Below are 72,089 nucleotides of genomic sequence, written 5' to 3'. Positions count from 1 at the left end.
GAAAAACATGAAACTACCACCAAGATTGCTCTACCCAGCAAAGCTACTATTTAGAATTGAAGGTCAAATAAAGAGCTTCACAGATAAGAAAAAGCTAAAGGAGTTCATCACCACTAGACCAGCACTACAGGAAAAGCTGAAGGGTCTTCTTTAAGAAGAAGCTCATGAACAAAAGAATCTGACGAACTAAATAGATCCAGAGACACTGACACATGCAAGAGATGATCATATTTCAGAGGAAAGAGGGAAGGGGGGTGGAGGGTGGGAAGAGATTAACCAAAGAAGTTATATGCATAACCCATGGTCACAGCTAATAGCGTGGTTGAAGGCCTGGGAAGGGGGTGGGAGCAAAGTGGAGGGGATCAATTGAGGGGGGAAATAGGATACCTGTAATACTCTCAACAATAAAGATAAATTAAAAAAAAAAGTTCTCTCCAACTTAGCTGGCCTAGTACTAATTGTTCAAATAAGGGAGAATCAGAAATAGGAATTGGAACTGTCCCCCATATGAACCAGGAAACATATTCTGCTCTGCCCTTATACCATGATGAGTTCTCAAAATTTTATTTCTCATAGACATGGTCATCTGTTCTTTGAAAGTTTAAAAATTCAAAGTGGCCTCAATTTCTGCATGCCTCCACTGGAAAACAGGGTCCTTGTTCTCATGTTCCCAGCAAGGATATAGCTTAAGGGGATGAAGTCTCGAAGACAGCTTTGTGGAGAATGGAATTGCACTTGCCTCAGCTTACACTGCCCTAAGTAGGCACCTCCCTGCGGGTGGCGAGCGTGGGCAAGCCTCACACTGCCAGGTGAGCCCCAAACACCTGCTGGGAGGTGAGGCTTTAGGCTGGATAGTGGTGGAGGGAGAGGAGGCGTGCCTGTCACTGCCCTGAGTCTCACTACAGCCACATGGGTGACTGTTTATTTCACTAATTTCCCTCTTCTCAGTTTCTCCTCAGGAAAAGAAGCCAATGGGAGATGTGGAGGAGCTGGTCCCTGAACCAGAGTGGAAAAGGTAAACTATCATGGTATAAGGGATGAACTGTGGTGGCCACAGAGGTTCATATTATGGGTTCATTGTGTGTCCCCAAACTCATATGTTCAAGTCCTAATTCCCAGTATGTCAGAATGTGACTGTATTTGGAGAGAGGGTCTTTACAGAGGTAACCAAGTTAAAATCAGGTCATTATCCAATATGGGCTCTAATCCAATATGACTAGTGTCCTTATAAAATGGGGAAATTTGGGCACAGACGTGTACAGAGGAAAGATGATGTGAGAACACAGAAGGTGACCATCTATAACCCGAGGGGATAGTCCTGCAATAGGTCCTTCCTTCATGGCCCTCAGAGAAAACCAACCCTGCTGGCACCTTGATCTTAGACTTCTAATCTCCAGAACTGGAGAAAATTACGCAACTCAGGCTGTGGTATTTGCTATGGTAGTCCTAGAAAACTAATACAGTGCACCTCTCAGATCTCCCTCGAGTAGACCTGCTGTGGGGAGTGTTGTCGCTGACAGCCTCCGGCTGCCCCACCACGAGGTCCATTGCAGCATTCACCCCAAGGCCAGGCTTCCCTGGGCTGCTCCCTGCCAATGCCTGAGTACAGTGTGTGTGTGGGTGGCATGGGGGGGTGCAGAGCTGGGCTATTCCTGCCCAGTGGGCTGCCTTTGCTCAAGACTCCCTATCAGCCTGGCAGAGACTTTCTCGGAGCTGCACTGCAGACTGAAGTTCTTCCTACCCAATCCTCCTTCCATGAAGCTCTTTAGTCACAGGATTTCCACTTTAATTGTGCTATCTAAGGGCCTTTCACCTTCTCCTGCAACCTCCCCCTTTATTCTTCACAGGCAAGATAGATAGATGATAGATAGATGATAGATAGATGATGATAGATAGATAGATGATAGATAGATAGATAGATAGATAGATAGATAGATAGATAGATAGATAGATAGATAGATAGATAGATGATAGATAGATAGAAAGAAAGATAGATGATGATAGATAGATAGATGATAGATAGATAGATAGATAGATAGATAGATAGATAGATAGATAGATAGATAGATAGATAGATGATAGATGATAGATAGATGATAGATGATAGATAGATAGATAGATAGATAGATAGATAGATAGATAGATAGATAGATGATAGATAGATAGAAAGATAGATGATGATAGATAGATAGATGATAGATAGATAGATAGATAGATAGATAGATAGATAGATAGATAGATAGATAGATAGATGATAGATGATAGATAGATGATAGATAATAGATAGATGATAGATAGATAGATAGATGATAGATAATAGATAGATAGATGATAGATAGATGCTAGATAGATGCTAGATAGATGATAGATAATAAATAGATAGATGATAGATAGATAGATAGATAGATAGATAGATAGATAGATAGATAGATAGATGATAGATATAGATAGGTAGATGATAGATGATAGATAGATAGATAGATAGATAGATAGATAGATAGATAGATAGATGACAGATAGATAGATAGAGATGATAGGTATTTTGTTCCACCATCAAAGTATTTTTACTAGTAAATAAGTTTAAAAGTTTCTTGGCTAGTGGATATGAATCATTATAATTCATCAAAAGCCAAATGCAAATGGAAGTTGATACATTGTTTAGAAAACATTTCAGAACATATATATATTTTTTTAGCGTAATAACTCCATGGATTTCCTTTAGGTAGAAAAGAAAATTGACAACTTGACCAAGAGAATGATAAAACGTGCTGGCATATTGCTAGATGTCAGTGTTAAGTATTTGTAGGCAGCCGAAAAGATCAGCCAAACTTTACTGGGTAGAACATTTCAATTTCTATTTGACCATATTGATAAAGAGCAAACTCAGCGTCTCAGTAAATTTGACCCCTAAATAAGACCAAGAGTTAGTCCTTGACGGGAAGAAAGGTCACCAGGCAAAGCAAAGGACTCACACCTCTGTCCACCCAGTGCCGAGGGTGAAGGAGGAGAGTGAATGCTCCCATCTGGGCACCGTGCTGATTCTAGAACTGCAGCACCCAGGGCCCAAGCCAGCCAGACTCCCACAAACACTGCAGTAAGCAGTGCCACGCCGGCGGCTTTGAGCCCCCCCAAACATATGGCAGGTGGAAGCAGTCAAGATCTTGTCCCAAACATTGTTTATTATTCTTTCCAATCTTGTTCTTAGAGAAGAAAAATGAGATTGCCTAGAATTTTGGATCTATGTGTTTATTTCTCTTAGGGTCCCTTTATTAATTTTCTCACATTAAAAATGAAAGCACCCTCATCAAAGAAAACAGTTTCAACAACCCCGAAGTGGATACAGGAACAAGTAGAAGCCCCTTTCCATTCTCCTTCTGCCCCATGGCCCTCCTGTCCCACCCGTGGATCAGATTTGAAGTTAGTGGATACGTGTGGTGGTTTCTTTGTTTTCACAGGGAAAATCCTATTCTTAGTCCCACTGTTAGTCCTTTGGGTGTACCCTTCTAAATTTTTTCTTTGCACGTGAAAGGAAAATAGATTATTTTAAAAGGAAAATTTATTGCCACATGTGTTAGCACCCTTGAAAATCTTAGAAAGATGAAAAGAGGGGTTGGTCCTGTGTTCAGGACGGTTTGTGTCCAGTGTTCTCCTGAGACTCTACACCTAGTTTAATTAACAAACTGAAATAGCCACAGGTGCCTGGTGGCTATCGGACGGATGCCCAGGTCGAGGGAAAGCAATCTTTCTTCAAAGAAGACCCATTTCTCCAAAATGGAAGGAGTCTGACTCATGTCCACCTGCTCCTTCCCCCAGGGTCTCCTTTTCAGTAACCCAGCCCTGGTCCATTGTATAACTGGACCTCTGAAAACTACAACCTTTAGATATAGGTGATAAATGATTAAAATGCTCCAATCATTGGAAGTCAGGATAGAGAGGGAGAGTTGGGTTGGTCATCAGTTGCTGTTTTCCTCTTGGAATAAAATTAATATGAACTCTCTGTAACCAAAGATTGGGAAATTGATGGAGCCTATTTCTTTACCTTTATGTAGTCATTGGCTATTGCAAATAATGCTGCAATGGACACAGGGGTGCATATATTCTTTCAAATTAGTGTTTTTGTTTTCAGATATATTCCCAGAAGTGGAATTGCTGGGCAATGAGGCAGCTCCATTTTTTATTTTTTGAGGAACCTCCATAACTGCTTTCCACAGTGGCTGCCCCAGTCTGCATCCCCCCCAGCAGTGCATGAGGGTCCCCTTTTCTCCACACCCTCGCCAGCACTTGTTGTTTGATGATTTATCGATGATAGGTGTGAGGTGCTATCTCATTATGGTTTTAATTGGCATTTCTCTGATGATTAGTGATGTTCAGCATCTTTTACATGTCTCTTGGCCATCTGTATGTCCTCTTTGGAGAAGTGTTTATTCGGGTACTTTGCCCATTTCTTAATTTGGTTGCTTATTTTTTTGGTGTTGAGTTTTGTAAGTTCTTTATAAATTTTGGGTATTAACCCCTTACCAGGTATATCATTGGAAAAACTCACTCAGTGCATTGTCTTTTCACTTTGTTGATTGTCTCCTTTGCACTGCAAAACCTTTTTATTTTGATGTAGTCCCATTTGTTTATTTTTCTTTTGTTTCCCTTGCCTGAGGAGACAATCAGAAAAAAAATTGCTACGAGAAATGTCTGAGATTTTACTGCCAATGTTTTTTTTAAGTATTTTTATGGTTTCCAGTCTAACATTTAAGTCTTTAATCCATTTTGAATTTATTCTTGTGTATGGTGGAAGAAGGTGGTCTAGTTTCATTTTTTTTGCATGTATCTGTCCAATTTCTCCAACATAATTTATTAAATAAACTATCTTTACCCCATTGTACGTTCTTGCCTCCTTTATCAATGTTAATTGACTATAAAGGCATGGGTTTATTTCTGGGCTTTCTATTCTGTTCCATTGATCTATAAGTCTGTTTTTATGCCAGTACCATGCTGTATTGATTACTACGGCCTTGTAGTATATTTTGATATCAGATAGTGTGATTGATCCCTCCAACTTTGTTCTTCTTTCTCAACATGAACACAGTATATGCTTCCATTTATATGTATTTTCTTCAATATATTTAGTGTCTTATAATTTTCCGAGTACTTATAATTTGACATCCTTGGTTAAATTTATTCCTAGGTATTTTTTGATGCGGTTGTAAATGGAATTATTTTCTCACTTCCCCTTTCCGATAGTTTTTTTATTGGTGTATAGAAATGCAACTGAGCCCGGCCGGGCGTGGCTCAGCGGTTGAGCATCGACCTAGGATCCAGGTGATCAGGGTTCGATTCCCGGTCAGGGCACATGCCCAGGTTGTGGGCTTGATCAATGACTCTCTCATCATTGATGTTTCTGTCTCTCTCCCCCCCTCTCCTGTTCTCTCTCTGAAGTCAATAAAAACATTTTTTTTTAAAAAAAGAAATGCAACTGATTTCTGGATATTTCTTTTGTGTCCTGCTACTTTACTGAATTCATTTATCTAGCAGTTTTTTGATAGAATCTTTAGGGTTCTCTATATACAGTATCATGTCATCTGCAAATAATGAGTTTCACTTCTCCCATTCCAATTTGGATGCCTTATATTTCTTCTTCTTGTCTGATTGCTATGGCTAGGACTTCCAGTACCATGTTAAATAAGAGTGGTGAAGGCAGACATCCCTGTCTTGTTCCTGATCTTAAGGGAAACACTTGTATTTTTGCCTATTGAGTATGATGTTGACTGTAGGTTTGTCATATATGGCCTTTATTATATTGAGGTATGATCCCTCTATTCCCACTTTGCAGAGTTGTGTTTTTTTAAAATCATAAATAGGTGCTGTATTTTATCGCATGCTTTTTCTGCATCTATTGATATGATCATGTGATTTTAATCCTCATTTTATGTGATGTATTAAGTTTATTGGGTTGCAAATATTGTACCAACCTTGCATCCCCAGAATAAATCTCACTTGATCATGGTGTATGCACTTTTTAATGTATTGCTGGATCCAGTTTGCAAATACTTTGTGGAGGATTTTAGCATCTATGTTCATTAGGATATTGGCCTTTAATTTTCTTTGTAGTGTTTTTATCTGGCTTTGGAATTAGGATAGTGCTGACATTGTGAAAAGAGTCTTTCTGCTCTAGCCGGTTTGGTTCAGTGGTTAGAGCATCAACCTGCATACTAAAGGGTCCTAGGTTCGATTCCAGTCAAGGGATATAACTTGGTTACAGTCGGAATGAGTGCCAGAGCACCCAATCGATGAGTCTCTCTCACATCGATGTCTCTCTCTCCCTTCCATTCTCTCTGAAAAGCAATGGAAAAAATATCCTCAAGTGAGGATTTAAAAAAAAAGTCTTCCTTCCTCTTAAATTTTTTGTAATAGTTTGAGAAGGCTAGGTATTAGTTCTTTGAATGTTTGGCAAAATTCACCTGTGAAGCCATCTGGTCCAGGACTTTTGTTTGTTGGGAGATTTTTGATTACCACCTCCATTTCACTAGTTGTAATCTGTCTATTCAGATTCTCTTATTTTTTCTGATTCAGTTTTGGAAGATTGTATGCTTCTAGAAATTTATCTATTTTTTCCAGATTGTCTAATTTGTTGGCATGTAGTTATTCATAATATTTTTTTAAAATCCTTTGTATTTCTTTTGTGTCAGTTATTACTTCTCTTTCATTTCTGATTTTTTGGGGGGGTTCCCCTCTATTTTTTTCTTGATGAGTCTAGTTAAAGGTTTGTCAATCTTGTTTATCTTTTCAAAAAAACCAGCTTTTGGTTTCATTAATCTTTTGTACTGTTTTTGTTTGTTGTTTTGGTTTTTTTAGTCTCTATTTCATTTATTTCTGCTATGATCTTTATTATTCCCTTCCTTTACTCACTTTGGGCTTCATTTATTGTTCTTTTTCAAGTTCCTTTAAGTGTAAAATTAGATTGTTTATTTGAGATTTTTCTTGTTTATTTGAGATTTTTCTTGTTTCTTGTTTCTATGTATTTCCCTCTTCAGGCTGCTTTTTCTATATCCCATAGATTTTAGGTTGTTGTGTTCTCATTTTCATTTGTTTCAAGGTATCTTTTGATTTTTTCCCTTGATCTCATTGTTAACCCATTTATTGTTTAGTAACATGCTATTTAGCCTCCATGTCTTTGTGTGTTTTTCAATTTTTTCTTGTGATTAATTTCTAATTTCATACCATTATTTTCAGAGAAGATGCTTGATATGATTTCAATCTTCTTAAATATATGCAGTCTTGTTTTGTGCCCTAACACATGGTCTGCCCTAGAAAATGTTCCATGTGTACTTGAAAAAAATGTATATTCTGCTGTTCTGGGGTGAAATGCTCTGAAGATATAAATTAAATTCACCTGATCTAGTGTGTCATTTAAGGCCACTGTTTCTTTGTTGATTTTTTGTCTGGAAGATCTATTCATTGATGCTAATCAGGTGTTAAAATTCCCTACTATAACTGTATTACTATTGATCTCTTTATGTCCATCAAGATTTGCTTTATATATTTAGGTGCTCCTATATTGAGGACGTAAATGTTTATAAGGGTTATATCCTCTTGTTGGTTTGTGCCCTTCATCATTATGTAGTGTTCTTCTGTCTCTTACTATCGCCTTTGTTTTAAAGTCTATTTTGTATGATAAAAGTATTGCAACCCCAGCTTTTTTTTCTTTTCCATTTGCATGAAATATCTTTTTTCATCCCTTTTAGTGTGTGTATCTTTCATTCTGAGGTGGGTCTCTTGTAGAGAGTGTATATATGGGCCTTGTTTCCTTATCCATTCAGCTACCCTATGTCTTTTTAAAAATATATGTTTTTATTGATTTTAGAGAGAGGAAGGGAGAGGGGGAGAGAGGTACAAACATCAATAAGAGAGAAACATTGATCAGTTGCCTCCTGCATACCCCCTGCTGGGGATTGAGCCCAAAACCTGGGCATGTGCCCTGACAAGGAATTGAGCCAGCAACCTGCTGGTGCATGGGTGGACTTTCAACCACTGAGCAACACCAGCCAGGCTGATTGGAATATATAAGCCATTTACATTTAAAGTGACTATTGGTAGGTACATATTTATTGCTATTTTATTCTTTTAACTATGCTCCTCTGGGTTTTTCCCCTCTTCTTTTTCTTAAAGAAGACCCTTTAACATTTCTTGTAATACTGGCTTAGTGGTAACAAACTCCTTTAGCTTTTTCTTGTCTTGGAAGCTCTTTATTTCTCCTTCAATTTTAAATGATAGCCTTGCTGGGTAAAGTAACCTTGGTTGTAGGTCCTTGCTTTTCATCACTTTGAATATTTCATTCCAATCCCTCTGGCCTGAAATGTTTCTGTTGAGAAAGCTGACAGTCTTATGGGAGCTCCCTTGTGGGTACTAACTGTCTTTCTCTTTTTGCTTTTAAGATCCTCTGTCTTTAACCTTTGCTTTTTATTTATGATGTGTCTTGGTGTGGGCCTCTTTGGGTTCATCTTGTTTGGGACTCTCTGTGCTTCCTGGTCTTGTGTGTCTTTTTCAGTCATTATTTCTTCAAATAGGTTCTCACAGAGTAATCTTACTAAGTTCTTTGGGGGAAAATACAAATTATATAACATACTGAACACATGATGCTTGGGTCAGAGAAAGCTCTATCTGATTCCATATGCTTTCTTTCATCCCCCCAATCAAAGTATAAATCCTAAAGAGAATAGGAAATGGGAAAACTCAGCAGGTTATTCTTCTAAACAGCCTCTTGACCCTGGGGCAAGTTGTTTTTTCTCTGGACCTCAGTTTCTTCATTTGGAAAGTTAGTGGTTATGTTGAAGGTGCTTTCCAAACATCAGTCTTTTATGTCAATATTGTACAGGACCTGGAACAGCACTGGAAAAAAACAGTACTCAATAAATACTTGTTGATTGAAATGGGGCCAAGGTAACAAGATGCTCTTTTTAAAAGCTGTTTCATGAGTGCCAGAACAAAGTCTTCTCATAAAGGCTTGGAAGAGCAAAAGACTAATGCAAGGCTTTTGGGAGACCTTAAAGCAACAGCATAGAGTCCCCCAAAGCAGAACTTGGCTAGATTACCACAGGAGAGAAATAGCAGGAAATTGCACAATTTTGTAGGAACCAGATTAAAAATACTAATGGAAGGAGACATTCCACTTTCAAGAGACATGAAGCAGGAGGCAAGAGGCAGTTGTTGCTCAGAGTGAAATAATACAGGAAGTAAACTGGCTCTAAATGTCCTCTCCCCTACAAAAGGTCTGCTCTTGTTGGAAATATTTAAAAATAGGACAAAGGGTTATCACTCCTACCAGCAGACAAAGTGCTCTACTGTTTCCATCTTACTTCTCTTCCTTGGTTCTACATTCTTCCTTAATTACCCTCACATGGCTAGTTGCATCATCCCCTTCCCATGTTTTATCTCATCATCAGCAAAGGGAAAGAGGTCTTTTGGTATAAAAATGCATCCAAATCTCCCACGGATGCCATAAAGAAGCCTTCAGCTATAAGGATGCACCATGGTCCTTCCAGGTTGTACTGAGTGAAACCAATTCTCTGGGGAGGAAACAGGGGAACAAAAGGAAAGTTGAGAGAGAAGAGACAAAATGGAGAAACTGATATGGTTATACCAGACACTAGAGTATTTCCAACTGTGGCTGACGCTGCTAGTCATCTCCTATCATCTCTTTTTCCCTTCTGAAGAGAAATTTGAACCAAGTGCAAGGAAGTTCCTCTAAGGAATCTATTTACCAGTCTGCTTTGCCATAATGTGTGGTCATAGCACACATTAGGATTTGGCCAATGGTATTTGAGTGGAAGTGATGTGTGTAAATTTCTTGTTATGCCCTTAAAGGGATAATTGTGCCCTTCCTTTTTTTCTTCCCTGCTTTCTGGTTGGAATGTGAATATTATGTTGGGAACTACAGCAGCTATGTTGGGCCATGTTATAGACTTAATGTATCTACTCAAAGCACACACGTTGAAGCCCTAGTCTCCAATGGGACTATATTTGGAGATAGAGCCTTCAAGGAGGTAATTGAGGTTAAATGAGGTCATATAGAGTAATGTCCTAATCCAATAGGGCTGGTGCCCTTATAAGAAGAGGAAGAGACCTCAGGGATATGCTCGCGCACGCACACACACACACACACGCATACACATACACACACACACAAAGTTTCTGTGAGGACATAGAGAGGAGGTGGTTACCTACAAGTCAGGGAGATTTGGCCTCACCAGAAACCAACCCTGCTGGCACCTTGATCTTGGATTTCTAGCCTCTAGAACTGTGAGAAAAGAAATTTCTGTTGTTTAAGCCACCCAGTCTGTAGTATTCTATTATGGCAGCCTGAGCAGATTAAGATAGGCCTTGAGATAAAAGCCACATTTTGAGGATGACCTGACAGTAAGATTAGAAGGAGCCTGTGTTTGTGGTGGTTGTGAAGTTGCCATGCCAGTCCTGGACCACCTTCCTAACCTTCTACATGAGAAAGCACAAACTTCTATGAAATCACTATTATTTGGGGTCTTTATTAAAGCATAAAGCTTGCATCCAAACAAATATAGCAGTTCTCCTAGGTAAAAAGGATTGGTGATCAAAAGCAAAACATTCCTATGTTGCATGTTTGTAATAAGTTATAATGTTAAACTTAACTGTATGGTAATGTAGTTGATAATTTATCTATAGTGAAGAAAATCATTTTCAAACATATATATTTTTTAATTTGAAACCTGATTAAAAGTTCTAACTGGATATTGATTGAAAACAATTATTTCAACCAAGATGATTTCCACTAAATATAAGTCCTCCAAATAGTTGTCCCTAATGGGATGCTCTGGTACTTCCTAGCTACCCTCTGCCACCACTTTTCATTAGTTGGAACAGGAGATGGCACTGGAGAGTCAGACTGCCTGAAAAACAGACAGGTACCCATTATGTCTTTGATACTTTTGAATTGTAGGCTCATGTACCCTCAAGAAATTGAGCAGAAAGATGAAAATTATGATCTACAACTGTTATCATCAGAAATATTGGGGAAAATGTATTATGGAGGGGATTTTGTGGCCAGCTTAAGCTCATTCTCTTCTTTGTTTATCATTGTTAAAGAACTCAGAGTGTAAATCAGTTCATCTTTCCCTTAGGCTGTGTGGACACAGACTCTAAAGTTATTCCTTAAAATTTCTTAAAAGCACCATAGTTAATATTTTTGAAATGATTTTGCAAAGTAAATAGAAGGGCTATGTTGAGATAATTTATTTGGGGTTTTGGAAACTTCTGCTATATCACAATTCTGAAGAATGGCTTGGTGGCCTATGAAATATTTATACAGTGCACATGTGTGTATATACAATACATTCGCAGACTCCGTATGCTATTTGTCTTCCACCTCTCAAAAGTCCTCTTCAGAACTGAGGCTACCTCTGCATTTGCTTATTTCCTGTGACATTTGCTGTTTCTCTGCATCTGGCCCCATTTCTTGCCTCTCAGTTTACAATAACCATCCCACCCGCTAAGGATATATGGACAATGACACCCTTCTCCACTGTTAATACTGCTCTTAAAATGGATTGCAATGTCTTTGGTGAGTATTTTAAGGATTTACAAAATCAAGTTTAAACATTCAATTTGTCAGTTTTGTAGTGTGGGAACCTGACCTCTGATATATCAGCCATCTCCTATCCTTCCATCTCAGAGACGTTCCTTTTCTTCAGCTTTTTTTAAACCTATAGCTATTGAGCATCTATTATATGTGCCAGATGTTGTATTAGCTTCTTTTCCAGACACTGGCTCAATGAATATTCAGGGAGTGGACTGTGTTGATATTGTCTATGCAATATCACATACTCCTTCTTTCCTTACTAATAGAACCTGGCTTTCGCTTGCAGAGGAAATGAACCCAGATAAAGACTTGCTTTTCCACCTTCCCTTGTTGCTAGAGGGGACCAGCTGGCCAGTGAACATAAGCAGAAGTATACTGATGGAAAGGGGTGGTCCTGGAACTGCATTTGCTTTCCTGATAAAGGTGACAGAGATACTGGCATTACCCCATCTTCTTCCTGCCTAAAACCCAGATGTGATTGCTGGAGCTGTGGCAACTGTCTTGTGGTGGTGAAGATGTCAGCCCTAACATCACTGAGCTGCTGACCCTATGTCAGCAACTGTTAACCCCGGATTTTATGTTATGTAAATGTGTGTGTGTGTGTGTGTGTGTACCCTTGTTTAAGCCACTATAGTCAAGTTTTTAGTTATGTACAGTAATTCAATCCTAGTTGATACGGCTTACAATGATGCTGGTGTTGGTGTGAATTCTCTGCAGTCTTTTCCTTCTCTTGTTCACCTTTACTGTATTCCCCTCTCGGCTCTGATTCCTTTCCACCCAGTGTTTCTGCTTGATTTCATTTCGTTTTTGAGTTTTTTCCCCTCTACCTCTGTTTCTTTCTGAAATCTGTTGAGACCTATCCATTCATTGTCTGATAAAATCGGACTCTGTCCAGGGAAATCAGTGACATGGCTTTGGTGTCCTCACAATCATCCTTTCTTATATTACCACACCCACACCCACACCCACATCCTAGAAGGCTGTGAGAAAATAAGAACACAGAGTTTGCCTTACTCTTTGAAAACTATTCAGTAAAGTGTAGTGATTTTTATAAGTGCCCTCACAATACCGCTGCTGGCTGCCTGCATCATAGTCATTCCTTGTTCTTCCTTGCTAGCAGAACCTTGATATTTTTCAATTTACAGGTAGAGCTGTTTGTACTTATAGCATGAAGGCCCCCCCCCGCCCCCACATACCACCCCAGCCACCAGCCACAGGAATGACTTGTAACTGTTCAAAGGATCATCCTAATCCAATTACTTCTTGCCTACAAATGTTCATTTCACCATCTGTTCATGGAGTTTTCACTAGTTTCTTTAATATATTAATCAAAGTTATTTTAAAGACAGGTTGAGATAATTCCAGTATCTCCAAGCTGATTCTGCTCATTGATTTATCTCTGAACAATAGGTCTTTTTTCCACCTTGCTTTTTTGAGTCTTATCATTTTTTATTGAATGCCAGGCATTGTGTTATAGACTGAGGTAAATGGTATTCTCTCTCAGGAGTGGGCACACCTCTTCCTCTGTCAGGCCATTAGTATGGGGGAACTGAGTCAATCTGCTCAGTAGTTGGGCTAGGTTGGGTTTTATTGTTGCTATCATTACCTTTAGGGCACCACAGGCTTCACATTCACCCCTCCAGTGGTAACACTGTCTCTACCTTTTACCTAGTGGGCGCCTTGGGTTCTATAATAGCATCTCTGCGCTTCTGTCTCACCCTCCAGTTTCAGCGGTCCCTGCATGCTGGCACATGCCGTTCTCTGACCCTGCTGTGGCCCCTCTTGCAGTAGACTCTTAGAGCCTATTACATGGTGTGAGGCCCCTGATTGGGTGGAGGAGGGCAGGGGTTTATGTTGTATTTCTCTCAGTGGCACGAGACTTTTGCTTTGTCTGACAGAAAGGTTGGGGGAAGCAGGCAGGGGGGTTTATCTATTTTCCAGTGGCATCTACTCCTTTCCTACACACCTGGGCCACTGAGGGATGCTCACTTTGGTCTCCTGCCCTGCCCTCAACCTTTGGGGACACCTGTCAGAGGCCTGTGGAGAAGAGGTTGAGAGTGAGATCACCGCTGGTGTCCACAGCTCCCAGTTAGACTGCACTGGTTCACCAGTCCACCGCTGATCTTCAGGAATTTGCTAAAGTTTTAGCTTGTTTCTTACTTCTGTGGCAGCCACCTCTCCTCCCCGTGACTCTACAAAAGTGAAATAATCTGTGTCTTGTTTCTCCTAGGAGAGTCTTGCCACTTTTTAAAATTCCAGTTCTTTGCTTTGCTTTGAGACCTCAGCTTTCTGATGAGCTTAAGGAAAGTTATGATTTTACAGATTATTTAGATTTTTCTCATTGCTAGTATGGGGGCTACTTACTCATTTCCTATAACCTAATGAGAAATGGAACTTTGAGAAATCCTATTAGTTTTAAATTTCAAATCTGTCCCAGGTCTGACCACCTGTCACCATCTTTACCACTGGCACTCTGGCCTCATCTATCATCATCTTTCGTTCATATTACACAAAAGCCTTCTAACCAGAATCTCTGCTTTCCCCTTGCTTTTCACGCAGTTTTTTCTGAACAGGTCAGCTGGACTGATCCTTTTAAAACATAAATCAGATCATGACACTTCCTTGTTCAACTCTCCAGAAGTACCCCACCTACAATAAAAATCAAAGTCCTTTAAACGCTCCTCAAGCCTTTACACGATCTGTGCCCACTTCCTACTGACCTCTCCCTGGCTCTCCAGCCCCATCCCTTTGGCGGGCTTGCTGTCACTTCAACATATCAGGCCTGTTCCAGCCTTAAGGCTCTGCAGTGGCCGTTCCCTCCTCCTGGACATCTCTTCCCTTAGTATCTGCATGATCACCCCCTTCTCTCCTTCAGGCCTACGCCCAGATGACCACCCTGACAAACTGACTTGCAGCCCGCTTCCTCCCCCAGTGCCAATCCTGCTTATTCTCATCTTTTTTTTCTGTATCACACTTATCACCTTCTAACATACTATGCAATTTACTTATTTATTAAGGTTTTTTGTTTATTTTCTATCTCATTTTGCTGGATTATAAACTTTAAAACTAGAGGACTTTTTATGTTTGTTTTCTGATACACCCTAAGTGCCTAAAGCACACCGGGAACATAGTAGGTGCTCAGATAAGTATTTGTTGAGTAAATGAGTTCATGTTGGCATAATCTGCGGATTGGGTTGTTGAAGGTGGTCTACGAATCCATCACTGGGACAGGGGTGAGTAAATGTTGAGACTGCGTATCACATGTTCTATAACACAATGCCATGTGCAAACACTGAAATGCGTGCACACCAGAGCATGCATTCATTTTGCAAGTGCACGCGCACAAATACATATTGAACACATTAGAACAGATGGTGGTGTGGAAGGGAGATAAAAGGGAAGGCGTGAGGGAGAAAGAAAGACGGGAAGGAGGGAAAGAATAAAAGGGACTGCTCAAGGACAAATTATAACGATGCATCGCGAAACAGGGAGCATGAATTAATTCCACACTAGGCGTGAGAGGTTAAAGAAAACACATCTCAGAACTTTTACTAACTCCGATGGTGCTTCCCCTCCGTGAATCGGAACAGAGGCGGTTGCTGTGATCTCACTCCTCAGGTGGGGAGCCTGCAGTCAGGTTGTGCAAATAGATATAGGAGTCAAGGCTGCAAAGACTTAGGACGGTGGTGCTCTGTGCCTATCTAATGGTGTGATGTCCCCTGTCTGTAAGTGACACAGCTAGGGACACAGCTGTGCCGGCCAGCTCTGCAACATATGTCTTCGGGTTCTTTCCTGGAGGCAGATAGGTTTTGTGCCCCCTGCACAAGCTGTTTCTCTCCCTCTTATATCTTCTCTCAATAAAATGTTTTCAATCCAAGGACGAAATTCTCACCTAACATTCTTTTTGGTGCTTAAGAACAATGATGGGCTTTTGAGAGTTTATGAAGCTACCTACCTACATAAAACAATAAATAACAATAAAACAAAGCCCAAAGCCAAGAGGCTTGAATGGAAAGGGCGCAGTCCCAGGCAGCTCATGTGTTCTGTCGTTTCCTGGAATAGAGCCTCACGTTTCTCTGAACAGGAGGCACCTAAGAATTTATTATGAAACTTGCCTGTGCTGACCCGCACGGGACAAGCATTTTGTTCTAACAACACTGAGCAAGGTCTTACTTTGCCAGCTCTTTGGGTGTCATGTTTGACATTATTTTTTTTTTGGTACCCAAACTCTAGAAGAAATCATCTACCACCTTCCATTAGGAGATTTGCTGGGGAGAGGTGGTTTGAGAAGTGGGGCGACTCTCTGCTGTTTAGGAAATGACAGTGGGGCCTAGGGCTGGGTCCCAGGGCTGAGGGTGTGTATCCTGTGTGTGAGCTTCATTCAAGGCATTTCTGGGGCTTGGGAGATGGGTCTGTGCTCTGAAAAAGAAACAACCCGAAAGGTCTTTGCGAGGGATGCTGGCAAAAGGAAATGCAACTCAAAGAGGCTGGGTTGAGCCCTGGCCAGTGGCTCAGTTGACTGGAGTGTTGTGTATACAACCGAAAGGTTGCTGGTTCGATTCCCCGTCAGGACACATACATGGTTTGTGGGTTTGAACCTCAGTCGGGTGTGTATGGGAAGCATCTGATTAATGTTTCTTTCTTACATTGATGTTTCTCTCTCTTCCTTCCTCTCTCCAAAAAAAGTATCAATAAACATATCCTTGGGTTAGATTTTTAAAAAAGAGGGAGATTGGGTTGAAAGTTCTCCAGCATTTCCTCTCCCTCCCGTGCTGCTTACAAAGCAAGTCTACCCCAGGTTTGCAGGGTAAATGGGCCAGAAACATATGGATTGTATTTTCCCAGAAACTCAGATGTCTTTCACAGCAAAGTGAAAGCTGCTCTGAAAATACACACCACAGGTTACTCTGGGTCCTCAAACCCTCCAAACACATTTTGAGCTAATTTGCTGATTTTAAAAACTAAGTAAACTTATTTGCACAGATAGATTCTTAGCTCTAATAATAAATAATAATAAATGGAAGGTGTTAACCGTCCTGGGCGAATTTCCCTGGACTTAGGAGGCCTGGTCAAGGCCTGGGCACTTGCAGCCCAGGGAGCATTTCTAGGAACTGTAGGCTATTATTGGCAGCTTGTTCTTTCTGCTCGCATGACCCCTTCTCCCTCCTTTGTTCCCCAGTAAGGGTGTAGTATGTGCAGCTCAGGGCAGAGAGAGAATTCCTAAAGAGGGAGGAGGTGAGAGGTCATTCATTCATTCAAAACTGATGATGCATTCAGTTATTCATCCAACTAATATGTCGTGAACACTTAATATATGCCGGGCACTTTTCTAAGTGCTGGTCAGTCATCTTCTGTGTGACGTGGACTGTATCAGTTTGCTTTGGCTGCTGTAACAAACTACCACAGATTTGGTGCTTAAACAACAGAAGGGTATGTCTCACAGTTCTGGAAGCTGAAAGTCCAAGATCACGGCATCAGCAGGGTTGGCTCCTTCTAAGAGGGAATCTGTTGCCTGCCTCTTACCTAGTTTCTGGTGGTTTTCTGGTGACCTTTGGTGTTCCTTGGCTTACCAACATTACTCTGATCTCTGCCTTCATCTTTACATGACATTCCCCTGTGTACATGTCTATCTCTAAGTTTCCCCGCTTTATAAGAACACCAGCTGTCTCCAATTAGGGTCCATTCCGACGGCCTCATTTCAACTTAATAACCTTTATAAAGACCAAATATCCAACTAAGGGCACATTCTGAGGTACTGGGGGTCAGGACACAATTTAACCCATAATATGGATGAAACAACAGTAGACTGGCTGCTTGTGTCCCTTTTATCCATCCCTTTTAGCTACAGAGCTCCCTGCACAACCCTGTTCTCCTAACTCTGGGATCCAAGAGCCCCCAGTAATTCCCCAGGAAGTAGAAACTCTACCTTGGAGGTGCATTTGGACCTAGGAATCCCTTTAGTAGCTTCCTGAAAAAGCCATGATAAACAACCTACATCCCAATTTGACTCAGAAAACATAGAGTCCATTATCCCTCTGAGACCAGAAACAGAAGCATGTAGCTGGGCTGCAGGATTGCCTCAATGCCCTAGGCTGACATCATTTTTTTGTTTTTGCATTAAGTACAATATGACTTGACTATAATTCTGTTTTTCTCTAATCAACAAATCATTGTAAAACAAAGATAACTTTAACAATATATAATATGTTACCTAATGAAAAGAAAACTCTTCAAAAATATTTTCAGATTTCTTCAGCCAGTGTTAAACATCTGTATTATACTCATAGATTCAGGAAATTTTAGAGCTGAAAATGCCTTTTAAAATGAACTCATTAAATCTTTCTATTTAACTCAGGGCCCTGTTCATTTAACTAAGGAGAGAAGGTGTATTTGAGGTCACAGCCAAGCTAACACTCGCCACATGCCTGGTGCGTGCTAAGCACCCTCCATAGATGCCCTGGGCTTTCCGCGTGGCTGGTCAGTGGCGAAGCTGAGACGTGAATCCTGGCACTGTGACCCCAGAGCCGGACTCCTAACCACTCCGCAATAATTGGTTGGTGGCAGAGGGTTTGTAGCCAGGCCTCCTGACCCCTGTCCAGTGTTTTCCAACTGTCCAATCCTGCTTCCTATCTGCCTTCCTCCATCCACACTGTGCTAGAACAATCTCTGTTAAGTACAGCTCCAGTCAATGGACACTTTTTCCACTTACACACCTGCAATCTCTTGCCTACCAAGAAGCAGCAGAAGTTCCTCACCCGATATACTGAGGGCCCATGACAAAAATTGTCAGCCTTGTTTCTTAGGGTTCCCTTGTGTGCACTACTAAACTCTGCGGCCAAACTTGGCGACCAGCTTTTCTTTAAAAAGGCCTGTATCTTCGGCCCTTGCCCAGACTCTTTCCCATAACTGGAATGCCCCCCTTCCCTTCAGAATTGTCTACATTCTTCTTTAGTCCACTTTTTCTTGTTCTAACTGATGTAATTTTCTGTGCCAGAGGCTGCTGTTGCCTAGCAATACCCATTTTCCTTTCTCCTTTTAGAAACAGAAACTCCGAGTTCCAGCTGGGCACCTAGCTCCTGGGAAGAAGACACCCCGGCTTCCCTCATGACTTGGTCTGGCCTGTGACTAGTTCTGGTCAAGAGTCTGTGAGCAGAAGCAAAGTGCGCAATGACAGGTCACACCTAAGAGGAGCCAGGGGCCCCCTTGTCCTCTCTCTTCCTGCTGCATGAGACACAGACCTGGCGGAAGTGGTGGGGAGTGACGAGATGCACAACCATGCAGATAAAGGCCACAACACAATGGATGGCAGAACCACGAGTTAGAAGGAACCTGGTCCTCACACAGAGCCGTCACGTCACTGGACTGCCTGAGCTCAGACCATTATGTGAGAGAAAAGCATTTCCATCTTGTTTAAACCACTGCTTGGCTTTGGTCATTCCTGTTACCTTTGTTCCAGCAGCCCACCTGTATCCTTTGGAAAGCATCTTACTTCTTTGAGCACCTACAGCCCTTTGTGCTGTTTTCTAAGGCATTTCTTCAATTTACCATGTAGCAGAGAAAACATGGGGTTTTAAGTTAGATAGTCCTGGTTCTTATTCCAGCCCCACCACTTATCAGCTGGGTGACTCGGGGTTACTTACTTAGCCTCTCTGAGCTTCAGTTTCCTGACCCATAAACTCTAGAGACAATGATACATAGAGTAATTTTCCACTATTATGAGCTGCCTCTCAGGGGTGATTTTCATCAGGCTATGGAGACCTAGTGAGTCACTCTTCTGCACTATAGGAAAATACCAACCACAGAAACCAAAATGTTCACATCTGCTCCTCAGACACCCTCTCCCACGAAGTGGGTTGGAAATGCTGACACATTCTCCAGCTCTCCCTTTGCTACAATCTGGGCAGACTGTCCTCCCTCTACTTGTACATGCAAAGCTATGACTCACCCTTCCTCTACCCAACTCCCTGCATGAAGAAATTATTATAATTCCAAGTTCACAGCTATTCTTTATGTACCCAGGGATGCTGAGAGTTACAAAGCTCTTGAAGGTTGTGGTCCAATCTTCTCTATCCAATCAGTGGGGTCCTCCACACCCCTCCGCAGCCCTCCTCACCAATGGTCGTCTTGCCTCTGCTGAGTGGTCGGTCTCCACCTTGTCCCATGGCAGCTTATTCTGTTTTCCCACAGTACAATCATGATAAAGTTCTGTTTGATATTTGTATTCTGTCCCATTTCTGGAAGGCTAGTCACCTAGGAATTTTAATTCCCAACACAGGATGGAATAATTCAGGGGCTGTGCTCCTGAAAGCTCATCTAATTACTCACATACATCCTTGACAGTGCCCGCTTGCGGGGAACTTGGCTACAACCCCTCTTTCCCTACTATCTCACATGTGGCTAGTGGTTACCGATGTTTTTGATCAAGCACCTCCTCGGTAAATAATTTTTGAGCATGCATCTCCCAACATACACATATTTATTAGATAATAATATATGTATTACTGTGTCAACATTATAAAATTAATAAGACACATATCAAGATAGATATTAGAAAAGATAAGCAATATGTAAGTGGAAGTTCAAATATTTCCTACCTACATACCAAAGGGCCATCTTGCACACCCCTGGGCTGCACATGTCTCTCTGGAAACCCCTGAACTACACACAGTGACTCCTCACCAGCATGCAAGCTCTGTGTAAGGGGAGAGATTCTGTCTTATGTTCACTGATGTATCTCAGTGTTTAGAGCAGTGTCTGGCACACAAAACACATTCAGTGAATGTTTGTTGAATCAGTGAGTGATTCCCAAGCCTTTATTTATAGCATAGAATCCTCATTTCCAACTGTCTACCAGACAGCTTCACCTGGATTCCTTAGATATTTCAAACCCAACACGTGCCAAGCTGGACTCTTCCTACCGCACAATGTTCTCTCCACCAAACCATCATCATTTGTTTTTCTCTGCCACCTTTACACTTGCTTCCCATGCGGCTAAACTGGCTAGAGTGAAACATACAACTAGACTGAATGATCTCACTTTAAATTAAGGACCATATTACTTAGTTATCAGAAAGAAGAAAATCCTGCCATCTGCAAGAATATAGATGGGCCCGGCCAGCATAGCTCAGTGGTTGAGTGTTGACCCATGAACCAGGAGATCACGGTTTGATTCCTGGTCAGGGCACATGCCTGGGTTGCGGGCTTGATCCCCAGAAGGGGGTGTGTAGGAGGCAGCTGGTCAGTGACTCTCTCTCATCATTAATGTTTCTATCTCCCTCTCCCTTCCTCTCCCTGAAATCAATAAAAACATATTTAAAACATAAATAAATAAAATAAATCCAGTGGTGGCTCTCTTCTGCTTAAGAACCTTCAATAGCTCCCCGTCATTTGGAAAAGAAGTCAAAACTCCTTAGCTGGACACCAGCTGGGGTTGGCCTACATTTCCAGCCACTGCCCTTTCCACATGCATCCCACACTCCCATTGCACCCAACCTGTTTGCAGTTCCCAAGCAGGCACATTTTTCACTTATGCTTTCCCCTCTACTTGAGTACCTTTCCCTTGTCTTCAGCTGGCTAAGTGCTCCTTAGCCTCTGAGGTCAAGTGCAAAGTCGCCTGTTTGAGGTAGCCTTGCAGATTTCAGTGAGCAGAGGGCTTCTTCCCTCTGTGCACTCATCAAACCACACCTGTGCAGCATTTGCTTGTTTTATACAAATGTTTCATTCAGTCGCTTATTTACTCAAAAAATAAATACATTTGTATTGAGCAACTAGTATACTCTAGGCACTATTCTAGGTACTCCCTTGTTGGGTATTAAGCAGCTGGATATAAAAGAGACAAAATATTTCCTCTTAAGAAGCAAAGTGGAGACAATGAAAGTAAATAAGTAACATACACAGTATGGTTGGATGATGATAAGTGCAATGGAATCAAATAATTGCAGGACCAGGCATATGGAGGCTCAGAGTAGTAGCTACAGTGCTGAATAGAGAAATCAGGGAAAGCCTCACTGAGGGGGCATTTTAGTAGTGGCCCAAAGGAGGTGAGGAGAGAGCCATGGGGACCTGTGGTGGACGAGCATGCCTGGACTATGAAATGGCCAGTGGAGAGCCAGGAACAGGGAAGTGGGCATGGCCTGGCTTAGACAAGCAGGGGAGGGTCATGATGTGACATGTTTGAACAGGACCCCCTGTCTCATGGGTGGAGAATGGAGGAAAAGGGTGATGCAGAAAGACCAGTCCGGAGGCCTCTGTAATAGTCCATGCAAAAGGCTGTGGGGGCTGGGGCAAGGATGGTTGCCTCCATTAGACTGAGAGTGACTCAAGAGTTGGGGCTAAATCCCATTTATGTTTGAATACACAGCTGTCAGCACAGTGCCCAACATATAGTACAGTGGGTACTCAGGGATATTAAATAAACGAATGGACCAAGTGCTTCAATCAAGAAACTAGAGCTCCTGAAGGCAGCACTGTTTGTTTTTCTAGGGCCTGATTTTGCAGGATTTGTTTCCAGTGGGCAAACTTTGTTTTCTGCTTCTCCTAATTGAAGGGCCAGTAGGCCACATTCTGAGGACAGCATGGGTGTTTGCATGGGGGCAAACACAACTAAAATCTGATTGCAAAAGTGTTTTTTAAATTACCTTTCAACATTTTCAACATTAAAAAACCAATAATTGAAAACTACACGTTTCTCCCAGGCAGGTTATCAAGACCAAGATTCCAGGTGCAACTTCAAATACTCTCAAAACTTGTTTGGAACCTAAGTCAACGTATGACTGTCAAAACCCATCTTTCTGGTTCTAATTTAAAGATCAAAAAGAAAATAAGCATTTTCCAAGATCCAAGATGGCGGCGGACTAAGTGGAAGCTACACTTACACTCTCCCAGGACTAATCTGGATTTATAACTAAAACACAGAAAAACCATCCTGAAAACCAACTGAAGATGAGATGGGGAGCACCCTCATAACCAAAGAGGAAAAGTGTAGGCTGCAAGGAGACTGGGAGGAAGTGCGGACACGAGAGGCCTGGCTGGGCTCCCACAGGCAGCAGCTGAAGGTCCGCAGGGAGATCTCAGCTGGGGGGGTCCCACTGAGGACTCTGGGGCCTAAACCCCAGGCTGGGCTCCCCAGCCAAGAGCACCTGAACTCAGAAAGGTACCCACATAACATCTGGCTGTGAAAAGCTGCCGGGTTTCTGTCAGCCAGGGAGAGATGGTTGGAAATGCAGGCACCCTCTTAAAGAGCCAAACACAAAGTTTCATGTGCAGCCACTCACCTTGGGCTCCGGCGGAGGAGGAGTAGAGTGGACTGGAGCTGTTTGGGGAGAGTCTGCGGAGAGCCATTCCCCCAGACTGGGGGACATCTTTCTAGGGAGGCAAACTTTCGGCTTTTGCCTGAGGGAGGGGGAAGCAATGGCCCCCCCCCCCCCCAAGCCTCTTGCCCTGCCCAGAGGAGTTTCTACAGCCTGAGGCTTGTTAAGAGAATGAAAACAACTGGCTGCCCCACCCTGTGAAGCTTCTACAGCCTGAGGCTCGTTAAGAGAATCAGGTTAACAAGTCTGCAGACTGAGGCAGACCTCAGGGTGTTTTTTGACTAGATCTGTTTTGGGACCTGGGCCTTAGAAAAGCAGACTTTGATGTGCATCTCAGTCCTGTCCAAATGCTTCCAGCCCCAGCAGTGGAGACCTCAAGCCTGGGGTTGATGATAGCCCCAAACAGCGTACTCAGGGCCAGTCACAAACTGCATCTGATATTGGCCTGTACCTGAGACCCTCCAAAAAGACTGAGAATCCTAGCAGATCTACCTAACATTTAGCCAAAATGGGGAGACCAAAAAACAAGCCCCAAATGAAAGAATAAGAGAAGTCTCCAGTAAAAAGAGCTAAATAAAACAGAGATAAGCAACCTCTCAGATATAGAGTTTAAAGTACTGATTGTAAGGATGCTCAACAGCATGAAAAAGATTTGGAAATTATGAAAAATGACCAGTCAGAAATGAAGAATGACATAGCAGAAATAAAGAATACATTAGAAAGAATAAACAGCAGATTAGAAGAAGCTGAGGACTGGATCAGTGAATTAGAAGTCAGGGTAGAAAAAATCACTCAATCAGAGACCCAAAAACAAAAAACAATTAAAAAACAGGAGGACAGTCTAAGGGAGCTGTGGGACAGCATAAAACATAACAATATTTGTATTATAGGAGTGCCAGAGGAGGTTGAAAGTAAGCAGAGGTTAGAGAACATGTTTGATGAAATAATGGCAGAAAACGCCCCTAACCTGGTCAAGGAAAAAGGCACACAGGTTCTGGAGGCACAGAGAGTCCCAAACAAGAAGAATCCAAAGAGGCCCAAGCCCAGACACATCAAAATTAAAATGTCAAAAATCCAAGACAAAGAGAGAATCTTAAAGGAAGTCAGAGAAAAGCAAACTGTTACCTACAAAGGAGATCCCATAAGGCTGTCATATGACTTCTTATCGGAAACTCTACAGGCCAGAAGGGAATGGCATGAAGTATTCAAGGTAATGCAAGAGAAGGATCTGAAACCAAGACTACTCTATCCAGTAAGATTATCAATCAAGCTGGATGGTGAAATAAAGAGCTTCCAAGACAAAAAAAGGTTAAAAGACTTTATCACTGCAACACCAGCATTACAAGAAATGTTAAAGGGACTGCTATAATTAGATGAAGAAATAAAGAGAATGAAAAATAGCTATAAAGAACAAAATGTCAGTACATAAGTATCTTTCAATAATAACCTTAAATGTAAATGAATTAAATGCCCCAACAAAGAGATATAGGGTGGCTGAATGGACAAGAAAACATCGCCCAACTATATGTTGTCTACAAGAGACCCACCTCAGAACAAAAGACTCATACAAGATGAGAGTGAAGGGATGGAAAAAAATTTTCCATGTAAATGGAAATGAAAAAAAAGCTGGGGTAGCAATACTCATATCAGACAAAATAGACTTCAAAACGAAGACCATAATGAGAGACAAGAAAAGTCATTACATAATACTAAAGGGATAAATCCAGCAAGAGGATATAACCCTGATAAACATATATGCACCCAATATAGAAGAACCTAAATTTATAAAAAAAACTTCTAGAGGACTTTAAGGGAGAGATCGACAGAAATACAGTCATACTTGGGGACTTTAACACCCCACTTACTTCACTGGATAGGTCTTCTAGACAAAAAATCAACAAGGAAACAGTGACCCTAAATGACACACTAGATTAGATGGAATTAATTGACATTTACAGAACATTCTACCCCAAAGCTGCAGAATACACATTCTTCTCAAGTGCACATGGGACATTCTCAAAGACAGACCACATGTTAGGACACAAAACAAGTCTCTATAAGTTCAAGAAGATCAAAATCATATCAAACATCTTCTCGGATCATGATGGCATGAAACTAGAAATCAACTACAATAAAAACACTAAAAGACATTTAAACATATGGAGACTGAAAAGCATGTTTTTAAACAATGAATGGGTTACCAAAGAGATCAAGAAAGAAATAAAAAACTTCCTGGAAACAATTGAAAATGAACACACAACAACTCCAAATCTATGCGATACAATGAAAGCAGTCCTGAGAGGGAAGTTTATAGTACTACAAGCCTACCTCAAAAAACAAGAAAAACTGCTAACAGACTCTCTAACCCTACAAATTAAAAACTTAGAAAGGGAACAATAAGAAAAGCCCAAAGTAAGTAGAAGGAAAGAAATAATAAAGATTAGAGCAGAAATAAATGACATAGAGACTAAAAAAACAATACAAAGGATGAATGAAACCAAGAGCTGGTTCTTTGAAAAGATAAACAATGTTGATGAACCATTTAGCCATAAACCTTCACCAAGAAACAAAGAGAGAGGACCCAAATAAACAAAATTAGAGATGAAAGAGGTGAAATAACAACTGACCCAACAGAAATATAAAGGGTTGTAAGAAAATACTATGAACAACTATATGCCACCAACCTGGACAACCTGGATAAAATGGATGAATTCCTAGAAAAATGCAACCTCTCAAAACTCAATCAGGAAGAATCAGAAAGTCTAAATAGGCCGATAACTGCTGATGAAGTTGAAGCAGTAATCAAAGGGCTCCCAGCACACAAAAGCCCTGGCCCAGATGGCGTCACAGGGGAGTTTTACCAAACATTCAAAGAAGAATTAGCACCTATCCTCCTCAAACTATTTCAAAAAATCCAAGAGGAAGGAACGCTTCCAAACTCTTTTTATGAGGCCAGCATTAGCCTAATTCCAAAACCAGATGAAGACACTACAAAGAAAGAGAATTACAGACCAATATCCCTGATGAACATAGATGCTAAAAACCTCAACAAAATTTTAGCAAATTGGATCCAGCAATATATTAAAAAGATCATACACCATGACCAAGTGGGATTTATTCCAGGGATGCAAGGCTGGTACAATATTTGCAAATCAATAAATGTGATACATCACATAAACAAATTGAAAGATACAAATCACATGATCATATCAATAGATGCAGAAAAAGCATTCGATAAAATTCAACACCCATTTTTGATAAAAATTCTCAGCAAAGTGGGAATAGAGGGATCATACCTCAACATAATAAAAGCAATATATGACAAACCTACAGCCAACATCATACTCAATGTGCAAAAACTAAAACCATTTCCCCTAAGAACAGGAACAAGACAGGGGTGTCCACTTTCACCACTTTTATTCAACATAGTACTGGAAGTCCTAGCCACAGTGATTAGACAAGAAGAAAACATAAAAGGCATCCAAATTGGAAAGGAGGTAACAAAACTGTAATTATTTGCAGATGACATGATATTGTACATAGAGAATCCTAAAGACTCCACCTGAAAACTACTAGATTTAATAAATGAATTCAGCAAGGTAGCAGGATATAAAATTAACACCCAGAAATCGGTGGCATTTTTATACACCAATAATGAACTCTCAGAAACAAAAACTAAAAAACCAATCCCATTTACCACTTCAACTAAAAAAATAAAAGCTATCTAGGAATAAACTTAACCAAAGATGTAAAAGACCTTTACTCAGAAAACTACAAGACACTGAAAAAAGAAATAGAGGAAGATATAAACAAATGGAAAAATATACCATGTTCATGGATTGGAAGAATTAAAATGTCCATATTACCCAAAGCAATCTATAAGTTCAATGCAATCCCTATTAAAATACCAATAACATATTTTCACAGATCTAGAAAAAACACTTCGAAAATTTATCTGGAACCAACAAACACCTCGAATAGCCACGGCAATCTTGAGAAAGAAGAACAAAGTTGGAGGGATCACAATACCAGATATCAAGTCATACTATAAAGCCACTGTAATCAAAACAGCCTGGTACTGGCACAAGAACAGACATATTGATTAGTGGAACAGAACAGAGAACCCAGAAAATGACCCATGCCATTATGGTCAATGAATATTTGACAAAGGAGGTAAGAACATACAATGGAGTAAAAACAGTCTTTTCAATAAATGGTGTTGGAAAAATTGAACAGATTCACACAAAAAAGTGAAACTGGACCACCAACTTACACCATACACAAAAATAAACTCAAAATGGATAAAAGACTCAAATGTAAGACATGAAACCATAAAAATCCTAGAGGAAAACATAGGCAGTAAAATCTCAGACATCTCTCATAGCAATATGTTTGCTGATACATCTCCTAGGGCAAGAGAAACTAAGGAGAAAATAAACAAATGGAACTGCATCAAAATAAAAAGCTTCTGCACAGCAAAGGAAACCATCAACAAAACAAAAAGGGAGCCCACTGTATGGGAGAACATATTTGCCAATGACACATCAGATAAAGGGTTAATATCCAAAATATATAAGAAGCTTATATAACTTAACAAAAGGAAGACAAACAATCAAGTTCCATTTTTAACAAGCCACATAAGTAGAATTTAATTGTGGAAAAATTAAAATATTTGAAAACCAAAAAAAAAAAAAAAAAGGGCAATGGACCTAAATAGACACTTCTCCAAAGAGGACATACAAATGGCTAAGAGACATACGAAAAAATGCTCAATGTCACTAATCATCAGAGATGCAAATTAAAACCACAATGAAGCATCACTTCACACCTGTCAGAATGGCTCCATCAACAAATCAACAAATGACAAGTGCTGGCGAGGGTGTGGAGAAAAGGGCACCGAGTACAATGCTGGTGGAAATGCAGACTGGTGCAGCCACTATGGAAAGCAGTATGAAGTTTCCTCAAAAGATTAAAAATTGACATGCCATTTGACCCAGTGATTTCACTTCTGGGAATATTTCCTAATGAACCCTAAACACCAATCGCAAAGAACTTATGCACCCCTATGTTCATAGCAGCGCAATTCACAATAGCTAAGATTTGGAAACAGCCCAAGTGCCCATCAGTAGATAATTGAATAAAAAAGCTGTGGCACATTTACACCATGGAGTACTATGCGGCCGTGAAGAGGAAGGACCTCTTGGCCTTTGGCACAGCATGGAGAGAACTAGAGACTATTATGCTAAGTGAAATGAGCCAGTCAGAGAAGGACCAAATGATCTCACTTATATGTGGAATATAATAAACAAAATAAACTGATGAACAAAGTGGATCCAGTAACATAGAAGCTTGCAACAAACTGAGGGATCTCAGAAGGAAGGCGGGGAGGGTGGTGTGGGTGGGGAGACATTAATCAGGCAACTTGTATGTTTGTGGGCATGGCCCATGGACGTGGACATTGGTGTGGGGAGGACCTGGGGGTAGGATGGATGTGGGGTGGAGGGGATCAGTGGGGTTAAAAGGGGGACATCTGTAATGGTCTCAACAATAAAGATAAAGAAACATTAAAAAAATTTTAAAAATTAATAGAAAAAAAAGAAAACAAACATTTTTAAAAAAAATTCCAAAACAACATTTGGACAAGTTAATTGAGAAGGATTTATGAACATGTGAATAAATTTTTTTAAGAGGGAAATACAGGGAGATTTTGAGGGATGAGTAGCTCCTTAACCTCATTATAAAATTGGGAGATTGTATGAGCTCCCAGAGTTGTAAGGCTTCAATGAAATAATGTACCTAAAATGCCCACCACCAGGCTTACTATGGAGTGGCACTCAAGACATATCAGTGCTTTTCCTTTAAAACTTCCCCCGGCTGTTTGCCCAGATGATCCCCATCCGCCAGGCTTCCCATGAATGACAAGATCACCTTCTAATCTGGTAGTATTAGAAATACAGGGCCGCAATGTGACTTTCATGGGCCCCTTCCTCCTAATAACATCACAATTAAAAATGAGTTTTGAAATAACTTTAAACAAGTCAACCTTTTATTTTATGCAAAATGTAATAGATTTTCATAAACCTGAAAATTCTCTGCTGTCAGAAAAAACACACAAACGTTTTTAACCCTAAAAGTGTATTTTTTTCTTCTGATTTTTAAAAATACTTTTATTGATTTTTTTTTTTTTTTTTTTTTAGAGAGCGAGAGATGGAAACATCAATGAGAGAGAAGCAATGATCAGCTGCCTCCTGACTGGTCCCCACTGGGAATCAAGCCCACAACCCAGACTTGTGCCCCGACTGGGACCTGGACCAGCGACCTCTCTGTGGGGTGCGATGCTCAACCAGCTGAGCCACACTGGCTGGCTTCCTTCTGATTTTAAAAGAAATGAAAACACTTTTGTTGTCACTCAAAAGTATTGTGGGCGCCAGGTGCTGTGGCCAAAGAGAAAGAGAAAAGTGGAGCAACTTAAAGCTGCTTGAGGAAGAGGTCACCATTCTATGGGAGATTGTATTTGTCCCCCAAATGGGTTTTCCCAGCTCTGAGACATTTCAATTCCTTCTAAAAGGCTGGCAAGGGGAGGGACAAGATAAGATTTGTCCCTTGAAACTAAAAGCAACAAGGGGGTGACCTGTGACAGGGCCAGTAAACGCTAGCTAATGTGAACCAGAGCATAGGCCCCTCTGACAAGGAGACTAACTATTCCCAGGCCTGCGAGCCCAGGCCTCGTGTAAGTCCCGCCCCAGGGCCATCCGTAATGAATGCTGAGCAGCCCCTCCAGGCTGTCCAGGAAACCACCCACCCCTGCCCAACCGCAGGGGTCTCCAGGTCACTGCTAACAAGGGCCAATGCAGTGATGGCAAACAAAACTGAAAGGCTGAGCCTGCTTTGGGGGACAGGGGACTCCTGGACAATTGAGGCATGTTGAAAAGAGATTAATTGACCCATGGGGGGGGGGATCTACCCACTTTTCCCATAGGACTGGGCTACCCTCAGCTTTATCTAGGAAATGTCATGAATTAGTGCTTCAGAGGAGAGACAGCATGGACAGGAGCTTCTGGGACTGAGCTAATGATGGTAACCTTCTTTCTAACCTTCTGGGAATGAGCTAACCATGATAACCGTCTTTCTAACCTTCCCAAAGGTCTCTGGAGGTCACTTCATACCCTAGAGGATGAGGCCTGCTGACCCACTAACATTCTTCTAACCCAGGCTCTTTTCCCAGTATTCCCAGGATAGAACAGTGAGGAAATAATAAAAATAGGTTGTTCTACTAATAACTCATCTAATCTTTTAATTTTAGTTCCTTTGTTTTATTATCAGTTTATTAACAGCAGGCATATGACATCTGCTATTCCTTCCTTCCTTCCTTCCTTCCTTCCTTCCTTCCTTCCTTCCTTCCTTCCTTCCTTCCTTCCTTCCTTCCTTCCTCCCTCCCTCCCTCCCTCCCTTCCTCCCTTCACAAATGTTTATTGAGGACTTACTACATACCAGGCACTGTTCTAGGCACTTGGAATACAGCAGTGAACAAAATAAAGACCCCTACCCTTATTAAGCTGATGTTCTTGAGGGAAAAGTAGATAAGAAACAATAACATAATATCACAGTTTAATATATTTAAGATGACAATGATATAAGGTGCACTAAAGAAAGATAGAACACTACTAATTGCTGTCAATTATTTAACAACCCTGATTCATGTGTTTCAAAGTGTGAAAATAAATGTGCAACTTAGAATTGATTACATATGGCAAATACGTTACATAGCATATTAGAAGGTGATTATGGGAATAAAGAGTGGAGCAGGCAGGTAAAGAAGGTCTGAGATGGGGAATAGTGACATGGAATAGACTTGAAGGAGATGAGCCTGTTAAAATTTTTTAAGACCCTTTCTTTTTATAGCACTTTTTAATTTAATTTACAATTAAATTAAGAGGACAATACAGAGATTTCTCATATGCCCCTGCCCCCACAAATGCATAGCCTCTTTAATTAACAACTTCACTCACCAGAACAGTATATTTGTTCCAAGGATAGACCTACACTAACACATCATAATCGCCCAAAGTTTATTTACCTTAGGATTAACTCTTGCTGGTGTACATTCTATGAGTTTGGATAAATGTGTAATGACACATATTCATCATTATAATATCAGAGTAGTTTCACTGCCCTAAAAATTATGTGTTCTGCCCCGCCGGGCATGGCTAAGTGGTTGAGTATTGACCTAGGATCCAGGAGATCACGATTCGATTCCCGGTCAGGGCACATGCCTGGGTTGTGGGCTCGATTCCCGGTTGGGGGTGTTCAGGAGGCAGCCGATCAATGATGACTCTCATCATCGATGTTTCTATCTCTCTCTCTCTCCCTCTCCCTTCCTCTCTCTGAAATCAATAAATATATTTTTAAAAATATTATGTGTTCTACTCACTCATCCCTCCCAGCCCACTGCTGGCCATCAATGACTTTTTATTGTCTCCATAGTTTTATCTTTTCTGAATGGCCTGTAGTTGGAATCATATAGTATGTAGCCTCGTCAGAGTGGCTTCTTTCACTGAGTAATATGTATTTAAGGTTCTTCCATGTCTTTTCACAGCTTGGTAGCTCACTTCTTTTTAGCACTGAATAATATTCCATCTACTCTTTTTAAAAACAGCTTTATTGAAGTAGAATTTACAGACCGTAAAATTCAGTGAATTTTAGTAAATTTAAATTTTCAGAGTTATGCAAACATTATCACAATTTAGATTTAGAATGTTTCTTTTTTCCACCTTTTTTATTGTGGTAGAGCACTTAATATGAGGTTTATCCTCTAAACAATTTTTTAAATGTACTGTACGTTATTATTAACTGTAGGTGTTATGTTGTACAGCATATTTCTAGAATTTATTTATTTGGCATAACTGCAACTTGTTGAATACAACTCCCCATTTCTGCCTTTCCACAGCCCCCGGCAACCACCATTCTACTCTCTGACTCCATGAGTTTGGCGACTCTGATGCTTCATCTAAGTGGTGTTATGTACCACTTGTCCTTCTGTGATGGGCTTACGTGACTTAGCACAATGTCCTCAACGTTCATCCAGGCTGCTGCATATTGCAGGATTTTCTCCTTTTTAAGGCTGAATAGTATTGCATTGTACAGCTATACCACATTTCCTTTATCTGTTCATCCATCAATAGACATTTATGTCCACATTTTGGCTATTGTCAATAATGCTTTTCTCCCTTGTTGGTTTATTTTGTTCATTAGATAAAATAATGCTTTGATGAACATGGGAGTGCAAACATCTCTTTGAGATTCTGATTTTAATTCTTTTGGATAAATGCTCTGAAGTGGGATTGCTGGATTATATGGCAGCCCTATATTTAATTTTTTGAGGAACCCTCATAGCGCCTTTCACACTGGCTGCATCATGTTACATTCCCACCAACAGTACACAAGAGTTCCAATTTCTCCATGTTCTCATCAACACTTGTTATCTTTTGATTTTTTAAGTAAGAGCCATACTAATAGGTGTGAGGTGATATCTCATTGTGGTTTTGGTTTGCATTTCCCCGGTGATCAGTGATACTGAGCATCTTGTCATGTATCAGTTGGAATAGTGCCTATTTATTGAACCATCGTGAGTTCCGTGAGTGCAGAGGTCATTTTGTTCACTGCTCTGTCCCCACTGATCAAGTGTCTGACACATGGTAGGTAATGAATAAGCCAGCCACTTCACAGATATGATTTCCAAATTCTTATCAAATGCTCAGAGGTAGGCATTATCATTTCCATTTCACGAGTGATGAAACTGAGACACGGACAATTTAAATAACTTGTTTGAGGGCACACAGCCAGATGGGCAATCTAGGACTAACACCTGGGTCTCTCTGATGTTACCACGCAGACCCTTCCCCTATACCTCACTGGCTTCTCTGCTTCAGGCCATTTCAATATCCTTCTAGTGCAAAAACTAAAGGCAAATTGGGACATCAGGCAAGCAAGGCTTCTGGATAAAAACCAGACTCAGAAACCAGAGCACAACCTCTGGGAATAGAAAATCCCATCTGTTGCCTGGGAAATACTGCATTCTGCAGAACTGTGAGCAGCTTGGCTTGTTACCTCAGATTTCAAGTTCTAGCTGCCTCCACTTTAACATCTATTATTTGAAAAAATTAAACTCGCTGCCTCAAAAAATATGACTTTTATAAATGCCCTTTCTCCTGTTTAACAGTTTAACCCAAACTGGCAGAATAACTGTTAAAAATAAACATACTTTGATATTTTACAAAGCATAAGGCCAAGTCACAATGGATGTGGAAATCGACCATGATCTTTCTAGGACTTTAGTAAAATATCCTCTGTACAGAGAAACAACCTGGGTAAAACCTGTTAAGCTAATATTGGCTTAATTCAAAATTATACCTAATTTGAAACAACTGTTTTTTCTTAGCCAATTGGCTATCTTACTATAGTTTAACAAAAACAATAGAAAGGCCAAATTCAAAGTCAACTTCTCGTCCAAGAAAGCTATGCTTCATGTTAACAAGGCTCTCCTGGAAACCACCATGTTCTGAGCTGGGGATGCCATCCCCACCTGCAGTGGGAGGCCCACCAGTGATTAGGCAAGGCCCTGAAAGACTTGACATTTTGCTTCCAAATATGAGGCAATAATTAAACTTGGTCTGAATAAACCAACCTTTGGGGTGGTCTAGGCACACATGAGAATTTATGAAGTTCCAAAGGCCTCTGTTGTTTTGCTTCATAAGGGAAAACCTTGAATGAATCCCATATATACGAGTAGCCCATTTTTTATTGCAACAGCATATTCCATTGTACATTATTTATAAAATGTTCACTTATTCATTTTTGTGTTGATGGACTTTGAGGTTGCTTCCAGTTTTGAATTGTAAATGTAGTAGCTACCAGCCAGGGCCTGGGGGAACAGGGAACAGTGCTGGGGCTATGGACTGTGTTTTCCCAAAATTCCTATGTGAAAGCCCTAGCCTCCAATGGAACTGTAATTATAGACAGGGCCTTCATAAAAGTAATTAAAGTTAAATGAGGTCATAAGGGTGACGCCCTGATCTGATAGGATTAGTGTCCTTATCGGAAAAGACACCAGAGAGCTCCTCACTCTCTCCCAGTGCAAAAAGAAGAGGTCCTGTGAACACACTGTGAGAAGGGGGCTGTAGGCAATCCTGGAAAAGCATTCTCACCAGAACCTGGCTCCATTGGCACCCCAATCTCAGATTTCCAGCCTCCAGAACTGTGAGAAATACAGTTCTGTCTTCAAACTGCCCACTCTGTGGTATTTTGCTATGGCAGCTCTAGCAGACTAAGACCAGAGGATTGGATGTGAGCGAGTTATTGACTAAAAAGGGACATGAAGGAGCTTTTCACACTGGGTGAAGGGAATCTTCCTTGATCTGGGTAGTAGTTCATGGGTGGATAAATAGGTAAGCAAATTTACCAAACTGTTCATTTCAGATTTTACATTTTCATGTATGTAAATTTTACTTAAACTTAAAAAGGCCTTCTTACCTCCACACTTCCCTATTGTCTTACTGTTCGAGCTGATATAACAAAATACCATAGACTGGGTAGCATATAAACAACAGAAATTTACTTCTTAACCTTCTTGAGGCTGGAAGTCTGAGATCAGGATGCCAGCATGAACGTTAAGGGCTCTCTTCTGGGTTGCAGACTTTTCGTGGTATCCTCACATAGCAGAAGGAGCCAGTGAGTTCTCTGGAACCTCTTTTATAAGGGCACTAATCCCATTCATGAAGGCTCCATCCTCATGACCTAATCACCTTTCAAAGGCTCCAGCTGTTAATATCATCACACTGGGGGGTAGGATTTCAACATATGGATTTTTTTGGGATGCAAATATTCAGACCATAGTACCAAGGCAACCTGTGTTTCAAAAAGATAACAATTTAGTCATAATGTCTTTGAGCAAGCCTGGTAGGAGGAAAATTAACATATTATTTAGCTCTGATGTACTTATATACATTTTTGCATGTATGTAAAAAATAACTTGGGGGATTATGCAAGTTGCCCTAGATTGGACAACTACCAGATGGCATATCTGGATTTAGATTTGTGCTGGCTGACCTCAGACCATGCCCCTTTCACTAACCGCACTGGGATCTGATAGTGAACCTCTCAGCTAAAGAAATGTGCAAGAAGAACGCCCTGAAATGCTCTAAGGCTGCGTAGTACCCAGGGAGCCTGGGGTCAGGAGGGCAACTCTCTGGGGCACAGAGCCTGAGTCACCACCTCTGAGGGTCAGCTCTGTCTGTGTTGCCCTGTAGGAAGGAAGTTGAAGAGAGGGCGCCTGGAAGGAGCAGACGGCTTGGAAGCCAATGGCTCTAAGAGAGGAGCTGCACAAACAGCTGGGCAGCAGGGCCAAGAACAACAGGAAGCTCCCAGCCGCACCCCTGCTCACTGCAGCCCTGGCCTGGAGACCTAGGGTTATTTTCTCCAAAGGGCCCTCTGCAGATGTTACATAAACAAAACCTCCATTGACTTCAGTTGTAGGCCTGCCCTAAAATAGCCCACAGGCTACCCCCAATCCCGCAATTGCTCCTCCATCCCCCAAGATCCCCAGTGGGGATGAGCTACTTCCCTCCTCGACCACACAGGCAGACACCACTCCACAGCATCCCCAAGAGGCTGCCCCAGGCAGTTCAGGCAGGGCTCGCTTCTTTTCCCTGGCAGGTCTGATGCAAGGCGTCCCTCTAAGACCTTTGATGGCTATTGAGCCAAGGGACTTGTCTTCCCTCATGAGGAAAGCGGGAAACAGCATCCCAGGGACAGGAAGCTGAACTGGCCAGCAGCAGGCGTGAGAGGCGTGGTTGCTCTAGGATAACCCTCAGGCTTCAGGCAACTTTGCCCTTAGACTGAGTCAAACACTTAATTTGTCTCTAGTAAAAAGCCCCACCTCTCTGGGTTCCTACAGTTTTAGTCTTTTTTCATTTGTTTTCTCCATTCATTCATCCATCCATCCATCCTAGAAACATTTCTTGAGCATCTACTATGTGCTAGTACTAGGGACTAGGAATGGAGAGGCTCGCTTTAAGAGTAGTTCAACAGTCTCGCCTTCCAGGAGTTCAAGTTCTAACGCAGGGAGTAGACAAGAAAATCAGTTATAGCGCACAGTGATAAGGGCAGCGATAGATATCATCTTAGGCTACAGCAGCCCGGGTGGAGCTGTGACTCAGGCCTTGTGAGAGGTGCTGGGGGAGGCAGTGTGAGTGTCCCCACCGGTGCCTACGCAGACGGAACAAGGTGAAGGCTTCCAGAGGAGACGCTTCCTTCTCTTGATGTCTCCTTCCATGTGGAGCTCTTTACTAGAGCACCACTCCTGGCCTCTTGCCACCCCTTCATTCATCTCCCAGGGGATGAGGGTGACTTATCTGATTTGTGAGTTCAGAACAGGGTGACTCAGTCATTCCCCGGTGGAACCATGGCCTTCTGCTCCTCTGTGCTACAGACTTCACAGAGGCAGGCTCTGCTGGGAATGGGCTGCTTGTAATTGGGTAAGTTAGGCATAGGAAGAGAGACTAGAAATATATTTAAACCTACATGCCCCAACCCAGCTGTTATCAGTACAGGCATAGCATGGAGATACTGCAGGTTAAGCTCTAGACCACTGCAAGAAAGTGAATATTGCAGTAAAGGGAGTCACAGAATTTTTTGTTTCCCAGTGCAAATAAAAGATATGTTTACACTATACGATCGTCTATTAAAAGTGTAATAGCATTATGCCTTAAAAAAAGGTACATACCTTAACTGAAAATACTATATTGCTAAAAAATGCTAACTATTATCTGAGCCAGTTGGAAAAATGATGCCTGTAGACTTGCTCATTGCACGGTTGCAACAAACCTCCACTTGTAGACAATGCAATAGGCAAGAAACGCGATAAAGCAAAGCACAATACAATGAAATATGGCCGCATTGTCATTTTGATCTCCACGTGCCTGACTCCTCAAACCCCAGCACAGATGATGTCACATTAAGTCTGGGTGGGCCTGTGCGCATGTGCGAGGGGCAGACTTGCCCCTCTGCCCCCAGCTGAGAGTGGTCTTCGCTCATATGCAGAGCTGAGACCAGGATGAGCCTGAGGTCTGTGGAGAGAAGAGGCACATTCTCAGAAACTTTCTCGGCCTCATCTCCCGCTGCAGCTCTGCAGCGAGAGGAAAGAGAGAATTCAGGATAAAAGCAGCAAATCTGGAGAGCATCTTTTTTAAAGAGTCTGTAGGAGTTCGACAAAGGTCATGAGTAGACTTTGGTCCAAGTCTGGAGCTCCCACTGATGTCCCAGATAAGACTCTCCGGAGAGCTGCCTGCTTTCCTTTCGGTCTGCCTTTATTTCGGTAAGTGTGCTTTGGCTTGCCTTTCTGGAACACTTTGCCCTGTTTCTCATGCTTCTTGCCTTCCTGTGAAGCTGAACTTGGGATCAGATTTGTCCCTAAAAGAAAACACTGTAACCATATTATCCTGTACCTCTTGGAAGGCTGGTCAGGATTACTGCCCTTTTTTCTCAGATGACAAGTTATTAAGAGGCAAAGAGTGGCAAGCCACCCAACAAGGATTGGAATAACACCAGATGGTCCCCTTATACACCCTTAGTATCCTCACATCAGACAGTTGCCGATTCCTCATTGATCATATCAGTTGGTTCCTCAGTTGGTAACTGGGTCGGTTCTCTTCGCCTAGAGTTTTGTTAACACAGAAAGCTCCGGAATGAGTAATCGCCCAGCAGAGGGAGCTATATTAAACAAGTTTCCCAAGCTGAATGTCAAACTACTTTCAATTAGCCAAGCAGGTGGCCCCGTGTGTACTTTGGAAGCTCCATCTATCAGAGGGGTGGTTGCCTAGTCAAGAGCTCTGAGCCAGAGCAAAGCTTTTGCAAGGTGGTATCTTGGGTTTTGTGGGCTGCCCGGGATTGTGCGTCTTGCTTCCATCAGCAGAGCTTGGTTTTGGCTCAGTGTGACAGTTGCCACAATTAGACAGGCTCGCAGATTCCATAGGCAGGTCCGGGCCCCAGGATGGGGAGGGAGGTGGGCAATTCCGCTGACCTTGCACTCACACACCAGCCAGGGATGCTCATGCTCACGGTCCCCGGAGGTAGATCCTGTGTCAGAAAAACCTAGAATGTAGGGGTTTATTAGCAACAGGTTTTCAGGGCAGTGGCTGAGAAGGAGATGCAGTGACAGGAGAATCTTGCAAAAGTGTTAGGAGCTCGTGTTCACCTTATCAGCCAAGTTCCCAGTGGGGCCTCGAACTGGGCTAAATTCAAATCCTGGGCAGCTCTTGGGAAAGACCTTTACTGAATAAACCTGTGACCAAGACAATTATGAGGTATGAAAACTATCAAGCTAAAGTAGTATGTGTGTGTTTGGATTCCCGTGAGAACAGGAATTATGAAAATTGATCGCAGGTCATGAAAGATCCCTATGGCAGAGGCGGGAGAGCTGGCGAAGGTGAGGACTCGGCCACTGGCAGGTGAAAGTACAAGTAAATCTCTTGGGAAATAAGCCAACAAGATGGTGCATGAGGAGACTTTGCCATGGGTATTGGTTTGCTGGGGCTACCATAATAAAACACCACGGACTGGGAGGTTTGGAAAACAGAAAACTCTCGTCTCATAGTTCTAAAGACTGGACTCCAAGATCAAGGTGCTGGTGTGGGTTGTCCGAGGCCTCTCTCCCTGGCTTGCAGATTAGTGACTACCGTCGCTTCCTCTTCACACGGCCCTTCCTCTGCGCCCTAGGGCCCTGGTGTATTTTTCTTCTTAGAAGGACACCAGTCATGTTGGTTTAGGGCCTACCTTATCAGCCTCATTTTAACCTCATTAGTCACCACTTTAAGGACCTTATCTCCAAATATGGTTATAGTCTGGAGTACTGGGGGGTTGTGACTTCAACACATGAATTGGGGGGTGGAAATAATCCAGCCCCTAACACCATGAATGTCTATGACAAAGAAATTGTACTGATTACTGTAAATAGTGCTGGTTGTTATAACATAAATCCTGAAGTCTTAGGGCTTAACATAATAAAAAATTTATTTTGCACTCACATCAAAGTCCATTTCAGCCATTTAGAGGCTGAGGGATGGCTGGACAAAATGTAGTCACTCAGGGACCTAGCTGCCACCTTCAACACAAGCTGTGCCCAAGGACACTTTGGAGTGAGAAGTTAGGAGCAAAGTGTGGAGCAGGCAAATAACTCTTCGTGGCCTTGACCCAGAAGTGACACATCACTTCCACTTACATTCCATTAGCAAGAGCAGGTCTTACACCCTCACCTGGAGATGAGAGGGATTTGGGGAAAACAGTTTGTGTCTGAGCTCAGGAGGGGAAGTGGCTTGGGTGAACACCTAGTCAGTCTCTGCCACAGGAATGAAGCAAGCTTGGCCGGTCTCAAGTCCAGAGATGGGCCAGTTGTTCTGGGGACTGGGGACCAGGTACTAGAAAGTCAAGCAAGCGCGTCTGAGGATAAAGGCATTAAGGGACCCTCCAAGCTTCCCAAAGTCATGATGAAACTCGGTCTTCAGTGGTGCTCCCCAACCGTCTTCATGTCATGGCACACAGAGAAAATGATAATTCTGTACTGAATGTTAGACTAAGGAGGAGTCTATTCAAGGCCAGAGGAGATGGTTCAGGAGGCTCCAACCACTCCAGGAGGCCACCTGGCCACCATGAAGCCTGAGAACCATATGCCAGAAACCTGTTTGCTTCATAGTACTGTGCTGTGCCTTATAGGGGAATACGCTGGTCTAGAGAGCAAAGCAGGTGACATGTACTTCAGATGTGTATTCTGTGAAGACAAAACCTATTGCCACCATCATGGGATAAAACCCAAGAAGGAAACAGATGCTGTAAAAGCCTGGGGAGCAAAATTGTCCCTAAGGACTCTATGAGATGGTAAAGTACAGAGACCACAGACTTCCCCTTCATCTGGAGTCCATGTCGACAGTGGGAGCGTCCCTCCCAGTGAGCAGGGCTAATTATATTATATCTATAGCAACTCTTCTCTCTCTCCTACAGGAATTAATTGGGGTATGGGGGGGAGATTACCAGAGAAATCCAGACATGGACATTAATACCCATCAGAAGATACAACAAAGGAGAAGAAAACATAATGCGGGCTCTTGAATATTTAGCATAGGCTCAGAGTTACAAAAACATATATATATGTTGTCTTTGGATTGGTTTAAATCATCTCCACTCTCAACTAACAAATATTTAGCTTTGTCTATAAAAAACTCAGCTGATGCTTACAAATTATGGGTAAACCTACTTGTATTACAACACAGCAGAGAGGCTGGAGGCCGATGAAAAAGCTCATATGCTTTTAACAGACACCTCACTGAAGGAAACAATTTGCATCCCTGTGATTATTGTACCATCAGAGGAGTTTTGCAATGTTATTGACCTTGGACATCTTAAATTCCAATGTCCAGGTAGCACTTAAAACTGACTTATAGTGTCCTAGGAGATTAAATGGCGTTTTGCCTGAAAACCAGCTCTTACACAGAAATTATTCTTGCTTTTCATGAAGTTATGAAAAATAAGTTGGAGAAATCTTTTATTAAGATGTTTAAAGCAAACAAATAGCTTTCAGGATACTATCCCAATCCTTTGTCATTTCCTTTCTCCATTTTCACTAAATGTGGGAACGCCTAACCACACAGGAAGAAGTTGGTGGGTTTGGAAAGTTGCTGAATTCTTGTATTTGAATCAATCCACACTAAACACAAGCTGTTGTTTCATTAGCAAGTAAAGGACAAACATAACTAGTGCTGAGTGTAATAGGGAAGAGTAGTCTCTCTTAGTCTAATGGTCCTGGAACAAATGAACGATTCCAACAGAAACCCAAGGAGAGAGGCATTTCCTGAGACTGGGTGAGACCAAATCACGCACATATCATATTCATGACACCCACAAAATCCAGCCTCAGAGGGTCACTGACTCCTGAAGCCTATGCACCACTGGGATGCATGAGATGATATTAGGTGGTATAAAGACAAAGACTTTAATTTTAATGGTAATGTATTTAAATTACTGTATGTTTAAAAATATACATCCTGCAGATTTAAACCAGGATTTCATCAATATTACTGAATGAGAGTAGTGTTTAAATTATAAGGATGGCAATTAAAAATTCATGGATTCTGAATTTATGAATTCATCTACTTGCTAAAATTTACTTGTAACCCCAAAGTCAGTACTCACAGTGCTTTTGCGATCATTTGCAGACAGGTGGAGTGGCAAAAAATGGGGGTTGCCCAACACAAACTTTTCCGGCTGAGGTTGAACAAGGTGACTCCCTGCCTTCTTGTTTCGGCTCCCATTCTGTAAACAAGAGTCCTTTTCATGGTCCATTTAATACCACATTTTTTCTTTTTTTGCATTTTTGTGCTTTTTATTGGTGATTTTGCTGTCTAACTTGCCCCCAGGGGTAGTTCTGAAGCTCAGTGTAGTGTTCCCAAGCTCTGGAAAGCTGATGAGCCTGGTGGAGAAAACACAAAACAGATGTGTGAGATAAGCTTCCTTCAGGCATAAATTGTGGGCTGTTGGCTGTGAGTTCAATGTTAACATCAACATTATATATCTTTAAAAGTCTCTTTAAAAAGAAACAAACCTAAAATAAGATTATATATTGATCTGTTGATGAACAGGTTGTGATCAGAGGCTCACAGGAACCTCGCCCTATATTTCCCCAGGAGCAATAGTTCAGTATTTGCTAATTCAGTGCTAAGTGACTGGGAGTAGTTGCAAAGGTGGGTGTGGTAGACACCACTCTGCACCACCCAGACTGCTCTGTAAGGAAGGCCTAGCTTTCCAGCTGCAGGGAGTATGGTCAACAGACAGCCTTCAGCTGGCGGCTCCTTCTAGATCCCCCACAGCTGTAGAGAGCTGCCCAAGGTTATGCCCTTCCCTAGTCAGCCAAGTTTGGTGTGAGTACAGAGACCCCCACCTTCTCTGACCCTATGGGGGTAACACCTGCTCCAGGCACTCACTTCCCCCCCTACATACACACACCTCCTACATTGGCTGAGGCTTTGTCCAGCTTGCATTGCACTTTGACTTCTCCCTCTGCCCAAATCCGCTTCCTCCCCTTCCCTTCACAGGTGCTGATTCCTAGCAAACGTCTTATATCCCAGCCTCCGTTTCAGCTTCAGGTTCTGAAGAACCTAGCCTGCTCATGGTTCACAAATATGGCAAAATATGGAGAAACACGCTGCTGAGGTCCTCCCTCCCTCCTTCCTGCCCTGCACAGAGACCAGCCTACTTGCTCTCATCTTCCTGGTTCTGGACTCCAGGTCTATATCCAGGCTCAGGCACATAGCCTCAGCCAAGGCCCCTGAGGGTTCGGAAGTCCAGGTCCTGCTCCAGGACCCATTTGAGGAGATGAGTGGGGAAGGGAGGGAGACTGAGATCCACCTTGTGCTCCTCTTGCCACAGTTCCTGGTGAGGAAATGTGTTGTTTGGGAGAAAGGGTGCCCGTTCCAAACTTGCTCCCAGGTGTCATATAGTTAACAAGGGCCAGGGCTGTCCTTCCCACACCCACGTGGCTTGAATCCGCCTTTCCTTCTCCTGCTTTCCAAACCTTGACTCTCATGAGCAGTGTTGGCCTTGGCCTCTCCCTCTCACCTCAGCATCTTCTATTGTTTAGGCTCCTTACTTGGGCCCAGCCTCTAACCCCTTCCTCCTCCAAGAGGAGATCTGATAAGCAAAAGGCAAAAAAAAAAAAAAAAAAAAAAAAAAAAAAAAATTCTTCAATTTCTCAGCCTCCTGAAAGCTTTTCCCTTTCAGAGGCAGTGCTCACACCAGCCAGCACCTACTAGAGCTGGCCTGCGCTTTCATTCCTTCCCTGCCTCTCCAAATCACATGCGTTCTGCCAGCTAAAGCAGAGGAGACAGCGTAACATCCCACTGGGATGGGCTTCCAAATATCGAGGAGACATTTATAAAAACAATAGCTAATGTTTACTGGGACGGACTACATGTCAAACATTCTGCTGAGTGCTTTACATATTTTATCTCATTTAATGCTCCTAACAGCCATAAGAGGCTGGTTTTAATATCCCCATTGAACAAGTGAGGAAACACAGGCTTAGAGAGGTTAAGTAATTTGCCTCACACCTAGGAATCTGCAGAGCGAGCTTCCAGACACCATTCGGTCTGACTCTCTAGAGTTAGCTGTCCCGGGTGTCATGGCAGAGAAGACAGAAACAGCAGAGGGACAGCAAGAGCCAGGCAGACAGACTGCCCTTCCTTCGGAGTGAGGGGAGAATAGAGCCCTCTTCTGCCCTTTAAAGGATTCAACTCAAGCCTAAAATTGAACCAGGATGAAGATCTGAGCAGTTGTTTGGTTGGCTTCATTTTAATCATGTGCCTAATAATTTATCATCCTTTAAAGGCCATTTCCTCTGCACCTGTATCCAAAATGCTTCCAGGGTCCAGTGTTTTAAGGAAAAATTACTCAGACCCCCGATTTTGCTCCTGTCAGCCCATACATCTGACTTCTGAACCACGTCACCGTCTGTGGTTCTCAAGGCTTCTAGGGGTTGTGAGGGTAGAAAAGGAAAGAAATGAGGCTGATAACTCCTGACCACTTGGCTTCTTGAAATTTCAGGGTAGGTGGTGAAACAAATAGTTGAAATGACATTAAAGACTGAACGGTGGATTTCAATTGTAAGTTGTATCATTTCTTCTGGGAGAAACATGAAATTGCCAGCCGTCTTCATTTCTGCTTGGATGTTTTGGAGTCACTGTTTGAAGAGTCTTCAGAAATAAGTTGAGTCTTATCTGCAATTCTTAGGGTCGAATCTTCTACAGAGGCATAGTGATGGGCAAGATCACTCTTCTATTTCTCCAAGATTTATCAAGAAGACCAGTTTCTGTTAGTCAATAATCTGATATACTAGCTCACCAATTAGAGGCCCAAGCAGGGATGTCAGAACACATCTGTAAGAACTCTGGCAGTGGAGCCTGGAGGCTAAGATCACTGCCCTGGAGTCCAATGGGTCTAAATTGAAATCCTTCTCTATCGCGTATTAGCTGAGTGACCTTACTTGACTTCTCCATAAGCCCCAGTCCTCTCTCAAAGAGATATACTTGTAGATGCCTCATTTCACTAATATGAGGATGAAGTGAGATGGTGCATGTAAAACACTTCAACACAGAGAGACGCTTGACATGTGGTAACCATTAGCAGAGAAATTCGACATAGCATCAAAAACACTCATCTAGAATCTTAAAAACATTGTTAAGTGAAAGAAGCCAGACACAAAAGGCCACATGTTGCACAGCGCCATTTATATGAAATGTCAAGAACAAAGTAGATTTGTGATTGCTAGGGCTGGAGGGTTCGAGTAATGAGATTGACTGCTAGTGGGTATGGTGTTACTTTTGGGGGTAACAAAATGTTCTCGAGATAGATAATAATGATGGTTGTAGAAATTTGTGATTATACTAAATAAAACCCACTTAATTCTATACTTCGGAAGAATAAATTTTATATATGTAAATTATATCTCAAAAATAGTTAAAATTTGTTTTAAATCGAGCTATTATGAACTAAAACCATGGATTTTGAAGCTAATTTGTTTCATGGACTCTCTTTAACTTTTCTGCACTGGAAGTAAAATAAATTGTCATCTCAATGGAAGATTGTTTCTTGGTAAATCATTTGTTATATGATCACTGCACAATAAATGTCAACCATTTCAATTTTGGCATTTGTGGGGATCAGTAACACACAGTTCTCTTGGCATTCTGTGGGAGACTGTTGAGCAGCCTGAATTTATAAGCACAAAGGGTCAACTACCATCCTAGATCAGGAGGTTCTCTGCTTGTCAGCTCATCCAGGAGATGTTCCAGGTGGTAAATGAGACACTTTCCCTCCATCTGGATGAAGAAACAGAGGCAGGAAACAGGAATGAAAGTATATTGGATTAACTGTGAATATTTGATGTATCAGAGCCACTGGTTCTAACTGAAGGTTTGTGTGCGTTCGTGCTTGTGTGTGTGTGTGTGTGTGTGTGTGTAAGGGTGGGGGAGGAGGGGAACTTTGCCAAAAGGAAACAGGGGAGGACTTTTGGATGAGTCAGTGCCTATTGCAAAACTAGAGTGGACTAATTCTGGAATTTCATTGAGCATATTCGGTTCCAAAGTATAATTTAAAAAATACACAGCGTTTTCAGACTCACTTCTCATACAGGGTTGTCAGCATTGCTTAGGGACAATTTCTTTTGGTGTGAGTAAGGTTACAAGATTTTGATAAAAATTATTTCTTCACTGTTTGGAATGTCTGAATAGATTTGTGGTGTTTCATTTTGCTTTAAAACATGATTAAATATGCTTTAAAAATCAAAGACTTCTGTCTGTTTTTAAAATTTCTTCCAGATTTATAGCTGGTTAATATAAATATTATATGTCATGCTGATTTTTTTTTTTTTTTTTTGGTTCAATAAAACCAACTGAGATTCTTTCAAAGAAAAAAAAAGGTTTATAAAAGAGAAGGAATCATTTGTATACCACATTAAGACCTCAAGAATTTTACCAGGAACATTTAATTTTTAAAACTTTTTGCTAAAACTTCCAGGTGGATTATACAGCCATTGGGAGAATCTAAGAGAGATATCAGAGCATAAAGAGAAAATGAAGGTAAGCTTGAATAGGTTTTTCTTGGACCATAACGGATTAGCATGTATATACTGGGTTATTATATTCCCTTTGTTTTTATTGAAAATGTGCTGTCTAGGGAGATTTCGTTGAGGCTAAAGGTCCTACATCCTGTGCTATGTCCTAACAACCTTTAAGAGACTAAGCAGAGTGTCTTAGTCAGCTTGGGGTGCTATAACAAAATACCATAGACAGGGTGGCTTAAACAACAGAAAGTTATTTGTTGCAGTTCTGGAGGCTGAAAGTCCAAGTCTAAGGTGCCAGCCAAGTAGATTCCTGGTGAGACCTCCTCTCTTCCTGGCTTGCAGATAGCCATTCAGGCCTCCTCCTCTTGATAGAAGGACACTAACCCCATCATGGGGGCACCACCCTTATGACTTCATCAAAACCTAATTACCTCCCAAAGGCCCCATCTCCAAATTCCATCTTCTAGGTGGACATAGACATTCAGTTCATTGCACAGTGGGAGGAGAAAAGTTCCCACATTGATGACCTAAATATTTAACAAGCAGCAAATAACAGGTATTAGGTATTGACCACTCACTCTACTGAGGATTTCATTTACTCTTTTTTTATAATTGATCTTTATTGTTGAAAGCATTAGAGATGTCCCCTTTTTTCCCTCCATTGATCCCCTCCACCCCGTACCAACCCCCACCCCCAGGCCTTCACCACAGTATTGTCTGTGTCCTTCAGTTATGCATATAGGCATATAAGTTTTTTTGGTAATCTCTTCCCGACCCTCCTCCTCCCTTCCCTCTGAAATTTGCCAGTCTGTTCCATACTTCCATGCCTCTGGGTCTATTTGTTTTGTCAGTTTGTTTTGTTTATTAGATTCCACATATAAGTGAGATCATGTGATACTTGACTTACTCTCACTGGCTTATTTCACTTAGCTTAATACTCTCCAGGTCCCTCCATGCTGTCTCAAAGGATAAGAGATCCTTCTTTTTTACAGCTGCATAGTGTTCCATTGTGTAAATGTACCACAGCTTTTTCATCCACTCATCTACTGATGGACATTTGGGCTGTTTCCAGATCTTAGCTATTGTAAATAGTGCTGCTGTGAATACAGGGGTGCATATATTGTCTTCTGTTCAAGATCCCCTTCCATGATCTGGCCTTAGCTTGCTCTTCCAGCCCAATCTCCCACTATTCCTTCCCTGCTCCATGCTCCCCACACTCCCCACATTGTATTTCTTGATGATAAGCTCTGTGAATCCAGAGACGATGTCTGTTTTGTTCATCAATCTATTCCTAGCACCTATAATGGGGCTAGGGTCATAATGAATGCTCAGTAATGAACTGTTAAATGAATCAATGAACCTTATATTTTGCCACCTACCTGTTTATGCTTATGTTACCACTTCCTAAAATGACCTTTTCTCATTTCCATATAATAGGAGCTTAACCATGATTCAGAGTCAAACACCCCTCTTTTGTGAAGCCTCCCCTGATCCACTCACTCGAAGCAACTCTCTCTTTCTCTGAACTCCTACAAAATCCTAGTTCTTTTAGAAATCATAGAGCTCCCAGGCCATATCTGAAGTGCCCAGGGCTCCCATATTGTGGAAGGGAATCAGGATAGAGAAGATTCAACAGACCTTAGAAGTAATATGCCAGATTACTCTGGCAGCTGTGTTTGGAGGGAGTGAGGGGAAAAAAAATTGGAGGCTATTGAAGCAGTCCAAGCAAGAAATGATGGTAACTTTGGCTCAGGGTTGGCAGGAAGGATGGAAAGACTGAATGGATTTGAGAGGTTATTAGCATGTAAGAGTGTCAGGACTTTATGACATAGTGGAAAAGCAAGGGAAAAGTGACCATTTGATTGCTGGCTCATGTAAGAAATAAATAGCACTATCATTTTCTGAAAGATAAAATACTAGGGAGTGCCAGCCTTTGTGGTTTTAGTTTGGCCTTGTTGATTTTGAAGATCTTAGAGACATTCAACTTGAGATGTCAAGTAAGATGTAAGGTATATAAGACTGGAGCTCAGGAAAGGATTATGGGCTGAAGATATATATTTGAAATTTCTTAGAATTATCAGTTGTTGAGACTCTGTCTCTGGTTATGGTTGCTGAATGCCAAGGGAGATAATGTAGAATAGAAGAGAAAGGGACCCATGGCCAAGTCTTGGGAAGCCAACACTTAAAAGACAGGAAGACATTATTGAGCCTACAAAGAGAGAGAGAGGGGGTATCCAAAAATCTAGGAGCTAACCAGATAAGGACTGTACTGGAAAGTCAAGGAAGAGAGTCACTCAAGATGGAGGAGGGAGGAGAGAAACAAGCTGGCGGCGTAGGTAACAGCTGCATCTGCTGCCTCCTGCAACCACATCACAATCACAACTAAAATACAGAACCACCATCACTCAGAACCTCCTGAGATCTGGCTGAACAGAAGCCCCACAACCAGGGAACTGAAGCAGCATCGAGACCCTTAGGAGAGGTGGAGACGCGGGCGGGTCGGGGCTGGATCCTGGAGACGCAGCCACAGGCCCACACCCAGTGCCACGCTTTAAACCCAGGAGGGCATCTCGGCGGCAGAGGTTTCCCGGAGAAGTGAGGGGTCCCAGCCCCACATCAGGCCCCCAGCTCACGGCTCCAGGGCTGGGAAGAGACGGCCCCACAACTCTGGGCTGTGAAATCAGCGGGGACTGTCCCTGAGGGTCGCGGAGGCTGCGGGAGCCCCAGCAGCTCCTCTAAAGGGCCCGGCACGGACTCACTCGGACGCTCCCTCTGAGCCCAGCGCCGGGCAGCAGCCTGAAAGGACCCGGGACACTCGGGAGGAACTAACCTGCCTGAGATCCGGGCGAGAGCTGGAGGGGCGGCTTCCTCCCAGGCAGAAGGGCTGGCGGAGGCCATGGCTCCTGTGGCGAGTCCTCCCCGCACACGGCCGGCAGGCGCCATGTTTGAATTGCCAGCACCTGACTCCCACCTTTGGCCCCGCCCCGTGATTCCCGGAGGCCCCGCCCCTCCCCACCTGCAGCTCATCCAGGCCATTTCCAGGGGCTTTTCTGTGCAAGTGGCCTCTCGAGCCCCATGCTCAGGACTTTCCTAAAATCTCTCAAACAAGCAGCAGTGGGCCCCATACGGCTTGATAAGCGGCCCCAGGCCTGGCACTAGCGGCAGCTGCACTGGCTCAGAGCTTGGCCTCTCCTGGGCACCTCCAAGCCCAGCACAAGTAGCAGCCAACTAGGGTTTGCTGTGTAGCTCATGCTGGGTGGCCCTGGGCAAGGCACTGGCAGAGGCTGACTTTGCACCTCCCGGGAGGCCCCAGAGACAGTGCACCTGGTGGTCAGACTTGACCACACTGGATTACAACCCTACCACATCCACGAGTGACACTCAAGGGGCGCACTTGGTGAACACCAAAGCCCCACTGAAGTAAATCCTGCTCCATAGGGGTGTCTCCAGCACAGCAGCTCTCTGGCTGTAGTTGCAGCTGGTCCTCACAGCTGATTGGCTGGGGGTCAGTTCCTCCCAGTGACACCAACAGCAACCAAGGCTCAACTACAACAGGACAGTGCACACAGCCCACACAGGGGAGCACCTAGAAGGCCCAGCTCAGGTGCCTGGGGAGGCTGAGCCACTGGGCCCTATAGGACACCTACTACACAAAGCCACTTGACAAATTCCAGGAGACACAGCAGCTTTACCTAATACATAGAAACAAACACCTGGAAGTAGGCCAAATGTGGAGGCAAAGAAACATGTCACAAAGGAAAGAACAGAAGAAATCTCCAGAAGAGGAACTAAATGAAATAGATCTAAGCAAGCTAACAGACACAGAGTTCAGAATTTTGTTTATAAGGATGTTTAAGCAGACTGTTAGGGAAATAACTGAGAAAATCGATAATAAATAACAATTTGAAATGAAGGCTACACGAACTGAAATGAAGAATAATTTACATGGAATCAACAGTAGAGTGGAGGACGCTGAGAATCAAATCAGCAATTTGGAACATGAGGAAACAAAAAACACCCAACCAGAAGAGCAAAAAGAAAAAAGAATCCAGAAATATGAAGATAGCATAAGGAGCCTCTGGGACAACTTCAAGAGGCCCAACATTCGTATTATTGGGGTGCCAGAAGGGGAAGAAACAGACCACGACATTGAAAACCTATTTGAAAAAATAATTACAGAGAACTTGCCCTACGAAAGTACACAGACTTAGTTAGCCCTGGCCTGCCTCTGCGCCTCTGCCCTCCTCCTTCTCAAAGTGAAACCTCCTGTTTCCTGACACACCCTTTCTTGGCCTGCTTTGCGCATACCTGTTCCCTCTGTCTGGAAGGTTCTCCTTTTCCTTCTCTGAGTAATTAACTCCTGCTCATCCTTTAGGGCCTGGTTTTAACATCGCTTCCTATGGGAAGCCCTCCCTGATACCCCAGGCAGAGTTGATCTTTTGCCCTTTGTGCTTTCACTGCATGTTTCATGGCATCTTCTGTCAGGCCACCTATGCACTTTCTTCATGAGTCTGTTTCCCAAGAGTATGAACTCCCGGAGGCAAGGAGAATCGCTTCGTCCATATTAGCTAAGCAAGTGTCTAACTCAGCTCTCAGCTAGGCTCTCCTGGCCCTTCAACTCTAGAGAAGATTGATTCAAGTTTTAATGCCATAGATTCCTAATCTATCCCTGTTCAATTATTGACTTAAGTGTAATGTCTAACCTAATTCCGAAGATTGGGAAAATCTAAAGCATTTCCCAAAGCCTCTCCAAATTCTGGTGGAAGTTTTGACAGTCTTGCTATTAATTCTGTTCTCACATTCTGACTTTGTCAAAATTTGCTATGTTCTGTGTCTTGTAGCTATTTCTTCAATTCTGCACTGGCATCAGCCCCTGTGTAACAAGACAGCTTCTTCTCTGTGATTCTCTCCCCATCCCAAAAGCAACCATAAATCAAGACATTTCACTGAAGACTGGGTGGTCGCAGAGAGGGATAACACTGCATACTGCAGAGCAAACAAATGAAAATCACGCAGCCTCCAGCATTGTATTCCTACCTCTCAAAAACTTCCCAGCTCCTCTCTCCCTAACCCTTTTTCTCCCACCCACCCAGCTTCCCCCTCCACACACACACACACACACACACACACACACACACACACACACACTTTTTTTTTTTTTCCAGGAGCCCAAACCCAACATTCCTCTCATTTCCTGTATGGAATAATAGTGCATCTTTCTCTTTCTGCTTAGGCCCCTCCAGATACCTATGCCCCAGGGATTTTCCGACCCAGCACTTAAGATGTTTTCCCAGGCAAAGACTGATCCAGAACCTTTGCAGTGTGGGGTTGTAGAAGAGCATAGATTTTGGAGCCAAACCGTCCTAGTCAAGTGGTGAGCCTGTTGGTTTCTAAAGCTGGCCTTGAACTAATTCCTTCACCTCCGAGTTTGGTTTTCTCTCCTATGAAACAGGACTGTGACTATTCAATGAGACAACATGTAAAACACTCAATATGATGTGGGAGACACACAAAAAGACTATTTTCCTCTCTCCTATTTTCGCCTCCACATAGCAACTGATTGTAAAATAATATTGCATTCATTTGGTTTTAAGTAATTCCTGAACAAAAGCGATGGCAGCTTTAGATAGTATCAGGGCAGGCAGATTAGCACACACAAAGGATTTAGAGATTCTTTTCAAGTGAGCTTCAAGCGCACTGCTAAGTTTGCGTGTTGCTCTTTTGTTTATAAGTGGCATAAAACCAAGTCAAAGTGACTTTAAAAAAATATTTATTGGTTCACATAATTAAAACGTTCTGGGTTGGATCTTTGTACATGGTGGGTCCAGACACTTAAAGCAGGTCACTGGGAATCCGGGTTCTCTTTCTTCTCTCCCCGCCAGGCCTTCCTTCAGCGGTTTCACTCTCAGGCAGCTATCCCCGTCTCCCTGTGGAAAATGCCCAGGAGAGCTACAGACTTACTGCTCCGCACAGGGGGCCCCAGACGAGGGCACGTGGGCCAAATCCCACCTGAAGCCTGGTTTTGTACAGCCCGTGAGCTAAGGAAAAGTTTTACATTTTAAAAGGTTGCAAAAAACACCTCTATGCTCCAGAAACAGAGACCTATGGGCAGCAAAGCCAAAAATAATGATTATCTGGCCCTTGACAGAACGCGTTTGCCAACATAGCAGCTCCAGTTAAAAGAGAGCTGTTCTTGTCTGTCGTTCCCCAGAAAGACCCAAGGCTGCCTTCCCAGGACCGTCTTGTTTCCCTGACCGCCTTCCGGAAATGTTTTTGTTTTGGTCCCATAGGTCAGAGGGCGCTGGGTCAGGGTGCCACTGACTCTTCAGCTGCCCTCGAGTTTGTAACCTGGTGCATTTCTCGAAGTTCTGTTTAGCACAATCCGATTAGTCTTTCTGATGGTTTCTTCTTCTCTCATTACTTCTTTTTTACCTTTAATCACTTTAAATGTTCTCATTTTATAGTTTCTGTCGGATATCTGAGTTTTGGAAAGATTTATATCTTTTAAGATATGCTTACTCGTGTTGACTGATGTGTTTGGGGTTTTTTAAATCTTGGATAGTGAATTTACTTTCTGTGGTGGTTGATCCTTGGGAACCCTGGTTTGGGGGAACCCAGTGAGTCTTCACCTCTGCTTTTGCTAGAAACTTTAGGAGCATCTAAGAACTATCTCTTTGCTAATGTAACATCCAGAAGTCACCGGCACCATATAACAAATGCACCCTTGAACCTCAAAGCTAGTGAGGGCAGGCCTGGGGTTTCAGATTCTTTCCCCACTCAGAGGTCGCTGCAAGGAATGCAAGCTTGCCTGCCATTTCCTTTGGTCTTTGGGGGCCTTTTTTTCTCTTTACCCTTTCTCTAAGGATAGCAACTTTATGTGGAATATTAATTTTCCCTCCTGTTCCAGAGTCACCATTAAATCCCAAGCTTCTTGATTTCTGAGACCATCAAATGCTCCCAGGCGGCCCCAGCTTTAGTTTGCAGATTGCATTCTGGTTTTTAGTTTCCACTTCATTTCTGGTGCCTGGGATTTCCTTTTCTTTCTTTTGAGCCCAGATGGACCTTTAAAGGGATGCTAGCTCTATTTATACTGCATTTCCAGGTGTTTCACAGCAGGGCGGTTTGGGTAATATAATCCATCACATCGCTGGGAACAGAAAGCCCATTAGGCCTGTGAGAACTGTGTAAGACACCATCAGCATCATGTGCCACCTACAGCTATCTTCCTTCCCTCCCCCTTTATCACCTAGAATGGCGCCTGATGAGGTGCTCACAAGGTGTTTACCAGCGATGATCACTTGAGTGAGTTACCAGGAGAGCACCGCAGAGCCACATTCATGGGCAGGTGCTTCAGGGTTGGCACTCCACACCGACTTACTAGGGTAGCACTGCCGTGTGGGGTTGAAGACTGCAGGCCCTAGAATCACTCTCACTGGATTCAAACTTGAGTTCTAGATGGCTAACCTTGGGCAAGTCAGTTAACCTCTCAGCACTTTCATTTCCCACCGTGTGAAGTAGGAGTCAGACAGAACTTGGGGAGACACTGAGAGCACTGGGCGAGGTCATGTATGCAGAGGGCGGACACCGAGTACCCTCTCCGCCCAGGTGGCCCCTGTTAGTTTAAGGGAAAGGCCCGCACTGGAGAGGAGATCTAGCTTCTCTAAGTTCTCACTTCGGTCAGGGATGGAGGGACAAAAGCTCATCAGGAGAGATCTGCCCCTTCCCAGAAGTGAGGGGGTGGAAAAGCCTGAGGTTACCACATTCGTAACTAAGAGAATTTTGACCCAGTCCTCAGAAAAGAAAAAAAAAAGATAAATGATTTTAAGAAAGGCTCTTTGAAAATGTGGACTCAGATAAGGATTATGTAATGTTTGTGCACATTGATCTAAAAAGAAGACTCCACAGGAGGACCCCAGGACCTTCACCCAGAGGCGCCACCCTTTCTTCTGAGGCTGCGGGAAGGAAAAGCAAAGCGCAATGGCCTCCGATGTGGGGGCAGGTGGGCCAGGGGGGACAGGGGGCTCTTCACCTTCACCATTGAGGATCCTCAGGCCCCCCTCGCGCCTCCACCTGCCCCTGATCTAACTCCCGAGCGTCTGTATCGAATGCCACCCAAACTCCTTAGGAGAGCAAAAGACCATCGGCTGATGCAAAATGCAAATGTGTCTGTAAAATATAAACGCATTTCAGTTACAGACTAGAATAAGCATTACTGAAAATATTTTTTAAAGTATTTTTCAAACATCTGGCTACGAGAACAGTTATTTGTCCAAACAATGTTTCCAAGCGGGGCGGTGGGCGCCAGGCAGGAGTGGGTAGGCTAGGCCGTGGTGGGCCTGCTGCCTCCTGAGAGGCGGTGGGAGCCCTGGCCAGTGTGTCTCGCTCAACTCTCTGCAGCCCGGGAGGTGGGGGGGGGGGGAGCCAGATACCGGCAACACTCCCTTTCAGTTTTTTAAAGGTTGCCAATGTTAGTGGGAGCTATGATCTATGACTTGAACGAGTTTTGTAGGATTCAGTTAAATTCATATAAAAACTTGCTACCGAGTTAATCTTGTACTTTTACAGTTAAAATCCTCTTTTTCTGCTGTTTGATTTGGGCACAAATGGAGAGCAGTTCACACAAACTGCTTGGCCTGTGTGGTTCCCGCGTAAGCACGCAGACCGGGCTTCCTTTGGGCTGCCAATGCCTCGGCACTGTGACAGCCTCCGGTACGCCCACGGTGCCACCTGCTGAGCAGAGCAGAGCTGCAGCCCCCAGCTGAAGTTCAGGAAAGCGCACTTGGCCTTCACTTGCAGAGGTAATTCCTGATTCTGAGGGCTGTTTCACCCCGAAGAACGGACGGGCTTGGCCAGGGAGCGAGTCCCCGCCGCAGCCTCGCTGTCGGAGGCTTTCTGAGGCGGCTACGGGATTAAAGCACAAAACCCGAGGCCTAGTCCAACCTTAGGGGCCTACGGTTTCATCTTTTAAAAATGTTTGCGTAGTACTTCAAAAATGTTAATGAACCTCACATGATCTTACTGATTTATTTTTTTTTAAATGGTGATCACTTTTTTCCTGACTTTTAAAATAAATAACAATAGAGACTTCTGAAGGAAGACGGTAAAATGAAGGCAGACTGCAGATTTTCCTCCCTGAATCTGAAATATAAACAGAAAAATGGAAATCAGCAGGGAAGAAGGAAAATCAACAGCGGCAGCCAAACAAGGAAATGGGTGCAAACTAATGTCATGTGCTTCAAAAAGTGGAGGCCAAGAAAGGGGGAGTTTTAGAAGGGCGCAGCTTGGAACCCTCTGTTAACCCCGAAGCCTTGAATCAGCGAAAATCTTGAGAATTGTCATCAAAAACTCCAAATCTCGGTAAGAAGCAAACTAGCAGCGCGTATTGTTTCCTGTGAGTGTTTTGCATTATAAAACAGGTTAATAAAAATGTGAATTCAACATACTGGGGCCCAAAGGGAAAATGATGAAACAAGAAGGTAACCTGGGGGGAAAATACAGATTTCATTTCTATAGAGACAAATTAAAGACTGAAACAATAATAATAATAAAAACTCACTAGACAGCTCATATAAAATTACAGATATAGAAAAAAGCACTGGCGTAAGTGTAGCGAATGCATGTAAAAAGCATGAAGCAATCTGAGCTTGTTCGTTCCTAAATTTGGTTGTTGTTACTAAAGCAGAGAACCCACAAACAGTACGGATATGCAAAGATGTAAAAGAAGAAAATTGCCCTGAGAAATGAAACGAATCTGCAGATTGTAAGAACACAACAAGATCCAGGAAAACACACTAAATGATCAACACTGAGGCACTGCCTCTAACTTACTGACTTCCAGGACTTAAAGAAAAACGTCTCTGGGCACATGGACTTAAAAAGTAAGGGCAGTTAATTAGGTTGGCCTCTGACCTTGATAATCAATATTCAATGCCAGGATATAATGAAGCACCATCTAGAATTTCCAAGGGAAAGTGTGACTACAAGGTCCAGTATAAAGGCAGCAGAAAACTATTCTGACACATGAAAGAACTCAGAGAATTCACACTCATGGGTCTTTCTTGAAACAATTACTCAGCGATGAAACCCAGTCAATTTAGAGATGAATCAAAATAAAGTATTTGGAATGGACAGGCTGGAGTAGAAAGAGCTTATCATGAAATGTAATTCATTTGAACATGGAACTGATGATATCAGATAATTATGGGAATAATGTTTCCACAACAGAAGATGACTGTTATAAACCATGATATTGTAAAAACAGTAATAGGGCCAACGTTGGGAGGTGAGGGGTAAGGAGATGGGAGGAAGTACAAGTCTAAAGGTTTACTCATCTTTTATATTCATGAGTCATTTAATACTGTCCACAATTGAAAACTGCTGTTAAAAAATAATAATTTCAACTTCTTAACATTTTTCATAATTTCTTTTCTTAACCTTATTTCCCCAAGAGGGAATTTTAAGAAACTAATATCTCTTGTAGTAAAGATACATTTAACTAAAGAGCAGCAATTTCTTTAGTTCTGCTTTAGTTTTACTTTTCTGATGTTAAATTCAAGTAATATCAAAAGATTATTTTATTAAAAACAGCATGCATAACATGCTCATATTTCTGTAAGAATATTTCTTCCCAGCTATGGCTGTTTCCCTTTTAATCTCTCTTTCCACCCTTCTTCCTTCCAAATAAAACCCTAATCTCATCCAGGTATTCATCTCTCCCTCCGGCAACCTGTGTACGTCAGGGGACTCTGCACCCAGCTCCAGCTCTGGGGCAATGGGCCTGGGCCCAGGCTAATCCCATTGCTCTATCCCAGGGAGCTCGGGCCGAGCCAGCTGAGGCCAAGGAAACCTGAGGAAAGGCTTGGGGGAACTCCTGGTGAAGCGGCTTCCCAGCGTTTAAGGGACCATCGCCACATGCGGCTCCCGCTCTGCCTCTGGGCTTGGTGGAGGGGAGTGCGGAGGCGCACTACAGCCACTTTCACCAGCGAAGCCAGCCTGCGGCTTAGACCCTTCTCCACCCCCAACCTCGCGCGGTAGGTAGAGTCACAGAGAAATGAGGCTGGGTCAGACACCCAGTTCCTGAATGGCAATTGTGGGAATAATACATTGCCATATGTGTTAAACCAATTTGAACCAGACTATCTATCTATCTATCTATCTATCTATCTATCTATCTATCTATCTATCTATCTATCTATCTATCATCTAAGCTGATTCAAATTTAGTGTATACATATATATATATATACACATATATACACACACACACACACACACACATATATATACTAAAAACATTGCAATTGATACACCTGTTTAGAAAGATGTGAAATATAATTTACCTAAGTATAACCATTTGGGGTTAGTATTAAAAATGTATGTTTCTCTATTCCATAAATACTTTATAATGAGCATGTTTCATTTTTACAAACACAAGGAAGTTATTCTTCTTGAATATTAAATTGTTAAACATAAAAGTAATATACACTCACTGTAAAAAAAAAAAATCTAGATACTTTCTCTACCAGGTGCCCTAAGTAGAATTAGGGAGAGAGAATGTTCTCTGATCACAAACTATAATAAAAATGATTTTAGAAATAGTTAACATGTTTATTATGCTAAGCACTTTGCATGTATTATCTCATTTAATTACCTCAGGAGCTTGAACAGTTCTCTTGGACCATGAGAGCATGAAAGGGAAGCTACATTTTGGGGATGATAAAGTAAAAAGACAGAATCCTAGTTAAGCCATGTTCACAACTCTGGACTGCCTCTCAGATTTCTGCATTGAGGGGTGGGGGGTGTCTGTCTTGTTTAAGTTGAGGTATTTGGGGGTCTGTTATAAACAGCAGCCTGATTCTTCACTAGTAGTAGTCAAGTACAAACACATACTGATAAAAATTATAGCTACCAGGATAGTAAAATTATTTATATTTCCTTAATTCAATTATTATTTTTTTAATTTCTAGAAACTCAACCGGTTTGAGGAAATTTATTGTGTCATTTGATTCAAAACTCCAGGGGATTTGGGACCCCAGCTCCAAGGGTTAAACAATGTCTATAAAACGCAATCTCTCTCTCCATCTCTTGGCTCTGCTTTTCTCCCTGTTGGGTTGACTCCCAGGCAAGACCTCTCTCTGGCTTACAGTACCCTAGGAGACAGCAGTTACAGTGGGAAAGAACTTATGCCCCGAGTTCCCATAAAACTCTCAAGATTGACTCTCATTGGCTCATGTGCCCATTTCTAAACCAGTTACTGGGGCTCCCGATGCAAGCCTGGAGCAGAAGCCCACCGCTGGAGCTGTTTAGCTCTACCTGAGTCAGGCGCACCGAGAGTGGGAAAGGTGGGGTTCCCCAAAGAAGTCTCCAGGTGCTTTTACCAGAAAGAAGGGAACGACTGCAGGCAGGCCACAACTGCAGGGGTCCACTCAAGTTTATTTAATCCTTGATTCAACAAATAGTTTTTGAAGCATGGAGAATGGGCCTGGCTCTGTCTTAGGTGATGGGGATTCAGAATGAAGAAAACTGACAAAAATTCCTGCCCTCCCAGAAAGGTCCTTGCATTCAATAATGTGGAAGCGGTTTCTTGTGTCCTTTACAAAGCTCACGCATACCTTCTTCTGGGAATAACCTTAAAGTTCACAAAGAAGTGATTTGTGGCTTTTACATTACGGGGGAGAGTGCAAAGGCAGAGTTTTCCTTGTGATGACGAGAGGGACTAAGGAGCCAAGAAAAGTACAGGTACTATTCAAATTGTAAAGTCTGGGCATTTTCAGGTGAAATCTCATTCCAAGGAGAACACAATTATTCTTTTTTTCCCCCCCTCCAGCCTAATTTTGCAGCTGAGTTTAAAGGGCTGAGAGAAATATTAGTCTGACATATGAGCACCAATTAGGCTTTTAGAGTTGCAGGAAATAAAATGCTAACTTTTATGGTTGTTCCCAGTGAAAACTGCCGAGCAATTTGTCTCCTGCAGCAGCATGGAAGCACTTGCCGGGTTTCCTGTTTTGCACACTGTCTCCCACCACGCAGCTTGTTGTCTCGACAAATTTATTTTCCACAGCAGTGGGACATGTGCTTATAATTTAGGAATGGGGCACTTGAGATAAGGTGGGACCTGCCTGTCACTGAAACATGAGCTCCAGTGAAGCCGCTTCCCAGCCCTTATTCCAAGATATGTTGGTTATCCCCCAAAAAGTGCCCGCGTCAACAAAGTTGATTCAAAGCTTTGTGCAAATGTCTGACGTGGGCACAGAGCATATTTTAAATGACGAATAAACATTTGCTTCGTACCCCATTTTCTCAGCGCTGGTCCTTTCCTCCCCCTCCCAGCTGCCACCACTCGGCAAAAACTGTTAATTAACCATGAGATTTTTATTTATTTAAACAAATATCTGGTGAAGAGAGAAAATGGAAATAATCAAATTTTGTTGGTGGCTGGGAGTGAAGGTGAGGGAAGGCTTGAGAGAAGACCAGCAATGACCCTCCAATATTCACTGGGTGGCCTCTTATGTTTTTGCCAAAAGCAAAACAAAGGGGCAGGCTTGGTATGGGTGAAGAAAGATTTTGTGTATACCCTTTCACCCGACTTCTTCAAACCAAACTGATGTCTTGAAAATGTGTTAAGTTACTTTCTCTCTCTGAGCCTCAGTTGTCCTCATCTGTGAAATAGGGTTATAACACGTAGCTCTTAGGGTAGTTGGGGGATCAGATGATATGTCCAGCTCCTAGGGTAGCTGGGGGATTAGATGATATGTCCAGCTCCTAGGGTAGTTGGGGGATTAGATGATATGTCCAGCTCCTAGGGTAGCTGGGGGATTAGATGATATGTCCAGCTCCTAGGGTAGCTGGGGGATTAGATGATATGTCCAGCTCCTAGGGTAGCTGGGGGATTAGATGATCTGTCCTATGTAAAGCATCAGGCATGCTGGCAGCTCAGAGGGAGTGCTCAGTAGAAGGGTGTCTTTTCCACGCACACGCGATGTCGTGTTTATGGAGTTGTTTATGTCATATTTGGAGAGTTGGCAGTTAGGCCTGGGACTACAGTCCTTCCACATACAGGTGTCCCAAGCTGCAGTGTCTCTAGACTCAACTCCGGAGGCACCCGGGAGCTTGAGTGGCAGGGCTGGAGAAACCCACTTCACACTTAGCCAGACAGCTCCCCTCCCTGCGCAGGCACGTTTCCACCCCCAAGCAGGCCATTTAGATGCCAAAGGCAAGGCCGAGATGTGAAACGGCTGATAGCAGCCCCGGAATAGAGCAGGTCCAGGGGGAATGAAGCCCCTGTAGCCCATCAGTGTCAGCGGCGCCTACGTGTGAAAGGCGGGCGCTGCCCAGCGGGGTGCTGGCGGCTTCCATATAAGGCAGCGGAGGGGCCTCCAGGAGACACGGGAGGGGTTTGGGGAGCTGCTGAAGGGAGGGGGTCACTGCCCGGGTCGACATGACATAGGCCCTGAAGAAGCCTTCCCAGAGAAACCGAGGCTCAGGGAGGCTGAGCTCCTGAGATTACGACCGTGAGCAGCAGAACTAGGGGGGCCCAGTGGGTGCACTGCCGTCCGCTGGGCCCGCGCTCCAGCGCCATCCAGGCGGAGGCGGGGGAGCCTCTGGGGCCGGAGGGGCCAAACAAGAGGGAAAGGAAGACAGTTGTTAAAGTCTGTTCATGTGTTTTCTAAGTATAAAACTGATATAAAATAAAAAGTAAAAATCCCACACCACTTGTCAAGCACAGGCTCCCCCACCCCACTTCCCAGAGGGAAGCACTGTTAATTTTTGTGTGTCCTCCAGACTTTTTCTGTACATTTACGTGTATACGCACATATGTACATACTTTTTTGTTTAACATGGCTGAGATTACACAATAAATATAATTCAGAATTCTCTTTTCTTACAATACACTATATACATCTTTCTGTGTCAGTGCTTACAGATCTGCCGCATTGCCTTAAGTGAGCCTCCAGTGCCATGGCACAGGTGTGACATGGTCTATTCAACCAGTTCTCTGGTGAGACACATTTAGATGGTTTCCAGAATTTTTCCCCCCAACTAATACCAACAAGCCAACAATAAGCATCTTGTTTAAACACCCCATGCACCTGTGTGAGCATCTCTCTCAAATATTTCAGAGTTGGGCCAAAAGGCATACACAGTTTAAATTTTGGTAGATTTGACTAACTACACTTTCAAAAACTGCATCATTTTATATTTGTAGCAAGAGTGCAGGCCAGTTTCTTTTTCTTACACTCTCACCAACATGGCATCATCGATCTTTCTACTATTTTCCCAGTGTTGTTTTCATGTATATTCTTGAATTCTGAGTAGAGTTGAGCATCCATTTGTATTGTGAGTAGATATTTGTATTTATTATTTTGTACTAGATGTTTGTTTTTATCTTTTTTCTATTTTTCTAATTGGTTTTCACTTTTTTCCTCTTGGTTTATAAGAGGTTTTTTTGTAAATTAAATAAATGAGTCTTTGTCTGCAATATGGGTGGCAGTTAGAGTCCCCAGTCTGTTTCCTGGCTGTGTGTGTTTGTTTTGCTACTTAAAATATTTGCACGGTCAAATTTATGAATCTTGGCTTTATACCTCCTGGGTCTTATGCTAAAAAAAATCTTTATCATTCCAAGAGAATAAGATTCTACCTTTATTCTAATACTTTAATAAGTTTTTTATGCATATGCTGCAAATAATGGACCAAAATGGAAGTTCTTTTAGGTAAGGACCAGTGCAGGACCAGGATTCCTCTTGTTCTATTTCTCTCTTTCTCGCCTCTTTTCTTTCCCCCCAGGTCACTAACTATTGATTGACTTGTTCTTTGACCACTTATATGAAATGCCACCATTTCCATAAATCAAATTACTATTCATACTTAGGTATTTCTCTGGACACTATTTTATTCCACTGGTCATTCTGTTTATTCATGTACTAGTCTTATTCTGTTTCAAACACTGTAGCTTTATGATACATGTTTAGTTTTTATGAAGGCTAATTTCCCCATAACTCAGCATCACCTGGGAACTTATTAGAAATACAGATTATCAGACCGTACCCCAGGCTTTCTGAGTCAGAGACTTGGTGGGGTCCAACAATCTGAGATTTAACACGCCTGCTAGGGGACCTGGCGCTTACTAATGTCTGAGAGTCACAGGCTTATATAGACCTGAATTCAAGTCCTGGTTTCTCCACTTGTAATCAGTGTAACTTTTGGCAAGATGTTTAATCTGAGCCTCAGCTTCCTCATCTATGTTCGTTGGACCTTAATGGTAACTACTTTATAGGCTTATTGTGAAAACTAATTAATAAAATGGGTGTACAGAGCTTAGAAAAAAGCCAGCCATAGAGCACTCAAACACTGTGAGCTTTTTTGGAAGCATCTTTTAGGGCTGTAAAACAGATTAAAGAGACTAGTGGTTTTAGAGTCTAGTATAGTAAACACCAGGCACATAATAAATAGCATGTGCTCAATACTGCTAGCTAGTGGTAGTAATATAATACTTAACTCCTATATTGTATTTATGTTGTGCTAGGCATGTTTGTCAGCCTAACCCTGTACAATAGGTGTGGCATAATTGTCACCACTTTGGAGAAGAGGGAATCAAGGTACAGAATGGTTACATTTCCTCCCCAAGATTACAAAGTTATTAAGTGATGGAACAAGGACCCAAACCAGATTGTCTAATTTTAGTCTGTGCACTTAAGCAATAATATGAGAAGATATGGAAGAAATGCTGAGAGAGGAACAGGGGGAGAGAGGGCTGGAGAGGGACAATGCCATTTTATAGTTATTCCATTTTCTAAAAATAGAATCCATATGCAGCCAAAGAAATGATGAACAATGTTGCCTCCAGCCTGAGGTTCTAAGGAAGGAGAGAAAAGTGCTCAGCAGGAGCCCCCAGGGGCTGGGGGTTGGCCAGTTCTGGGTTTACATCTTTTTCACTGGTGATGATCTATCTGGGAAACAGAAAACATTGCCTGTCAGTGTCATTGGAGTTGGTGCTATTGGAAAAGACCCCAGAAGGATATACAGGAGAGTCTAAAAGAGAGAACTTCGAAATCTTGGCAAACTTGGGCCAACACATCTATAGAAAAATAATCCCAAGTAGATTTGGGGAGTTGGTGGCAGAAAGCAAGTGAAAACACAGGTCCTTTCTGTACACTGTCAGGCTGTGGGCAGAAAATCTGATGCTCCCCAAAGACCCAAGGCCACAGTAGGCAGAAATTGGAGAGGCAGCCCCGGAAAGGTAGAGAAGGGGGCAAGCCCCCGTTCCTCTTTCCCTTGCAGCCCACAGGGACACACCCGGAGGATGGCCATTTGCAGGTGCAGGGAGACTTCAAAGATGACTCCAGTTTCTAAAGATGTCAGGGAAGAGCAACCACTGAGGCACCAAAGAAAGAAAGTGTTAGATGTGGGAAATACTAGGCTGGGAATGGCTGGGGGGAAGTGGGACCCATTTGCTAGCGTATGACAAAGTGAACAGGAGCGTTTCAATGCGGTTGATCTGGTATTTATTATATGCCTACTATGTGTCAATTACTCTCTAGGTTCTGGTGAAGTAGAGATAAATGAAACACAGTCCTATGCTGAGAAGTTCCCCATCCAATGCAGCAGGAAGACTGTAAATAGATAATTACACCCAGTGTGGAAAAGGGCCATGGAGAGGATTCCTGAGAACACAGAGCAGGGATATATAACCCAGTCCAGGCCCAGAGGGAGTACATATCAGGGAAGACTTCCTGGAAAAGGTGATCCTTGAGTTGAGTCTTCAAAGATAAGAAATATACCAGGTAGGATGTGTTTGGCTGCATGTAACAAAAAATCTAAACTCAACTGCCTCACATGATAAGGAAACATATTATATCACATAAAACAGTCTTGAGACAGTCCAGGTTAGTTAATTCAACAGCTGGATGGTGTTATCAAGCACCCAGTTTCTTTCCATATCTCTGTTTTTCCCTTCTCAATGTGTTAGCTCTATTCCCAGATCACCATCCTTCAGTCATAAGACGGCTACAGAAACCACAGACATCACATCTGGACATACCCATGTCAAAGCGGAAAAAAAAGGGTCCTTCTCTTTCTGTCCGCCCAGAATCTCTGGTCCAGCTGCTCCTCTCCCCAGTCCCGAGCCTTCTTCTCTGTAGTCTCCTCCCCAGAGAAGGCCAGACTATAAGAATGAAGGAGAGACACCTCTCCCAGATGATGCTATTAAGAGTGGGACAAACAAACTTGATACCATTACAGACAGGTTTAATCAGTCTCTGACTTATTTCTTTAAGAAAAACCTGTATAGCCTTACCATGTACCAGGCATGTGCTAAATATTACCAGGCATGTGATAAATATTACTTCATTTAAACCTTGTAACAACCCAGTGAATGACCAGGGCACAGAAAAGTTGAGTCTGTGATGAGCACAAATTAATTTCAGGCAAGGAGCAGCTGTAAGAATATGATTGCTGTTTGGGAGCCTAAATCAGGAGGTGATATCCCCCCCCTCTTTGGTGCTAAATGCAGGTGCATAAGGGGAACAGGTAGATTCAATGACTGAAACTCGAGTCCCTCCTTCCAGGTCTTGTCTGGGTTGGTCTCAGGCTCTCAGCAGCCTTGCTGGCCCAGCTGCCAGCCTCCCAGGGGAGCCTGCTTGACCAGGGCAAGGCTGTTGGGAGGGAGTCTGGCCCAAAGAGGATGCTGCCGTGTAGGGGCCAGTGGATCGAGCCTGGGGCCGAGCCCGCCCATGAGCCCAATGCCCTGGAGACTCCTGAGAGGCAGTGCAGACCCACAGCCTGGCTCCCACCCGCGCTGGGAGCTGGGAGCTGGGAGCAGACCCCGCAGTGTAGCCGGCCCCCAGGCCTGACACCCTCTCACCTGCTTTGCAGAATCCTGGGCCATCAGCAAACACTTTGCACGTTGGCCCAGACTGTGAAGGCTTTTGTTGGAGACCCTCCCCACCATCTCCCCAATACCACCATGAAGTAGCCCCCCCCATTTCTGCCCAACGTCTGTGTGGGTCAAAAGAAACAGTCTTCTTTCTAATGTAAACTGGGATTAACTCTGGGATCTGAGGTTGATTTGTGAAATTTCTTGCAGTAATAAGCAAGGGCTGTCACGGTGGGTGTTTTTCCCAATTGTTTTCCTTCCTGAGGGCTGTTTGAGACCTTCTGCCTGCACAGGCCTTTACAAATGATCATCTGCCTCTCAGGCAAGCCATCTTTATTAACTCCTGATCTGAAGCACTATTAATTTATTACTTGGCTCTGTGTAGTGACTTGTCTGTAAAAGGCCAGCAATTAATCACATCTCCCTGCCCCAAGAGTCTTGATTTAACTTCCTTTTATGTTTTTATACTTATGCATGAGTTTGAAACAGTGAAAGGACCCTAAGGCATGTACGTAACCTCAAATTGTTTGTTTTTTACATCTTCAAGAAGTACAGCAAAATCAATTTAAATGGAAATATTTTCATCTAATTGGAAAAGATGATGGCCCAAGCTTTATTTATTTGGGTGCAGTCTTTCCTTGGCAGGACTGAAGTGTTCCCCAGAGTGAGACGCGTTAACCAGACACTCAAACTCAATTAGTAAATAGGCTGATCCAGCTTTCCGGTTCCAACTGACTGATAAATCCAAACTAAACAAAAGCATGAAAGCTAACGAGCAAATTGGGAGCAAATATTCTTTTGCTTTTATAGTTTCCGCTATTGTTTACTAACTTGGGGAAGGGAAATCACGGAAAAGCCCACTCTTATGTCTATCTTAAAAGACTTTTTAAATGCTGTCCTGTTTGAACTGGCTCTAGATAAATCAATGGTCAGTGATCAATCTTGAGAGCATTTAAATTAGCTAAATTACAAACTGTGTGGGTTGATGAGGCCCACAGCCCAGGAGATCCAGGGTTTGGGCTTCATTTCTCATTGAAATCCTAGTTGCCCGGTGTAATGGACTAAACTGTGTTCTCCCAGAATTCATAGGTCAAGGTCCTAACCCCAGGTACCTCAGAATGTGAGGAGATAGGATTTTTAAAGAGGTAATTAAATTTAAATGGGGTCATCAAGGTGGGCCCTAAACCAGTAAGACTGGTGTCCTTATAAGAAGAGAAAATTTGTGCACAGACAGGTGCAGAGAGAGGGCCATGTGAAAGCACAGTGAGATGATGGTCTTCTACAAGCTAAGGAGAGAGGCCTCAGAAGAAACTAACCCTGCCAACACCTTGCTCTTGGACTTCTATCCTACAGAACTTGAGAAAATAAGTTTCTGTTGGTTAAACCACTCAGTCTATGGTATGTTGTTATGGTAGTACTAGGAAACTAATATATCCAGGTCTTAAATATACCATTTAAACTAAAAAAAATAAAATAAAATACTACATTTGACCATGGAAAGTTACATGTGGTTATAGTGAGCAGAAATAATCTGAAGATAATTAGGAAATCTTGGCAGGCCACTGAGCAAATTCTTAGCCTTCAGGTAAGCAGATTCTTCCCAGTGACTTGGTAACTGGATGGCTGGAAGCCATACCCTTAAAATGGGCTTCTCCTCTTACAGGTAAGGAGGAGGCAAATTATCCATGAACAAGAAAGGCTTCCCTGAATTTCCTACCCAGAGAAACTGAGGTAGCACCGTGAACAGGGGCTCTAGGTAGAAGAAATGTGGTTTGGTGATTTGAATGAAAGTATATATGTATCTCAATCGCTAGGCATATTGGGATAATTAAGGTATGCTACCACACAGATAATCCTCAAAACTTTAGTGCCCTTCTGTGAAAAATTTTGATGTGTCCTTACAACAAAATTTCATGTGGCTTAGCAGGATTTCTCTTCCAAGCGGTGACCGAGGGATCCAGGATCCCTTCATCTTATGCCATTTCAACATGGGCCTTTGAAGGTCACGATAGCAAGGGGAGAGACAGAGGATACACACCAGCTTTCAACTGCCTCAGCCCAAGGTGACACATATGCTGATGATCCATTGGTTCCAACTAACATCAAAAGAATTGGGGAAATGTAGGGGAGCATATGGACTGTTTGGTGAGCTCATATGGTCTCCGTCACATTTTTGAACTTTCTTTATACAGTAGCAATAGCACTAAGAACTTTACGTAGAGTGTCTTGCTTCACCCCTCTTTTTACACATGTAGAAACTGAGATTTAGAGGTGTTAAGTTGCCCAAGATCATATACACATAAGTAGAACACACATGGGGGTTCAAATATGTCTATTTCCAGAAGTCCTTATCTACTAGGCTATACTGATGGAAAATTTTTTACTAAAAATCTTGAAGTCCTTATCTTTATTTTTATTTGTCTTCTGAATTGCTCAGAAAACAGAGGGGGAAATGAGAGGCCCAAATCCTAAAATACAGGGTGTTCCAAAAAAAATGTATACATACTTTAATAGCTGAGAGCTCAATTGATGTTTCTTTCTTTTCAGATTTAACCCATTGGAATTAATAATTGTTCAAAGTGTGTATATGTTTTTTTGGGACATCTTGTATTTGAAATGATTGTCTACACTGTCTGAATTATCTGGGTGACTTGAAGATCTGGAGCCTTAGACTTAAACTGATGATATTTCCACCTGATCTTATAAGTATATTGAGTGCAGCATTTTATTTTTAGTGTTAAAAAATTTCAGCTAGGTAATAATATTTCTTCACACTGTGATTTGCTTTATTTAAAAAGATGTTAAGACATTTCACACAATCCTGACAGATTGTCCCCAAAATGTCAAGGAAACAAATAATGAAGTAACATGATGGCACAAAGCTTACATGGTTGATTTTTTATATACACCCCCAGAAAAGGAGATGTTGCCCTCAAGATAACCTGCAACTCATAAACTAAGAAGAACTGTGCAATGTCAAATGGTCAAAAAAGGTCTGAAAAAATACTGGAGCAGGGAAAGGTCACTGGCCCCAAACAAATCAGACCCACCCAAACATTGATCAGGGCCATGCCCCCTTCATGGCTGAAGTGAATTCTCCTTGCCCATTTGCACTGTGATGAATTATCATTTTTAAATCACTGGTCATCTTTAAAATATGGTCTTTGATTTTGGCCCAAAACCCACTCAACCATTTGGTTTAAACACTTAATAACTTTAGTACTGCAGTGATTCTATTTTTAAAAATTATTTAGAGACACATTCATATAGCTCAAAATAGACTACTCTGACCTGTGAGACTTGCCCTTTATTTGACCTTGTCTCCAAGAACCTTTCTGGAGACAATAGGGAAACCTCAAATATTCAGACTAATTGTGTGGTGGAGAGGACAGAAACCAGATGAAGTTAGTGTAAGTCTGAGTTATGAAAGATTATAAGGAATACCACCCTATATTTTTTCTAAGCTGTAGTCTAACTCAAAGTGGTGCTAATAAAAGGCCAATGGATAGATGCCCCCCAAATATTAGTTCTTACACTAAAGCCAGTCAGAATTTGGGGGTCCTATTTTCACTGGTTTGAAGCAAAATGAGAAAAACAAGAATTGTGCAGTGATTTGTTCATGGGGTTAAATTTATTCAGCTTTTAAATTCCAAAAAATATTTAATTCTAATTTTTTTACTTTTAAGCTATTCTTTTCTTAAAAATAATGGTGAAATGGGCTTCTTTTAACATAAAAAAAGAGCTTATTTAGCAAAGCAAAAAAAATTGACTCCCTTTAGTAGACTCCCAAATATTTTAAAATGTTACCCATCTGTAAAATCTAGCAATGTTGGGCTCACTGTCTTTAGAGACCTACCTTTCTTAATGAACAAGTAACAGGTTGGTAAATATTTGAATGCCTTTGCCACAGAAGCAGTAGAGAGTAGTGTTTAAAAGCATCGACTTTGTGATCAGTCAAGCCTCAGTTTTAACTTTGGTTGTACCATTTACAGTGATAAGACCTAGGGCAAGTCATGTGACTTCTCTAGACCTTGGTTCCCTCATCTGTAAAATGGGGATATTAACAGCACAGTATCTGTTTCTTAGAGTTCATGTCAGAAGTAAATGAGAGTGCATATGAAGCAATTAGCACATGGTACATGCTCAATGAATGTTAACTAGTATTATTATTAACATTATTAATAAGTAAATGATGGCTTGAAACATGTACTCTTAGCAGGAGTTTGGATTATATTGCGAATTTGCCAGGCGAACCCTGTCTTCGGGAATGTTTCCAAATGAATTGATTTGGCCCCTGTTAAAGAGCCCGGCTTCCGGATTACAGTTAACACATGTTGACTTATTTGCCTGTTTCTTCCCCCTCCAAGAACAGAGGGAAGAGGGTCCTCTCCGCTCTCCCCAGCCCATCTTGGACTCCCTAGGACCAAATGCCTTTGCTGTCATGCAGCCTCACGGGATGGCCCTCATGTCTCTCAGGTTCTACAGGGACACCAGAAAAACACGAGAAGGACAATGGTGGCAGCCCTCTGGGCTCCTGTTACAGCTACAGCCACACACAGACCCAGAGATTAGAGACAATGTCTGTCTGACCTGATCAGTTTATCCTCGAGGCAACTAAAGTTGAGGCTGCTGAAGAGACAGGGCAGTAAAGCTAGGGAGGAAGAGAGTCAAGGCTGAGTGCATGTTCAAGGTCATTGTTTCTTCCCCTCTAAATGCCAGCACCGTGTATGACCGCGGTAACTTCCTTCACAGGGCTAGAGTAGTTGGCACACATACGTACTTGGCCATCACCGAACATCGAGGGAGATTAATTTGGTGATTGAGCTGCATTTTGTTGAGCATTCATCACACCTACCATGCTGAGCCCCTCTCCAGCTCTCTTTAGCATCTCTTTCTCCCCCCTCCCAAACACCCAGTGCCCCCAGATCATCCCATTCCAGCCCCAGTTATCTGTTCTTAGGGCACCTTGTACTGCTCTTTCCCAGATCCTATCACAGCTAAAATTTTACTGCTCGCCTTCAGGACACTAAATTCTCAGAGTGGCTTGGTCTGTTTTTGCTAAACATTGTATCCCAGCTTTTGACATGATGCCTAAAACATCACAGGTCTTCAGTAAATATTGGATGGATGGATGGATGGATGGATGGATGGATGGATGGATGGATGGATGGATGGATGGATGGATGGATGGATGGGTGGATGGATGGAAGGATACCCACACTACCATGGCGTGCTAGGATTAGGATCTCCCATGACTCTTGCTTCAGTGAAAGGCATTGTCCTATTTTCCATCTCCCTGCTCTCTGAGTCTTTTTAATTTATTAAACACATCTGAATAAATGCTCTTCAAAGCAACGCACGTGCATCTGTCAAAACAAAATGCCTAAGCAGTAATAGTAATAGTGAGACTCCAGGCCTTTCGGACCTGAGGAAAACTAAGAGATTGAGTCAGAAAGTCCCTTTGATAACCTCTCGATCAGCAATTTCTAGGCCATTCAAGTAAATTAGGGAGCCAATATAGTGAATTAAAAGAGAGGCTTCCAGAATCGGACTGTATAGAGCTGGACTCTAACTCTACCACTCGGTAGCTGTGTAACATGGGGCATGATACTTAACTTCTCTGTACCTCAGTTTCCTGCTCTGGAAAAGCGAGAAAATACCATTCAACTCCTGGGGTGACTGAGAGAATTAAATAAGATACGTGATCCAGAAAACTTAGAACAGTACCTGGCTGGCCTCAATAAGCCCCAGCTATTAGGTCATACAAACTTGTGCCTGGTTTCTCTACCCCAAACCACATAACTGGACAAAACACATGCTTCCTTTGTCATATTTCAACATCTACCTCAAAATCCACACCAAAGCTTGACTTGGCACCCTGAGAATGCCCCCCAGACTTTCTCTTTGCTTGTAGGCCTGTTCAAAGCAGCATTCCCAGTGGCCCTGATGAACAAGGTGACCTGCTCATGGCATGGTGACTTTGAGGAGGACGACCACCGTTTGGAAGTGTAAATTCTGGAACGCATGCTTTTTAAAAGTCAGACGCACAAAGGACACGGGCTTTGCTTGGTGAGAGCACACCCAGGGAGCCCAGCTGTAGCAGATGGGGACACACCGAGCCCCGTGCTCTGTCCAGGCGTCGATGCCTAACGAGCCCGGTCCCTAAGGCACCTCTGCCATCATGGCCCTGCCTGTTGGCCCGGAGACCATGGGGATCACCAGCGGCCTGTACCTCCGGCCTCCCCCGCTGATAAGCTCTCTCGGGCCCTCTGACTGTTCCCGTCTCGGGGTGTTTACCTTCACGACAAAGGCACATCTCATTATTAATGGAAGCCCGAGTGCAGGAGCAGCTGTGGTTTCTCACTGCGCTGTACAGGCTTCAGGAGCCTCCATTAAATTCCCCGGGCAAAAGTGTCCAGGGCTGCGGCTCGCAGGCCATTCACCCATCCCCCTAACGGCTTGTTTATGTGGAGAGTGGGGCAAAGCGGAGAGAGCCAAAAAAGGTGAAACTGAGGAACCAGACGCTGCCCCTTCGATTAAGAGCCGTAAGAAACATGGAGAGGCACCTTCCACCCTTTTACTGAAGCCGAGGTGCCCTTGAAACCCAGAGAGAGAACTTGTCATAAACTGGTGGCCTGGAAATAAAAAACTAGAATGTGGCCAAATCCAAAATTTCCAGGGACCATTATCTTAGACCTTAAAAAAAAAAAAAAAAGGCAATGTGAAATAAGCCAGTCACAAAAAGACAAAGATCATATGATTGCCCTGCCACGAGGTCCCTAGAGGAGTCAAACTCAAGGAGACAGAGTAAGAATGCTGGCTGCCAGGGGCTGGGGGTTGGGGGTTAATGGGTACAGAGTCTCAGTTTTACAAGATGAAAGGAGTTCTGGAAATGGAAGGAAGGTGGTAACGGAAGCACATTATGGATGTATTTAATACCACCCAATAGCACACTTTAAAAATGGTTAATATAGGCCCGGCTGGTATGGTTCAGTGGTTGAGCATCAACCCATGAACCAAGAGGTCGCTGTTCAATTCCCGGTCAGGGCTCATGCCAGGTTGCAGGCTCGATCCCCAGTAAGGGCATGAAGGAGGCAGCCGATCAGTAATGTTTCTCTCTCATCGAAGTTTCTATCTCTCTATCCCTCTCCCTTCCTCTCTCTCTAAAACTCAATAAAAACGTATTTTAAAAAATGGTTAAGATGGTAAATTTTATGTTATGTGTATTTTACCACAATAAAAATATACATGTAAGTTCTGCTCCTTGGAGAGCAACTTGTATTAATTCAGAACCATGGGCATATGTGGAAGTGGCTTGTCTTCCAAGCTGCTTAGAAACATGTACCCAACTTAAGTTTCACAAGCTTGAGGAACAAGTCATGTTATAGCAGCTCCAGGCTGGCACCCTGAGAAAGGTTCGGGAAAACCTCACGGAGTTAGCCTGCTGCAAAAATGTGAAGAAGGTGAGGCCAATCTTTTCCTCATCTCCCGTGTCTTCCATGTTCCCTAATTGTATCCGTTTTCATGCTGTCTTCTGAATTTCTTCCATCAGAGAGCAGGATCTACCACCTGCTTGAAGGTAAAACTATTTTGGTCCTTGCACCTGGTAAGTGTTAGTTGAATGAATAAACTACTTCCCCTGATAGTA

This window comes from Miniopterus natalensis, chromosome 1 (genome assembly GCF_054644295.1).
Source record: "Miniopterus natalensis isolate mMinNat1 chromosome 1, mMinNat1.hap1, whole genome shotgun sequence".
NCBI lineage: Eukaryota > Metazoa > Chordata > Mammalia > Chiroptera > Miniopteridae > Miniopterus > Miniopterus natalensis.
The sequence above is the reverse complement of the archived record's forward strand: the minus strand, read 5'-3'. Positions refer to the sequence as shown.